At 40.7% G+C, this 56,532-nt stretch overlaps 2 protein-coding genes across 2 annotated transcripts in view; one reads left to right on the top strand and one right to left on the bottom strand.

Annotated features, from left to right (window-relative positions):
* Nucleotides 1–5,592: 5,592 nt before the first annotated feature.
* On the top strand, nt 5,593–29,982 carry Hsph1 (heat shock 105kDa/110kDa protein 1). Its single transcript, XM_013027312.1, has 18 exons — nt 5,593–5,910; nt 8,330–8,387; nt 9,946–10,086; nt 10,892–11,014; nt 12,469–12,568; nt 14,393–14,526; nt 14,901–15,145; nt 15,797–16,025; nt 17,747–17,853; nt 18,057–18,190; nt 19,968–20,176; nt 21,978–22,109; nt 25,073–25,210; nt 26,112–26,237; nt 26,873–26,980; nt 27,076–27,195; nt 27,631–27,792; nt 29,100–29,982. Exons 1-18 carry the CDS (start codon nt 5,804–5,806, stop codon nt 29,304–29,306), a joined length of 2,580 nt encoding a protein of 859 aa, XP_012882766.1. The 5' UTR covers nt 5,593–5,803; the 3' UTR covers nt 29,307–29,982.
* A 15,572-nt stretch (nt 29,983–45,554) lies between these two features.
* The window catches only part of LOC105993893, a 119,077-nt gene continuing 108,099 nt past the window's right edge, over nt 45,555–56,532 (bottom strand). Inside the window, exons 26-30 of the mRNA XM_013027266.1 lie at nt 54,639–54,678; nt 54,045–54,133; nt 51,658–51,851; nt 49,431–49,528; nt 45,555–45,774 (exon numbers count right to left, since the gene is read on the bottom strand). Coding sequence (XP_012882720.1) covers nt 45,555–45,774; nt 49,431–49,528; nt 51,658–51,851; nt 54,045–54,133; nt 54,639–54,678 — 641 coding nt within the window. The remainder of the gene's footprint in view (nt 45,775–49,430; nt 49,529–51,657; nt 51,852–54,044; nt 54,134–54,638; nt 54,679–56,532) is intronic.

Below are 56,532 nucleotides of genomic sequence, written 5' to 3'. Positions count from 1 at the left end.
TCTCCTTGAGTTGAAGAGCTGAGGGACAGTGTCCAGGCCCAGAATTCAAGCACCACGACTGACCAAAAAAAAAAAAAAAAGAAAGACTTTTTTTTTTCAATAGGGCAACCCTGAAGATTTTGGGCCAAAATGACTCCTCTATTATGTACAAAGACTTTGAATTTACCCTGTTAAAAGTTCAGAATAAAAAGGACACCAGATACCAGCTTTTTCTCCCTTTCCCTTTTTCTCACATTCACTAAGGAAACAAAGAATAGATGAAAAGAAGAATCTATTTTTGGGATATGATTTTAGTTCTTGGGGAGGAAAGCCAGAATATCATGTATAGCAGTAATGATTTTGGTTATTTGAACACTCTCTGAAATAGAATAAAGGGAAGAATTGCTTAATTTTCTTTAACTGTAAGGCAATCTACTTGGTATTTATAAGTAAGGGACATAGGGGAGTAACTATTGAAATATTTGCACATTTTTGGAAGAAATAACATTTTTTTAATGGTCGAAACTCAGGTACTCTACCACTTGAGCCAGACCTGAAGTCCTTTTGGTTTTAGTTTTATTTTTTTTTCCAAAATGGGTCTTACATTTATGCTCAGGCAGACATGGACCACAATCTTCTTATTTATACTTTCTGTAGAGCTAGGATGATGGGTATAAACTACTGCATCTAGATATTTATTGGTTGAGATGCCTTGGCTGACCTTGAGCTACAGTTCCCTCCCCCCCCATCTCTGACTGCCTCTTGAGTAGCTAGAATTATAGGCATGAGCCACCATGCTCAGCTAGGAAATAACTACTATAGAATCATAAAAGTTGCTTCTCAACCAGTTAATATTCATCTTCTCAGATTGTACAGTGAACTTTCTCCAACAGTGGGCATGTCCTATAGCCATAGGAGAGTTATTTGTTGCTCCTCTTAGATGGGATCTACATAAGCCGGAAGTTTCAAGCAGGTTTGGTTGGAACTAGGGTACCTCCTCATCTCTTACCCTCTGATTTAGAAAGCAAATAGGGATCTATTTTTTTCCTCTAAAAACACATGACAAAAACACCCTATTTTATAAAACCTAGACTTAAAGCTTCTGTAAGACCAAGAGCCCTCACCCAGCTACAATTTTGTGCCTTAGGAGCATTTGTCAATGTCTGGAGCCGTACTTGTTTATTGTCATGTCTAGATGCCAGTAGTTGTGAGCTGTCCACAACTACTAGCACCTAGTAGGTAGTGGGCAGGGATGAAACTAAACATCTTACAATCCACATGACATCCATCCCAAGATGTCAATTGTCCCACGGTTGATAAAGAATAAGGTTTTATAAGTTTGTAACTCAAATCTCAGAATTCTGAGCCGTAATCCTATCAATTATCCTGGTTGGGCTGCCTAGGTCACACGTCCATTCCTGAACCAATGACTGTGGCCTAGGGAAATGGGATGAGCTGATTGGCCCAAGCCAAACAATGAACACTGTTGGCACTGGGGCCAAAAAAACAAACAAACAAAAACCTGGGTGTATCTCTGGTAAGGATAAGATGCTGACCAAGTAGGCAGCCAAAAGTCCAAATCCAAACACTTAGATATAGGAAAGAAGTTAGTGTGCTTTAGCATAGTGTTCCATGGGGAAAGCAGCTCCGGTGAGATTGATGACAGCATGAAGCATTCTCTATACACTGCTATTTTAATATTTATTTATTTGTTTCTTTTGGTGCCAGTTCTGGGGTTTGGACTCATCAGGACCTTGTGTTCCTGCTTAGTATTTTGTTTTTGTTCAAGGCTTGTACTCTACCACTTGAGCCACACCTCCATTTCCAGCTTTTTGCTGGTGAAGTGGAGATAAGAGCCTCTCAGATTGGTCTGTCCTGGCTGACTTCAAATTACAATCCTCAGATTTCAGCTCCCCCTGCCAAGGCAGGTATGAGCCATATGTATCTGACTACACTGGTTTTCTTTACCAGGTTTGTTATAAAAGATAGAATACTGTTACAGATTAGAAGAACAAACACGTTATATATTTCCCCTATATTCGGGCTGCTAGAAGATAAGATAAAGTCCACCTAATATTATATCTACCTTTTATATGACTTTCTGTTCCCAGTACAATATCCCAGAGTTCCTATTCTTAGATGTTCATTCTAACATAACTTAATGGCAAAATAGAGTTTTAGCAGAAGCAATTAACCTTTAAAGAACAAGTTTAAAAATATGAAAAGCCAAAATCCTTTAATAAACAATTACTGAAAGACATTCAAATGGACAAGATTTTCAATATTTGCACATTCATGATGCATTGACATTATAAGAAAGCCAAACCATATGCATCTTTATTTGGAACATGTAACCCTCCAGCAGCTGCTGCTGTGCTCAACACTGAGGATAGCAAGATACTGTGCACCCTAGAAGTTGAAGGTCATATGCATTTGCATGGTTATTTACATATCCAATTCTTTGTCCATCTTTTCCTTTCAAGGAAGCCAATTAGAGCTTTTTAATATTTACTGCCTGTGATAGCTTTCAGTAGCATGGGGGGGTGCTTTTCTTTTTTTAATTTTGCATTTTTGTTTTATTTTGGCAGAGGGGGATCTATCTCCGCTTCTAATGTTGAGGGCCTTCTTACTCTCTAAAATCAATATGGAATAGAACTCAGTAACTGCAATGGTAACCACTAGCAGAAAGGATAAACTTACTTTAATTCTATGCTTATTTCTGGGGCTGGACGTATGAAAACAAGGCTTTGTGTAGATAGATTTTATCTAATCTAAGTTTCAATTAGAAATTTCCTTTGGGTATGTATGTGTGTGTTTGTGTGTGTGTGCAGGTACTGGGGCCTGGACTCTGGGCTGAGCACTGTCCCTGAGCTTTTTTGCTCTTGTACTCTACTAGTTGAGCCACAGCTCCAGTTCCATAGTTTTGGTGGTTAATTGGAAGTAAGTCTCAAAGACTTTCCTGCTGGGGCTGACTTTGAACATGGATCTCAGCCTCTTGAGCAGCTAGGATTACAGGCATGTTTGTAAGACAAAAAAGTCTAATAAAATACATAAAATGTAACAAAGTTGACCCGAATGGCAAGTATTTTAATTAAGTAATAAATATGGCGTCCTTGTATACTTTCACCACTCACCTACATGTAAGTTAAGATGAACCAGTTATATAAAACAGACTACCACATGATTGTACAACTCAGCACCTACAACAGGATGAGTTAAGATTTAGTTTCTGATGCTGAGTTTTCCCGAGCAGTATTACTATTTTTAAAAGAATTCATTGAATTCTCACTGCCATACTAAATATTTTATTTATATCCAATCTCCAAAAATTGTAGCAAAAAAGTTATTATTTACTATGATTTTACACACGGTAAACAACCATACATAATGATATGCATGTTTTATGTACATTTTTTGTCATCACATAAACCTTGAAGTAGAACTCAGGAAAGAATAATAATTATCTTAAGGTCTTACAGCTCACAAATTAATAAGCCTGTGAAGTTCAACTCCAGGAGATGGTGCTCTTATAAGCTTGACTTTTTATATCATGCATCTTAGCAATTAGTGCCAAGATTTGAACCTGACCCAAATCTGTAAGGCTCTGCTCTTCTTTCAGTTTCCTCATATAAAATGTGGAAAGCAGACCAAGCAACCACAAAGGACTTTCTATTCAAAACTGCTATAGTCCTATGGATTTAAAAAAACAAACAAACAAAAGACCGTTTTTATTTCCTGGTAGTACTGAGGATTGAACTCAGGGCCTGATGCTTGTTAAGGCTGACACAATTTCTCACTTGAGCCATGCTTCCAGCCTCTTTCAAGGAAGAGTTTCCTGTCATGCCCAGGTGGGCTTAGCTACTATCCTCCTACTTGTGCTCCAGATGTCCCTGGGTATAATAGGAACACACCACTGTGCCCAAGGCTTCCCTGTAGTTGGGGTAACACGCAAGCACTATCATGCTCAGGCCTTAGTTAAGATGGAATCTCTCAAAGTTCTTACTATCCAGAACTGCAATATCTCCATCTCTGCCTTCCAAGTAGCTTGAACTACCATACCCAGCCAATTCCATAGATTTTTATAAAAGTTTTCACTTGGAAAAATTAAAAGGTTGTGGTTTCAAGTTTAGGAATTGTATAACAACACCAACAAAATCATTATAGCCAACCCTATTTTCCAATTTAAGAATACAACAAATGGGAGATGGCTACTGTTATGCCCATTTTAAACATGAGTTAAACAGAGCAGGTTAAGTAACTTGTCGGCAAGTCAAACCATCATGAAAACGCACCTACAATTTATGTAGAAAGCTGGGCTTTGGATTTGTCTTACATTTAACTTCTTGATGAAGGGGGACTGCCATACTCTTCACTGGGTGTCATTTTCCTAACTCTGTGTGACAACTCATTCCATTCCATTTATTCATTCACACTACAGGAACTATTCTCATTTTTATGGGTGAAGGTAAACTGCCATCTCAGGCAAACTTAAAAAAGATTTTTTTAAAAGGATATAAAAGACTGGGTAATACCAGCAGCCCAGCTCTGTTTTTCTTCCTCTGCTTGTCTCTCCACTGAACACTTTCCACGCAAAGACACTATAGCTGTATTCGACCAGAGAAGTATAAAACACTAGTAATTCATGGCTGGAAGTGGCAGGATTGGTGGAGACGCAGGATTGGAACAGCAGGGTCTGCTTTGTGCAGCCACACCAAACAAAAGCAGAAAGTGACACCACAAGCAGCGTTCCAAATTACACCGCAATTAGAAACCATTTTCCTTCAGAAAAGTCAGAATGCTTCAGTGGCTGGTGTAATCTAGATCACAGGAGCGCCTACAAAACTGACAAACAAACCAATAAGCAGACAAAGCCCTGGACCGAGCGGGGCCTTTTCCTGGGCGCTCCCAGGACAAAGCCAGGGCCCAGCAGGCATTGCGGCCTGGCAGTCGGGTGGGGACTACATATTCCGGCATGCAAGGCTCTCACGTCTCTCGCTTGGTTTGAACTATATACCCCGGCATGCAAGGCGGCCACATCTCCCGGGAGGACTACATTTCCCGGCATGCTCTCCACATTGCTGGGAGGGGACCTTCCTCCATCGGAGGGGGATGAAGGGGGAGTCTCCCAAATGTGGGTTCTGTCTCCGTCAGATCAACCTCCTTTAAGAGTTTAGGGGTCAGACGCCACCTCTCAGTGGCGAATCTTAAAAGTAGCGAATTTCCGAGTTCCTTGTATCCTGCGTCGTTAAAAGAGGAAGGTTCCCGGGCGGGCGGGCGCAGGGCGGGGAGGGTCAGCCAAGCTATTTGAGCCAATGTCGTGGGAGCGGCTGTCCCGCTACCATGGCAACAAGGGCCTGGCGTAGCGAGTTGGGGCGGGGAGAACCATCCACCCATTGGGCAGCATCTTTCGAGAAGGCTCCAGAAGCAGGAAGCGGAAGTGGCACGTGGAGGGGCCAGTGGAGGCGCCGGTGAGTAAATGCCGCAGATTCTGGAAAGTTCTGATCAGTGCACTACGTAAGGCAGGAGGATTAGGACCTCCCCTTTCTGGGTCTTTAGCGGAGCGCCGGTACCTGCGCCGGCGTGAGAGCGAGCGGATCCGAGCGAGGCGGTCAGCCCGAGCCGCAGAGCCACCCCGGGGCCGCCCTCTGCTGCCAGCCGCTGCCGTACCCCGCGGAGCCGGCGGCGCCGACAGCCCGCGCGCCCGCCCGAGTGCCAGCAGAGCGGCGGGACCCCGCGAGCCGGAGCCGGGCCGGCACCGGAGGCGGCCGCAGAGCCGGGAGCACGCGCAGCCAGACCCCAGCCGGAGGCGGACGGCGAGCCGGCCATGTCGGTGGTGGGCTTGGACGTGGGCTCGCAGAGCTGCTACATCGCGGTGGCGCGGGCCGGGGGCATTGAGACCATCGCCAACGAGTTCAGCGACCGCTGCACCCCGTAAGTGCCGTTCGTGTGTGTGTGTGCGTGTGCGTGTGCTGGGGGAGATAACGAGACTTGGAGATCGTGGGGACCCCCAGACCCGCGGGCTGGCCTCGGAGCACCGCGGCGCGTGGAGGCGGCGCGCCCCACCGCGGGGCAGCCACGGGTGGGAAGGGTTTGTCGAGGGTGGGGGGGGTACGGGGCAGGGTGGGCACTCGGGCAGGTCTGCTCCGGCGATCGGCTGCGGCAGAGCCCGCGACTTGGCAGCAGCAGCCGCTTCCTTCCGCGGCCGCCCCGGTGTCCCCACCCGGCCCTTCGGAAGGAGCTGTGGAGAGCCGCCCCCAGGGCCCCCTCCTTCCGTGCCGATCTTTGCGCACCGGGAAGCCTGGGCTGCTGAGCCCCCTCACCCGCCCCTTCCAATCACCCCCCCCCCCGCTTTATTTTCCTTCTTCCGCATTGTGAATCTCCAAATGACTGGAAGCTTCTAGAGCCCGGGTGCTGCTGCTTGTGCAGGGAGCTGGCGGACTGTTGTTAGCGACCGCAGGAAAGACTTCTAAGAAAGAGGAGTCATCTTTCTTAACCCTCTCTAACGTTGTTGATCATCGTATCCAAAATAATTGAGATGTAGACATCCTCCCCCCCCCAGACTTTTTAATTAACTCATGGTAGGAGCCATTTATGAAGACCTAAGTTTATATTTCTTAATTTTGCAGCTTTAGAGAGACAATAAAAATGGCACTGTTGTGCCACTACTCCTAGAAGGATGTTTTCACTGATGAAATGAAATGTATTTATTCTGCAGCAGGAAGGGGGAAACACTTTATGAAACACCTTCTAGAGTGAGGGTTGTTTTCTGAAGAGAATATGCACAAACATACCTGCATGTGCACTGATGAAAACATTTGCTTATTTTTCAAGGAAATTAGGAGTTTTTCAACTGCACAAGATGATAAATGTAAAGTGACCCCAACGGTGAATGAGCCTTACATAATTACCTACGTGGGGATGAGCATTAGTGAAAGTGAATAGAAAAATCAGGAAAAAGCAAACATTGACAGCTAGTAATTACTATTCCCTGAGCAACCCACACATATACCTCTTTGCAAATACACCATGATCTGTTCTTTGGTAATGTTAAAAACTAATTAGAGGTTAGTAAGAAAGATGACCATCTTCTAAGCTTTTCCTCCATAGGTGCAGTTAACATCTCTGTTGTCTTTGCTCCAATGAAAGGAAAAGCTGCTCCGGAGAGTAGGCATGGTGACCAGGGTGTGCAACTAAAGCCTGCAGTTTTGGCTCTCTTTGGCTCTGAAAGATGTGAGCTGGGGGTAGTATTTGCAAGTTTGAGAGTTACTTTGGTTCCTAATTCTTATGTGTTCCAATTAATTTGACTGTCCCACTTGGAAAATAAGTAGACCCATTGTACAATGATTAGTTGATTTGAGCTTAAGATACTATTATTCCCTGTATCTTACAGATCTAGCTTCTGTTTGGCTTTTAGGATGCTGTTTAGCACCTCCTTCTGAAATCTTCTAGTTCCAGAAGAATGTTTCTGTTAAAACAGATTTAAATGTCCTCCGTATATTCCCATTTACTCATCTCTTGGACCTGTGTAGGAGTAAAACAAAATTAGACTCGATTTGGATTAGTAATGCACAATTGGATTACTGCTCTAATCTAAATCTTAAATCACTACCTCCCCCTCAAAAACTTGCTTGATCTCTCTACTGTTACTATGCATTTCCATTTCCATTGCTCAGAAAGCTGTCTCACAGTTACAAGCCACTTGTCATCTGTCAGTGCAGATTAATGTAACTGATTATTCACTCTTCTCCCTCAGCATTTATATTCCGTTCTGCCATGACTTGTCCTGCATCATTTTTCTTGCTTTTCTCTTCTGTGCTGGAGAGAGGCATACTTCAGAGGCATAACTTAGATAGATCCATTTGCTTGAGCTTACCAAAACCTTGAATTCTAAAGAGCAGATGGCATATGAGGACAAGAGTAGATGTGACAGTGACATTTAGCTTAGTACAGAGTTGGTAGCTGAGAGAGGTAAGTTATACCATATTTTTTGTTAGTCATATTTATAGTGCCAAGTTTAATAATAAATATCCTTTATAAGTATTGAAAGTATTTTCAGAGCTAGTGTTCAATATCTCATAATTGGAGATCTGGCAGATTATACCAGTACCTGAGATATAGGGAAATGCCCCTTGAACCAGGAACAGTCTTTTTTTTTGGGGTGATAGAACTTGCTACCTAGGCTGTATCTGGAGAGGGGTTAAGTATCTCTGGATGGATACCTGATGAAAGCTGTAGGCTTTCAAACTTGTCTTTTTAAGACATGTTTATAAGAATTTTCCTTTTGCACTTAAAAATGTGTGTATTACTGGTTTTTAACATTTTTGAAACATTTGGCTTATATTCCTTTTAGATCAGTAATCTCATTTGGATCAAAAAACCGAACAATTGGAGTGGCAGCCAAAAACCAGGTATGTTCTCCAGAATTCAGCGAAGGTTTAAAAAGGAAAAATCTCCAGAAACATACTAGCGTGTGAAGTATCTAAGCTTAGCTAATTTTGAGTCTTGAAAATGTGAATCAGATACTTATAAACTCTCATGGTATTTTCATTCCTTTTCTCTTTGTCTCCTCAAAAATTGACTTCATTTTTATTCTACCAACTTTTAATTTTTAGCATCTAATTTTTAAATTTTTTTCCTTTTTTTGGGTTGTAGGCCTGAACTCTGGGCCTGGGTGCTGTCCCTCAGCTCTTCAGCTCAAGGCTAAGCGTTCTACCACTTGAGCCACAGCGCCACTTCTGGCTTTTTCTGCTTATGTGGTGCTGAGGAATCAACCCCAGGGCCTCATGCATGCAAGCAAGCACTCTACCACTGAGCCACCTTCCCAGCCCATAATTTTTAAAAATTATATACAAGACTTGGAATTTTTCCATGTTCAGTTTCTCATGTTACTCATTTAAAAGTCCTTTTTTTAGAAGGAACTTCTATAAAGGTCTGTGTTCAAAAGCTTTCAGGTTATTTAGTAATTGAAGTGAGCCTAGGATAACTTTTTTTGTCTAGATCAGTGCTGTAAGATTAGAACTAAGAAACCAAACTATTTTTTAAAATGTCATCTGTTTTTAGTGTGTCTACTGTTCATATATAGATCTTATTTATGGCTCACATTATAATACTGTTGAATAGCATTTTTCTCAGTCCTTTGGGGATTGAGAAAAGAACCAACATGAAATGCTTTAAGAAAGAAAATGAAAGTTCATATAGAAAATACTGTTTAAAAGAAATAAAATTCTAAACCCTGAAATATCTCCTAATATTCTAACGAGTAAGGTTAGAAGTGATACATGACAAGGGAACGGGTAGGAGGACCAAAGAAGAAAAAGAGTTTCACACACTCAAAATGACTAGCTTAGAAAGGAGAGGGGCTTTGAGTGTATCAACAGTCCTAAAAGTGCTTGTGTTGGATATTGATAGCCTAGACCTAAATTTCTGTTGTAATTTTGTGGTTATGTTAGAAGAATGACTTGAAGCACAGAGTTGGTTTGTAGATAGCTAGACAAACTTCATCTCAGATTTTAGAAGTAATGAGAAATAGTTGATTTGTTTGAATTACTGGTACTGACAAGTTGTATTGTTAATCAAATAAGAAATAAATATTAAGCTGTTTAGTTTTAGTGACTTTAGCAGTCATAGCTCTTTTATATATGTGTGCCAGTCCTGGAGCTTCAACTCAGGGCCTGGGTGCTGTCCCTGAGCTTTCTCACTTAAGCCACAGCTCCATTTCTGGCTTTTTGGTGGTTAATTGGAGATAACAATTTCAGGGACATTGCTCTTTGAGCCGGCTTTGAACATGATCCTCAGATCTCACCTTCCTGCATAAGTACAAATAAGATCTGTTTATTGATGGGAAATTGAGGGCCTCCAGGGAAGGTTTCCCTAGGGTTGGTTTTGAGTTGTGCGTATGACCCTCTATAAAATTGCTAGAAGGTGGTAAAATTTGAGAAAATTTAAAAATCTTAACTTCTCTTGCAGCAAGTCACTCATGCAAACAATACGGTGTCTAACTTTAAGAGATTTCATGGCCGAACATTCAGTGACCCTTTCATTCAAAAGGAAAAGGAAAACTTAAGTTATGATTTGGTTCCAATGAAAAACGGAGGAGTTGGAATAAAGGTAATTCACTTGAGCCAACTGTGGGTTCTAATGGAATACTATTTACTTCATCGCTGAAAAAGACAGCATCTTAATAAACTCAAATTTTCTCCTTTTATTTTTTTGGCAGGTTGGGGGGGGACAGTACAGGGTTTTGAACTGAGGGCCTTGGACTTGCCAGACAAGTGTTCTGCAACTTGAGCCACACTCCAGCCCTTTTGCTATTTAATTACTTTTCAGATAGAGTCTCATTAACTTTTTTTTGGTGAGGGGAGAGTCTTACACTGGCCTTAAACCATAGTCCCCCATATGTCTCATATGTAGTTGGGATTACAGGTGTATACCACCACACCTGGCTAACTGAAATCTCTTAATTGGACTAGTTCCTCTTCTCTCCCAGCTCCTTTTAAGGTATAGTAAATACAGATTATATGTCTCTGAAAGTTATCCAACTAATATATCCTGCTGTAACTTCAATTGTTTTCCAACTTTCTGGCAATTTTAAAGTTTAGGTGTTTGATGGTGTTTTTAACATCTAAATGGTATTCTTTACTAAAACAAATATATGTTCCAAGACAGCCCACTTAATGATAATGAGAAAGCTTCCATTAACTGCTAGAGGCATTCTGGTCTTGTGATGAACACACAATAATACTTATTCCAGTGGTTATCTTGTAATGGAGATTTACTGCTTTCTATTGTGTTTTGATTGACAACAGAGAAGTCTGTCCTAGCAAGATTTTGTGGAGGAAATTATGTACTTATAGTTGAAGTTCCTTTAGTTTAAACTGTGTATTTAAAAAAAAACTTTTTTCCTCTACTGTAGGTGATGTACTTGGATGAAGAACATCTTTTTAGTGTGGAGCAGATAACTGCCATGTTGTTGACTAAGTTAAAGGAAACTGCTGAGAACAATCTCAAGAAGCCAGTAACAGATTGTGTCATTTCTGTAAGTAGAACTGAGCAATGTAGTGTGCTTTAATCTGCCTTCTTTATATCACTCTGGTAATAGAAAGTATTGCATATGTGTAAGCTCTTTTCTTATCATAGACCAAAATTATATTAAACTGTACTAATAATGTTCCAGAGTTTCAGAGCAATTTGAGTGATATTTTTAGCCAGAAGTGGTTGCAGGTTCTTGACTGGAGGTAAAAACCTCCTGTGGGTCTTTTTTTTTTAAATGTAGATTGACAGGTTGCACCTGTCTGTAATCATACAGCTGGTTTACTTAACCTGTAAGCTTTTCACTGGTGGAGGAATTATACTCTCAGGTGAGAATTAGTGCTTTAGGAGTTTTTTTGGTACATTTTTTATTATAAAAATGCTGTACAGAGGGGTTATAGTTACATGAGCATGGTAATGAGTATATTTCCTATTGAGCATTGTTGCCTCCTTTGTTTTTCTCCTACCATCCCTTCACTCTCATCTCTACAACTACCTCCTTCCTAAGTTATAAAGTTAATTTTCATTCAGTAGATGAATGGATCAAGAAAATGTATATAAAAACATATACAATGGAATTCTATGCCTCCATCAGAAAGAATGCCATTACCCCATTTGTTAGGAAATGGAAAGACTTGGAAAAAATTATGTTAAGTGAAGTATCCCTTCAATATAACCTTTAAGGAAAAGTTAAAGAGATATTGTGGTTTGAAAGAGGAGCAGGGACCCAGTTTTGTCCTTGCCTTGTCTCCCTGAAGACTCTACAAATACTTTTTAAATTTTTAAGGTCACTGTACAAAGTTTTCTCTTAGGTACTTTCAAGTTAAGTTATTCTGCAAATGTATTGTTGATATTTCTTTTTTTTTGATGAATGTCCTCCTCATTTAACATGTTAGAAGTCCGAATTATCTTACCTAGAAGCCTAAGTTGGTGCCTTCAGAATCATTATCCTTGAGCTTCTTCCTCTAAGGAAAATCAATGGGCTTTTCTAGAAAGTATTTTAAAAATCTTAGTTGACCTGCTGAATTACAAGGTATTCTGTTGTCAGTACCTACACTCAGTAATAAAGAAATGGAGAGGCATATGTAGAAGGAACTCTGTATTACCCATTACATTTTGACCTAGCATTAAAACTTAATAATTTCAGTAGAAACTATTTTGTAAATTTTCTTTAAGAATAAGTAATTTTCATTTTTTTAAGTGAATAGCCCTGGTGACTTTTCATTTCAAGGTAAGTAAAACTGGGTTATAGTAACAATTAATTTACTACTGTAATTTTGACACAGTGGCTCCAAAAGTAACATTCTGAAAGTTAAGGAACTGGCTGAAACTAAGTCTAAAGTTGTTTCTTTAGGGAGAACTGGGGTAGGCTCCTACTTCGTTGAAGAATTGTAAATGTATTAGAAGTGATTCATAAGTATGTTGATGTTGTAGACAAGTAATTCTCTTTATTATTTCTAGGTCCCCTCCTTCTTCACAGATGCTGAGAGGCGATCTGTATTAGATGCTGCTCAGATTGTTGGCCTAAATTGTCTCAGACTTATGAATGACATGACAGCTGGTAAGAAGTGACTGTTATAAAACTATAGAGCTTACATACCGGTTGTCCTTAAACACTTCATATGGAGGTAGAAATATAGCCTTTTAAAAAGTGTGCTAATTTCTGCCAGGGGCTGGCTGGTGTCTCATTCTTGTAATCCTAGCTGCTTGGGAAGCTAAGATCTGAGGAACACAATTATAAGCTAGCCTGGGTGGGAAGGACTGTGAGATTCTTAACTTCAGTTAACTAGAACAGGCCAGAAGTGGATGTGTGGCTTAATGATAGCTTGCTAGCCTTGAGCAAAAAAGTTAAGGGACAATACTCAAACCCTGAATTCAGACCCCAGTGCCAACACAAAAAATGAACTCTAATAGAAGTTTGTTAGCTTTGAAAACAAAAATTTCACCTCTGTACGTCCTTCTCTTTAAGAAATGGTATATTGTCAAATGCATGAGTATTTTCATTAGCAATCTGTTATTCATATATTTTCTTACTGGGTTTAACTTCATATTTCCTTAGAGTGCTCTTATAATTAAGAAACAGATTTTTCCAAATTCTGTAGTTCTAGAGTATCACAATTACCTTGACTACAAAATTCATTTTGTTTAACATTTTTCTGAATTATAGTTAGAAGTTGACTATTCATCGAATACTGATTTTAGCCTTTACTACTTAACAAGTTAAGTACTATATGTTAAGTACTGTGATATAGAGATGAGTAAAGCACTCATTATTCTTGCCTTCTAGAATTCCAGGTAAATAGAAAATTAGGAGAACCTGAGTTCTTAATTCTGAAATGTTTTTTCATTATGTTTCCATTAGGTTTTTTGGTTTTTGTGGGGGCTTGAACTAAGCCTGGCACTATCCCTTAGCTTTTTTGCTGATGTTTATATATGTTCAGAAATGCTCACAAAAATACGAGACTCTTTAAGGCTTAGGGTTTTTTATTTTTTTATTTTATTTTTATTTTTTGGTCACTTGTGGGGCTTGAATTTATTATGGCTTGGGTACTTTGCTGAGCTTTTTCACTCAAGGCTAGCATTCTATAATCACTTGGAGCCACAGTGCCACTTCCAGATTTTCTTTGATTTTATTTATTTATTTATTTATTTTTTGGTCCAGTCGTGGGGCCTGGACTCTGGGCCTGGACACTGTCCCTCAGCTCTTCAGCTCAAGGCTAGCGCTCTTCTACTTGAGCCACAGAGCCACTTGCGTTTTTTTTTCTTTTTTGCTTATGTGGTGCTGAGGAATTGAACCCAGGGCCTCATGCATGCAAGACAAGCACTCTACTACTGAGCCACCTTCCCAGCCCTTTGATTTTATTTTTTGTGATACTGGGCAATTGAACTTGTGTAGCTGGTATTTTATTTACCATTTGAGCCATACTTCCATCTCTGCCTCTTTGTTGGTTATTCTGGTATCAGATAGTCTTGGATTTTTTTCTGCCTATGCTGTTATCAAACCACCACCCACCAGATCTCAGCCACCCAAGTAGCTAGAATTACAGTTGAGAGCCACCAGTGCCTGACAAGGGCTTAGAGCTTTACAAAAAACAAGAGAGGAGGGAAGGGTTCTGCAATTGTTATGTTACAATTTTCATTTTGGGGCGTCATAGCTCGTTGTGTAAATATGTATAATATTTAAGTAAATACTGTATAATGAGCCCTGTAGCATTTGTGACTAGGTAAGTTTTGTCTGTTACATCTCTTGGTATGTTGACAAATGATAGAGTATTGTTCTAAAGTAAAAAAGAAAAGGATAAGTATCACCTTTTTTGCATGTGTAATTGTATGTGACAAATTTCCAAGAAAATGTGATCAATCAAAACAACCTTCTATTTTGTAGTTGCATTGAATTATGGGATTTATAAGCAGGATCTTCCAAGTCCAAATGAGAAGCCTCGGGTAGTGGTCTTCGTGGATATGGGACACTCAGCTTTTCAAGTGTCTGCATGTGCTTTTAACAAGGGAAAACTGAAGGTAAAGTCATATTGGCACTAGGAAGTGTTAGTTGTGACTTAAACCTAGTGAAAGTTAGACTCCTATTATTAATGAAGGGCTGTAGGTAAAGATGCTGACAAGCATTGTTGCTAACACTGATGTATGTGAATTTGGTGTGACTATCTTAGAATGTTCCTTAGGGTTTTTTTTTTAGGAAAGTAAAAACATTTTAATGTTATCTTCTGTGTTATCATTAAAAGTCAAAATTACCGACTTGGGTTTCATGTTACTGCATTTTAAATAGAACTTGTGCGCCTATTAGGCTTCCATTGTTTGAGTAGCAATAACTAAGAATATAATTACAAATATGATTGGAAAAAGTTTCTGAGTCTCTGTTGTTTTGACTAATTTAGGTTCTGGGAACAGCTTTTGATCCATTTTTAGGAGGAAAGAACTTCGACGAAAAGCTAGTGGAACATTTTTGTGCAGAGTTTAAAACCAAGTACAAGTTGGATGCAAAATCTAAAATCCGAGCACTCCTTCGTCTGTATCAGGAGTGTGAAAAGTTGAAAAAGCTAATGAGTTCTAATAGCACGGACCTGCCACTGAACATAGAATGTTTTATGAATGATAAGGATGTTTCTGGAAAGATGAACAGGTGTGTCTTCATTCTGCAATTTAAGTAAATGAAACTTGTCTCTGAAAACAGAGTCAGATGTCAGTTTCAGCCCAATGTTGTAACTCTTGGATTACATTACATTACATTGTGTGCTGCCTGCCTATGGCTTGAGAGACCACTGCTTATCACTGTTAGAACTTTGGGGCACATCTGTGACCAAGACATAGATAGATAGATAGATAGATAGATAGATAGATAGATAGATAGATAGATAGATAGATTCTGTTGTTTTACTTTTTAGTATTTATTTCTGGGCCAGTAATTGAGTAATAGTTTCATAGGGATATTTTTAAGTGTAATATACAAATAAGCCTGGAAGTAATTAAAGATCAGATCCTGTATTACAATACAACATGTGGGAGGTAAAATGATATCTGAATATGGAAATGATTTTATCTAGTAATACTTACAGAATTGATTTGTCTCATCCAACCCCTTTCTGCACTTTTAAAATATATTTACCAGAAACAAAAGTTGAAGCTATAAAAGTAACTTGCTTTTGTTGGATCATGTCTGAGCTGGGAAAAATAGTTCACTGAGTTAAGCCTTAAATTATTTTGAGAAAAATATAATCAGGATACTAGTCAGAAGCTGCTTCTAATTTATGAAGTGTTTGTCTCATTTGCTTAGGTCACAATTTGAAGAACTCTGTGCTGAACTCCTGCAAAAAATAGAAGCACCCCTTTATTCATTGATGGAACAAACTCAGCTCCAAGTTGAAGATGTGAGTGCTGTTGAAATAGTTGGAGGTGCAACCCGAATTCCAGCTGTGAAAGAAAAAATTGCCAAGTTCTTTGGAAAAGATGTTAGCACCACACTCAATGCTGATGAAGCAGTAGCGAGAGGATGTGCACTTCAGGTACCCTCAGTTCTGCTTGCTCTCTTCTGGTAGATATCCCCTAAACAGCTTCTACTTTGTCATCCTGGTGGTGGCTGTCACTTGGTAATTGGATTACAAAGGAGGTTACTCAGACAGTCCGGGAAGGGAGAAGGAAATCTTGAAGACAATAAATAGAAGATTAAGACTATTAAGCTTAAGTTCCTAAAACTGGTATTGCATTAGGCATGATTCTGAGATCATAGAAAACCCAACCATAAAGCACTAATGAGCTCTGGTGGTAGTAGTTACCATGCAGTATGAATGAGTGAAGTAGGGTGGTACTAGAGTGATGGAGCCAGGCACCAGTGGCTCATTCCTGTAATCCTAGCTACTCAGGAGGCTGAGATCCAAGGATCTCAGTTCAAAGCCTGCTCAGGCAAGAAAGTCTGTGAGACTCCTATCTCCAGTTAACAATTAGAAAACCAAAAGTAGCACTGTGGTTAAGTGGTACAACACTCACCTAGAGCTGAAATGCTGAGGGACAATGCCCAGGCCTAGAGTTCAAACACTATACCAACAAAACAAAACAAAAAGAAAAGAAAGTAAAGGATTATGAATGTTAACAAATGGCTTTAAAAAGTAAATCCTCCTTCCAGGCCCAAGTTCATGGCCACGCTGCTCATCAGACAAGGTTATCCCAGAAGCATAAAGTTAGTTTGGTGAAGTAAAAGCACCAACTCTGGAAGCTATAGAAAGTTTAGTGTATATTGGAGAAAATAGTTAATTATGACATTTTCATAAGTATGTAATGTTCTTTGTATTTTATCTTCCTTATTACATTTATATCCCTCCTTTTGTCCCCTTCCTATTTTCTAGTAGTTCTTTTGTGGAGTTTTAAATTATTTTTCCTTCATAAGGGAATATATGTCCTTAAAAATCCTTTAAATTCCACGTAATGTTGAGTTTATCATTTCTTCAAAAATAGAACTAATTTTGGCCTTTTGTTTTGCATACCACTCATCAGATGACTTGACATCTTCCATTCTTGATAAATCTATTCAGTTTCTGATCAGTTTAGTGGTTTTTATATTCCCAATCTAAATATGAACGCTCTCCTTTGTCTGTAGTATGATGCCTGACCCAATTTTGAATTTTCCAGTGGTTTTGACTCAAATTGGAAATAAAACCTTGGGCTTTACCCTTTTAAGTTCAACAATTGAAGAGAGATAAAGACAGAAGTGTTTGTGGATGTCTGTCTGTCTATCTAGTACACATACATACATGTCTGAAACTTTATGTTGACTAAAAATCATTGTCATAAGATTGTTATTTATGTGGCTAGTGATTGGAATAGTATTTAGGCAGCAGATACTTTTGTTGGTGGTGGTCAGGGGGCTTGAACTCAGGGCACTGCCCCTGAACTTATCAGCTCAAGGCTAGTACTTTATGACTTGGAACCTCAGCACCACTACCAGTTTTCTGGTTACTTGAAGATAAGAGTCTCATAGACTTTCCTGCCTGGTCTGGCTTCAAACCATGATCCTTAGATTTCAGCTTCCTGTGTAGCTTGGATTAACAGGCATGAGCTATTAGCACTTGGCTCACCAGATTCTTTATATTTGAGATGACATATGTTACAAGCAGTTTTTAAAATTTTAGTTTTAAGTCTGCCCCCTCATTAGAATTTATTTATGCTATACAACAAGTAGAAATTAGTTAAGTGCTTATGCTAATCTTTATAATATATGTATTTTTTTAAGTGTGCAATTCTTTCTCCGGCATTCAAAGTTAGAGAATTTTCTGTCACGGATGCAGTTCCTTTTCCAATATCTCTGGTCTGGAACCATGATTCAGAAGACACAGAAGGGTATGTAGCAGAAAATTACTTGTCTTTCCTATTAAAATCAGTTTTTATGGTAAAACGCTTCCTGAGTTTTTCAGCTACCAAACCTATCATATATTTTAAATGTTGAGATGGAATTGATAATTTTTTTAGAATGTCCCTTTTCTGTTTGTTTGGTATTGAAAGATTAAGTACTTGATCTATATTGAATGTCTTTTCTTCTCTAGTTGTCATGAAGTATTCAGTCGAAACCATGCTGCTCCTTTCTCCAAAGTTCTCACCTTCTTTAGAAGGGGGCCATTTGAGCTTGAAGCTTTCTATTCTGATCCTCAAGGAGTTCCATATCCAGAAGCAAAAATAGGTAAGAAATTATTAGTTAAGTATATTTTGGGTTTTGAATTAAGGACTTATCATTCATTGTAGAAACTCAGAATTGTTTTCTTGGCAATGCTGAATAGAATCTAATTCACTATGTGTTTGTAACAATGGTGGCATAGAAATCTCTTTATTCATTTTATTAATTATTACTTTGGTCTCTATAGATGAAGGGATCTGCAAACTTTGCTGTTAATTCTAAGTAATGTGTTTAAGATCACTTCCTTTCCTGTTTTTTTTGTTGTTGCTGTGTGCTGCCCACTCTGGGCTTTCACTTGGGGCCTTGCACATTCTCTGTGAACTTTTAGCTTGAAGCTAGTCTCCAACACTTGAGTTGCAGCACCACATCTGTGTTTTTGTGATCTATTGGAGATGAATCTCAAGGACTCTCCTGCCTGGTCTTGTTTCAAAACTCTCAATCCTCAGATGTCAGCCTCCTGATTAGCTGCAATTACAGGAGTGAGCCACCATTGCCTGGCCAGACTACTTTTAATGTTCACCTTTCTTTAGATGAGATGTTATTTAAAACCTGACTCAAACCACCGTGAAAATGCTTCACAGATCAACTTTTGTATTGTACCTTTTCCTTAAGGAACCACTTGGACATTTTGATAACATTTTCCATCCACTTCAGCTAATAGTAATTCTCTCCCTGTCTCTCTGCCTGTCTCTCTGTCTCTCTCCCAACCCCCTCCCCAGACTAGATTTGCCAGTATTGCCTTTTTTTTTTCTCAGTTTCTTTCTCTTCTTGTTTCTTTCTTTTCTTTTCCTTCTTTAACATTTATGAAGTTAATGTAAGAAAGTAGTCAGAAATTTCTGAATGGAAAATTGTAAGGTTTTGGTAGGTTGAGTGCTTGTGTATAAAATAACCATTAGTATTACTTCCTAAAGTAGTAGTTTTGAGAAATGATCAAGATCTAGTCCAAGATCAAGATCTTTAGTTTTGAGAGGTGATCAAGATCTAGTCCCAAGATCAAGATCTTTAACTGACCTGGTAAATAAAATCTGTAACTTGCTGTGTGTTTATGTAGACAGCATCTTAAATACAAGGCTGTTAAATATCATAATACTTTGCACATAATAAATTTATGTTACTTTTGTTTAGTGGTGGAGGTCACTACCTCAACTCTTGTTTCTATGGTAAGTCATCATTATAAAGAGTGAGGAAGCATAGATGGCCTAAATAACATCACACAGTCAGGATTCAAGTATTACTATTTGCAGTATTATTTAGTGACACTGTGGAACTGTTCTGTTGCCAATAATAGTGTCAGCATTGATAAAATTTTAACTTTTCTATTTAAAACATGATTGAAAACACTTTGGTTATTCAGTCAGAAGAATAATATTCCCTGAAAGACGATATAGTATTAAACTTCAACATTTGATGGATATCAAATACTTAAGACTTGCTAACAGATTTCCACATCAAGTGTGTGCTCATCCATCTGGAGAAATGATAGGAAGAGGCAGAGATTGCTTTCTATTGGGTATTACGTACAGTTCTGTCTAATGCATAGTAGTCACAAAAGTACTTTGGTTTTTGAAGGCTTTTACAACATATTGACTAAAGCTAGTGAACTGTAAATTTAGTGCATATTTGTAAATATACTCTGTAAGAATTATATTTATGGTGTCCACTAATAGAAATGGGAAGATTTTGCAGTACTAGCAAGCTTTATTAACATTTATATGTTTCTTATTTGTTGTCTTTACAGACATTTGGAATCAAATCTAAAATTGCCAGTTTTGTTTTGTTCCAGGCCGCTTCATAGTGCAGAATGTTTCTGCACAAAAAGATGGAGAAAAGTCTAAAGTCAAAGTCAAAGTGCGAGTCAACACCCATGGCATTTTCACCATCTCCACAGCATCCATGGTGGAGAAAGTCCCAGCGGAGGACAGTGAAGTGTCTTCTGTTGATGCAGATATGGAGGGTTCAAATCAGAGGCCACCAGAAAACCCAGACACTGATGTAAGTTAGGGGATAAATTTTTGTATTGATACATAGAATTGACTTTAATTCTCAGCCAGAGGAAATGGGGTATGGAGTGGTTAAAGTATTTTTCTTTATAGGTTATTTTTGTCAGTTTTATGAGGTGGTAAAAATACTTGCCAGTTAATAACAGTATACAGGAGTTTAATGTATTGTGATTAACTGAATTTAACTGATACGGCTTAATTAGAGTAGGTAAAAAGTTTTTGCTCTTTTGGGGGAAAGATTAGAACTACTTGGTGATTTATTAAGCCTGATTAATTTTGTAAATTGTATGTCCTGATTACAACTACAGGTTATTTCTGGTATAATCACATGTAGTTTAAGTGAAGAGATAGGCAGTTCAGTGTTTCAGTGACGGTGAGTGTAGTGTTACTGTTAAAAACATTGAAGCCCATTACCATTCTGACCCTTGGTTTTATTTTCATCTAGAAACTTCACAGCAATGATTTAAATGGCTAGTATTACATACTTCTTAGTGTCTCTTAGATATCAGTAATGCCTTCTCAGTCTACTTTTTTGAAGCTTATAAAGAAAAATATAAAAAGACAGGAATAGACAAAGAGTTTTTGGTTAACTTGAGATTTTTAGCCTTCTCCCAAGGATAGGAAAAGATTATGGCAAGTGCTGATTTATTGGGGCTGTGGGCTACTAAGGAAAGATCAAGGAAACCATTAGATAAGGTTTACTTTCTTTCCCTTTTGTTTTTGGCAGTATTGGGCTTTGAACCCAGGGCTTTCACGCTTGTTAGGCAGGCATTCTACCTCTTGAGCCACACCTCCAGCCTTCTTGCTCTGGTTATTTTTGAGATAGGTTCTTGCTTTTTGGCTTTGGCTGGACTAGATTATGATCTTCCTATTTATATTTCCCACAATAGCTGGGGTAACAGATATGCACTACCATACCCACCTTTTTTTTGTTGAGATGGGTCTTGTAAACTTTTTTGCCCTAAGTTGGCATGGAGCTACTCTCCTCCTTAGCGCCTCCCATAACTGGTATAACAGGACTGTGCCACAGTGCCTAGCTATTGGATGAGTTAGGGTCTTACGAGCTGGACAACAAATTGGGTGTTCCAGATCTCTGCCTCTCCAGTAGTCTTCCAAATTGAGTGTGCTGTCTTTGATGCCTTATAACTTTAAATTTATAAAAGTAGCTAGGATGATAGGTATGAGCTACTGACACCAGGCTGCTTTCCTTTTCTTAACTTGATTTTCCATCAGCATCGTTAACATGTACCATTCTTTATCCTGAGATCTTTTAAGTTATAAATAGCTGAATCACAAAATGAAAATGGGCAGAGAGCTGCTCAGATATCTATAACTAGAGTGATAAACTCCAGAGCATCTGGAAGTTGGTCATTTTTGGTAACTGTTCAGTAAATCATTATGGAGATGGTTGATAGGCATGATGACTGCTAGGGAAAACTAGGGTTTAGACACTTGGTTCCTTTCTGGGATAGTAATCTATTCCTGTGCTTTCAATGTCTGCCCAAGGGTTGGGAAAGTTTCCTAAGGGGAGATCCTGATTGTCACATCAATCACATACCTACTTGTGTCACTTAACCACATTAACTGCTCTCCTTCACAGGATTTCTTACAGGTTTAAGAGAATCTAGGGGTTTTCAAGTGTTTTGCATTCATTTTGTTTTTAATCAAGTATCTTTCTTGCCCACCTACTAAAATTTCAGAAACTTAGTACTGTCTTTGGTGCCCTATAACTTTTTAAATTCATAAGAGTACACCTGCTTTCTACATCCTTTGTGCCTGGGCTTTCATTTCAGAAAAATATCCAGCAAGACAACAGTGAAGCTGGAACTCAGCCCCAGGTACAAACTGATGGTCAACAAACCTCACAGTCTCCCCCTTCATCTGAACTTCCCTCAGAAGAAAACAAAATCCCAGATGCTGACAAAGTGAGTGCCTCTTCCAGTTCATTCCATTGGACAATGTTACAACGTATTATCATTAGTGGTATTAAATCTATAGACTCAAGAGCAAGCTCCAAGTGATTTTTATCCTGTGTAGATTTTTTTGTTGTTCATTTTCTATGTGTTAACTCAACTAAAACCAGTTAGAAATACTGAAGCTCAACCAAAGGAAATTGAATACCTTGCTCTTGACCTGAAAGTGCCTCTTGATTAAATGCCATATGAGTAACAAGAGCCTAATGCAAAAGCATTTGTTGTCTTCTAAAGGGCAGAGATACCTGCTAATGCCAGAGGCAGAAATAGACATGCCCTGGTACCACTTGAATTAATTAGATGATAAATACATGGGCTATAGGAGTTCGTTCAGTAAGCGTTTTCTCCTTTAAAGTCACCCGTCATATTTAGGTCAATTAATTATGATAACCAGATGGTGTTTCAAAATAATTGTTTCTTTGCCTTGTCCCATAGCAGATATTAGAAGCTAAATAAAATTGTAGTATTGTATCTTTTGACAAATACAATTCTAATCAGATCTTTAAAGCTCATGGCCAGATGGATATTGAGAGCTTCCCATTGCCCATTGTTCCTGCAGATCAGTCTGTATTTCATAAATGTTCTGTCTCTTAAAGTTGCATGCATATTACTAACCTGCCTTTGAGCTTTGGTTTTCACTCACATCTGAAGATAGGGTTCGTTACCATAAAGCATATTACAGAGTTGTTAATGAGAGTCAAGGTGAATTTTACATTATGTAAGACTTGCAGGTTTTCATTTGCCTGTGTCTTGTTAAATTGTATGGGGACTCAATGTGAGCTGTGGGTCCTGATTGATTTCTTAGGTATCTCTTTGCTTTCTCCTTCTAATGGGAATTATGTGATTATGGTGTAGTTATTTGGAAAAATAGGTACTTCATTTCCGTATTACCCCCTTATAAGTTTAGGGTTATCAGTCTTGGCTGACAGTCCCCATAACTGTCTTAAAACTTGACACTGGGTAGAAACTCATGTTCATAGTTACAGATAGAACCACTAGGCTCAGCTCTTTAACTCTACATGTTCTCTTTTGGAGGGTTTCTCATCCATGTCAAAATACCATTTTGTGGCATATTGGTTTAATTTTGTGCTGCTTTGTCAGAATGCATATCATCATCCTTTTTTTTTAAATTAGTTTTTAATTATCTTTAGATAGTTGTACAGAAGTGTTTCAGTTCATCATGTCAGTTTATGAGTACAATGTATTTTGATCAGTATTACCCCTTCCATTGTTCTACCTGTCCATCATTCTTTTTGTTCAAGTATCTGTTGCACTTGTGTCTTGCTAAGTGTCATCTGATACATTTTTCTTTCCTGTGGATCATGCCTTCAGAGCATGCATACTCCATTGCATGATTCTTACATAGTATCTTAGAAAAGAGGAAGGAGACCGTAAGAGACTACAGGCTAGCTGATCTCCAGTGATACAGCATGTAGCACTTAAGATAGAGTTGTGATTCCTTATTAAAGCAGAAATGCAAGTTTGGGAAGCACAGTCCAGTGTGTAATTTAAGTCAAATTGTTGAACTTCTGTAGTCTGCTTCTTCAATAGTGTCTAGAATTGTTATATCCTTTATAACTCAAATTGCCCATAGCAGTGATGGTTGTGCTTCACAGGCTAATCTCATACCATTTTGACATCATAGTCAGAATACATGTTATTATGCACCTTGTCATTACCATCTAATCTGTCTTATAGCTCAGTCTCCTCAATTGTGTTGTCATTTGTGCTAGGAAATGTGCCAGGAACTTGAAGAACGGGAAATACAGAAAAGGCTTAGAAAATTCAAGGCTGTAGGAGATCCTTCTTGAGCCCTGTATTTACATATTTTGAAAAGCCTACAGTACATTTTGAATATCCTTCATTCATCAAACTTGGGTCCAGAAATGTTTTGACTTGGTATTTTTAATTGGAGTATTTGCATAAACATCATAAAGCAAATTGGGAATGGGAAGCAAGTCTAAACAATAAATCATTTGTTTCCTTATGGGTATACTTTATATGCATAGCCTGGAGGTAATCTTAAACTATTTATAATGTGTTTGTATTTTAACTGTGACCTATCCCATGAACTCAGCTGTGGAATTTTCCACTTGTGGTGTAGGCATTGCATATTTCAGATTATAGAGTATTTTAAGTTTTCAGATTACTACCTTAAGAAAGATAGTATCTATTGTCTTTTTTGGAGACAGGGTTTTATGTAGTGTATGCTGGCCATATAGTCCAGTCTGACCTTGAACTCAGTCCTTCTAAGTGCTAGGTATAAGCATCTGCTACCAGGTCCAGCCATCTTTTATTTCTTTCCAATTTGCAAAAGTTACTTATGAGAAATGTCAAGACCTAAAGGCAGGTGGTAGAAATGCTGTATTTGTTCACACAAATATTCAGTCTCCCAAGTTTAATAGGAATTTTTTAACATTTACTGTGGGGCTAATTGAAACCAAAGTATGTGTTATACAGAAATATATAAACATATATATATATATTTATAATGTTAAGAATTGCGTAAATCCTAACAGCTTCAGTGTTGGTTGAAGTTTTGTTAAGTTTATTTTCAGATTCTAGGATAAAGGTATGGAATTTGGAATTTTGACTTGGTATTCACAAAGATGCTTAGTAGAATTAGAAAGTAAAGGCTTATGAAGAAAAGCATAAGCAGAAAAGATATTAGGTCTAGTAGAAAAGAAAAGAAGAGAAAAATATGCTGGTGAATTGATAAGGGAAGATAGGACATATTGAGATTTAATTGCAGCCCTGATTTAAAATGGAGAGTGGGGAATTAGGAGATCTTAGGTGGTTTTACTTCAGTTTAGGGATTTACTTTTGTCTTACATTATGAGTAAGTAATGATAGATACTTTTTTTCTCATGGATTGAGAATTTTCCCCTTTTTTTCTTTAAATCTTCTTTCCCAAGGCAAATGAAAAGAAAGTTGACCAGCCTCCAGAAGCTAAAAAACCCAAAATAAAGGTGGTGAATGTTGAGTTACCCATTGAAGCCAACTTGGTCTGGCAGTTAGGGAAAGACCTGCTTAACATGTACATTGAGACAGAGGTAAGTATTTTAAGTATTTTTGTTTTGGAGTATAATTAATTCTGACATATTTCTAATACATAAAGTGACTATAATTCTTCATATCCTAATAAGTTTTACCAGTTTTTGCATGTCTCAGAAATCTGTGCTGTAGATTGTTCTGCTTGGTATAAAATAACCCCAGTTCTTCTAAAGAAATTGTGATGGTATGTCTAAGCAGAGCACAATGGAATCTAGGCAACTCAAACTATTCCTATGAAGAGCTGAGTACCTGTGACCCATGTCTATAGATAGTCCTAGCTTCTCACAAGGCTGAGGTTTGAGAATTAAGGATCAAAACCAACCTAGGCAGACAAATTTTTGAGATTCTTACCTCTAGTTAACCAGCAAAAGCCAGAAGCAGAGGAATGGCTCAAGTGGTTAGAGCACTAACACTGAACAAGAATGTGAAGGAAGCCCTGAGTTAAAAGCCCCAGTACCACCACACAAAAAAAATCCTATTAAGTTATACTGCTTTTTAGTTTGTAGAAAAATAGATGAAGTAATTGAGATTCTTTTTTTTTTTTTTTTCCTGCTACTGGGGGTTGAACTCAGGCCAGGGCCTCATGCTTGCTCACTTTGCTGGCAGAAGAGTGTAAGACGTCATCTCCCATCATGAATATCCTAGTCTTAGCCTCCCAAGTATCTAGGATTATAGGCATGGTCGCCAGCACTCAGCTAGTCTTTTCTTATGTGAAATACTTAAAATGAGAAGATAACACAACTTTCACCTGTGTATTTATTGAAGGAACAACTGTATAAATAAAGTCTTATGAAATAGAAATAAAAACACTAATTTTTTATGTGATCATTTTTTTTTAACATTCATGTCTAGTGGAAATTGAGTTTGCTTTTGGAAGTAATGTTTACTGTTTCCTAACAGGGGAAGATGATAATGCAGGATAAATTGGAAAAAGAGAGAAATGATGCTAAAAACGCAGTGGAGGAATATGTGTATGAGTTCAGGGACAAGCTGTGTGGACCATATGAAAAATTTATATGTGAGCAGGTATGACTTAAAGGTTTCTTCTTATTTGGAATCTCATAAATGTTTAATAAAATTTGACATGTATGCCTTTTCTAGATTATTTAACTTGGGGTTTTTGAACACATAATAGTTGGGAAGTAGATATTGTATAAACAAAGCCAAGAAAGAGGTTAGAGTTCATTTAAACTCAGGTTAGGAGTTGTGCTAGTCCTGAGATTCTTGGCTGTCTATCCCTGCCCCTGATGCGTGGTGTTCATTGAGGGATTGTCAATTTGAGTATGTGCCCTTTTGGTGTAATTGAGATGTACATAAGAGAGGAACATAAGCTCTAAATCCATAACGAAAACATTTCAATATTGTGATTATTCAGAATTGGATTTCTAAGATAAAATATTCTAAGTCAGGAGCAGTATAACTACAAACATTGAAATGTTTCCCTGTTAACAAGACAGGGAAGCCACAGACAACTAGCCAGTCCCTTGTGTAAAAGATTATATAGAACAAATTAGGAGAATGTTAGAATTATCAGTGAGGAAAATCCAGCTTGATCATTGCCTTCCCAGGACAAGATTAGCTATTTTGTTGCAGCTTCTTTGTTTTGTTATAATAACTACTGATGAAAGATTGCCACTAATCTTGTCTTGTTTGGTATGTAGGAACACCAGAACTTCTTGAAGCTCCTCACAGAGACTGAAGACTGGCTCTATGAAGAAGGAGAGGACCAGGCTAAACAGGCATATGTTGACAAATTGGAAGAGTTAATGGTAGGCTTTTCTCTTCCTAAAGACTGGTACGGTGTTTTTAAATTGTAGACTTTTAAAACATAACTGTAACAACTATTTACTACATTTGATTTTAGAAAATTGGCACTCCTGTTAAAGTCCGATTTCAAGAAGCTGAGGAACGGCCCAAAATGTTGGAAGAACTGGGACAGAGGCTGCAGCACTATGCCAAGATAGCAGCTGACTTCAGAAGCAAGGTAGTTGTGTGCACAGTGAGGAATCAGCTTAGATTTTAATAGCCAGCATTTTGGTTCAGAAGTTTTTTATTGTGAATAAATTTTTTTTTTTTTTGGTTGTGGGGCTTGAACTCTGGGCCTGGCTCCTGTCCCTCAGTTCTTCAGGTCAAGGTGAGCACTCTACCACTTGAACCACAGCACCACTTCTAGTTTTCAGGTGGTTAATTAGAAATAAGAGTTTCATGGACTTTCCTTCCCAGGCTAGCTTTGAACTGTAGTCCTCAGTTCTCAGCCTCCTTAGTACAGGATTGCAGGTGTAAGCCACTGGTGCCCAGCTTTGTGAATAGAAATTCTTAAGGAAGTTTTAGTATTTGATATCAGAGGTACACTTAAACTTTATGGAAAGTTGGGTGAACTAGTAAACTTAAGTATTCTTTTTTTTTTTTTTCTGTTTAGGATGAGAAATACAACCATATTGATGAATCTGAAATGAAAAAGGTTGAAAAGTCTGTCAATGAAGTGATGGAGTGGATGAATAATGTCATGAATGCTCAGGCTAAAAAGAGTCTTGATCAGGATCCAGTTGTACGTATTCATGAAATAAAAGCAAAAATCAAGGTGAGTGATACTTTTGACTACTGTATTCTCTCTCATGAGCTCAACTGAAAATTATTTGAGCCTGCTTTGTAGGTAGCTATTTTCCCCATAAATCTTACCTCATCCTTATTAAGACTTAACCTGCTTATTCATTTATTAAGACTGACTGTCTTCATTCATTATTACTATATATTATGAAATACAGAAGGCCTCCCTTGTAAGTTTAGATACCTATTTATTCAGTTCAGCAGTATGTTTGTTCAGGTCATTAGTTGTTCTAGGGGATACATACTTTATATAAAAACCAAAGCCCCTGCCCCGGGAACTCACATTCTCATTGAGGGGAGTCCAGCCACACAAACAAGTATGTGGGACCTGTATCTGATGGGGAAAAAATTCACATAGGGTAAAGGTTTAGAGTGCCTAGGTGGTTATTTTTACTGGGAAAGGCTTTGCTGCACATATGAGAAGAAAATAAGGCTGGGCTTTTTGTCTGGGATAATATTCAGCATAGTGAATAGAGACCAAGGGAAAGCAGAGCTTTTTAGCTACTTTTGTTGTTATTGGTTGTGGGGCTTGAACACTGGGCCTGGCGCTGTCCCTCAGCTCTTCAGCTCAAGGCAAGCGTTCTACCACTTGAGCTACAGGACCATGTCTGGTTTTCTGGTGGTTTATTGGAGATAGGAGTCTAACGGTCTTTACTGCCCGGGCTGGCTTTGAACCACGATCCTCAGATCTCAGCCTCCTGAGTAGCTAGGATTACAGGTGTGAGCCACCAGCACCTGGCCTTAGCCACTTTTTAAGATTTAGGCTCAAATCTATTTTTCTTCATCTCTGAATCACTTTCTTTGTTCTATAATATTAGAATCATAATTCTTTAATGTTATGAGGACAATCAAGATACTAAATACTATCCACGTCTGAATCCTAAAAGAATCATTTCCTTTTTTTTTTTTTTTTTTCTGGGCTTGGGTACTGTCCTGTGCTCTTCAGCTCAAGGTGAGCACTCTACCACCTGAGCCACAGTGCCACTTCGGTTTTCTAGTGGTTTATTGGAGATAGGAGTCTCATGGACTTTCCTGCCCTGACCAGTCTGGCTTTAAACCGTGATTCTCAGATCTCAGCCTCCTGAGTAGCTAGGATTACAGGCGTTAGCCACCAGCACCTGGCTCTTACTTTTCTTCTAATCAGGCTTCAGGCTATGGTTTGGAGCAATGAGGAAATGGAATTTTTTCATTGATGCATGAAGGGAGTTAGTAGAAAAACAGTCAGATGTGAGGAAGTAGTTGGAAATGAACTGATGGGTCTGAGTTAATCTGTTTTCTTAGGAATTGAACAATACTTGTGAACCTGTTGTCACACAACCCAAACCAAAAATCGAATCACCTAAATTGGAAAGAACTCCAAATGGCCCAAATGTGGACAAAAAGGATGACGATTTAGAAGGCAAAAATAATTTTGGTGCTGAACCTCCACACCAGAATGGCGAATGTTACCCCAATGAGAAGAGCTCTGTTAATATGGACTTGGACTAGAAGACATTAAGTTGGCTTACTCCTTCAATCAATGAAATATTTTTGCCATAGTATGTGATTCTACATAACAGACTGAGACTATTTATATTTTCTTTTTTAAGGATGTCTAGAAATTTTGTGTACTATATGGAAACTGAACAAAGCTTAAGTCTGTAGTCTTTGTGATAAAAAGGGAAGATTGCCTTGGTAACTTTCAGATTCCTGTGGAATTGTGAATCCATACTGAGCTTCTGTGCAGTATCACCATTTGCATCACTGAGGATGAATTAATTCACTTTTGTTTTTGGAAACAAACTATACTGCTTGTTCAAGAAGGTTATGGTTAAAATCCTTTAAACATTTGTTCTTGCCAAGGTAGTTTTCTTGCATTTTGCTCTCCATTTCAGCATGTATGTGGGTGAGGATGTTTATCAACAATGCTAAGTCTGGTTTCAAAAGGGCTTTCAAAAATTAATTCTGTCCAATAGAATGATTTTGCTTTCATATTAAAATTTCAGTGAGTGAAACAGCTAGTGAAATTGTTAGCATGCAGACAAAACTAAAATTATCTCATTATACCATATGCACATTTGTCATGTAAAGATGTGACATGGAATAAACGGTGATCCTGTTGTAACTGATTGTGTGAACTTCATGAGCTTTAAAATAAAGTTCATCCTATGGTGTCATTTCTAAACTGTTGGTTTTCACATTGATTTAAAGATGGGAATGGAGAAGAGGAATCAATTATTGTAGCAGAAATGAAGTTACTTATGAAAATCGCTTTTCTAAATGAAAGCCACTTTTTCCTGAAAAATGGTTGAATAGCCTTACTGCATTTCAAACTTTTCAATACAAAGTAGATGTAACTTAAAATACCAAGAAAAAATTAGTGTCTCCCTGCATTGCTTATCTTTGTAGTCTTTAATGTAATGGTGGGTATATTTGTGTGGGTCTTACTATATTGGCTGTTTTAAGTCCTATGACAGGGAAATTATCAGGAAATACAGTCCACTATTATAACTTCATAGTTGGGGTAAATTCTGTGATAAGGGAATGCTTCAAAATACCTTAGCTGATCACACCACTGATGGATAGATTTTTCCAGTTTTTCTTTTCTTTGTTTTTGTTGGTTGTGGGGTTTGAACTCGGCTTGGGCACTGTCCCTGTGCTCTTCAGCTCAAGGCGAGCACTTAACCACTTGAGCCACAGCGCCACTTCCAGTTTTCTAGTGGTTTATTGGAAATAAAAGAGTCTCACGGACTTTCCTGCCCGGGCTGGCTTTGAACCGCGATCCTCAGATCTCAGCCTCCTGAGTAGCTAGCATCACAGGCCTGAGCCACCGGCGCCCAGCTCTTTTTTTTTTTTTTTTAAGTAGTTATACAAAGGAGTTGCATTTAACAGTGTAGTTGATGAATACAAAATACCAATTTCACCCCTTTCAACATTCTCACCTATGATGATTTTCCAAGGGCAATGTTGAAAATACCATTGTGGGGGTAGGATGGGAAGAAGACGTGTTCTTGGATTAGATGACCATGCTGCCAGCAAGGGTCCAACTGCTGCTTCAGTGTGGCTAGAGTTTTTGTGGTAGAGGAAATTTGCCTGTAGCCACCCTATAGACTAGCCACTCTGCGCCATAGCCTCACAGACAACCTTGCATAGGAACTTGGGATACTTCAGTATCAGCTGAGAACACAATCCCCAGCTGAAATACCCATAGTTTAAAGCCTATACCCACACATCAAGTAACTGGCTCTTTCTATGTCTGTTAAGTCCTTACCTGAAATTTGCCTGTTTTTCGTAAGTTACATACTTCATATAGTCTCATGACATTGGATCTTAAGGATCAAACATTAAAGATTCTCTACTATTTGTCAGTCACTTAGTTTTTCCTACTTCATGTCATATATGTAGAAGCTTTACATTTTTTTTTCTGTAATGTGATGGGCTTTTTTGGGTCTTGTGCCCATTTAAGGCTTGCTAAAGGATGCCAGCTAAGAAGTTTGCCCAGTGAAGGTGGGAATAAATATTCCTAGTATACCTGGGGCCCTCATTGTGTCAGCTTCCCATTGCTGGGACAAAGTGACTGGGAAATCGGTTTAAAGAAGGAAGGATAGTTTTGGCTCATGGTCTCAGAAGTTTCAGGCCTTGGTCACTTTGCTCTGTTGCCTTTGGGTCTAACAACAGTATATCATGACCAAGTATGACAGAGAAATCTGCCATATGGTAACTGGGAAGCAGAAGAGGGATGGGGTCCTCATACCCCTCCCGAGGCCCATCCCCAGTGATCTTTTCTTCCATTACACTTCTCCCAGTAGTGTCACAGACTAGCAACTAAAAACCTCCAGCGCATGGCCTTTTAGACATGTAAGACCCAAGGGATACAGGTGTTAAAAATAAGGATGGGACCACATTCTTTTCCCTTCTGCTCCAAAATAGACTTGACAATGGAGGAAGCATTATTAGCATCAGGCTACGTCTTTTGATGGTTAAGAAATTTGCTGTAGAATCATGGTACAGAATCAGTGGTTTATTTAATTGTAAAAGTGATGTACAGAAGGGTTACAGTTACATATGGAAATGGGTACAATTCTTGTCCAACATTGTCACCCCCTCCTCCCAAGTCCAACAGTGTCCAATATTGTTCCCCCCCCAAGTTGTTTCAAACAATGGTTTAAAGGAGAGCTGGGTGTGGTGACACACTTGTAACTCTAGAGTTACTCTAGAGTGGGAGTTTAGGAAGAACCCAGTTCACCTCCAGTCTACAAAAACACAAGTCTAGCCCCTCTAAAACAAAGTGTAGTGGCACATGCCTGTAATTCCAGCTTTTCTGGAGGTGAGAGGAGTATCTAGTCCAAGTTTGTCCTGGTTAAAAAAAAAAAAAATCTAAAGACAAAAATCAAAAAGGTTAGAGTTATTACTGAATGGTGAGTTGGCCCTCCGTTCCAGCATCAGTGGCTAGAGATAATCTGGAAACTGTAAACCTGCATTTTCGGGGGGGGGGCTGGGGGCGGGGAGTAGTACACTCCTAAATTGATTATAATACACTGGAATACCATTAGCTCAAACACTTGTGGCAGTACTTAGAAATCATGTAGAATCGTATAATTTGTGGAGGAGATGGGGAAAAACAAGTCGTTTAAGGATACAGGTGGACCCGATGCAACAATGAGAAGTACAAGTTGTCATGTCAAAAACGAACTTTACAACTTTGGTGGGGGGGAGGCTGGGAAGGGATGTGAAGGGTAAACAAAGGAGGAGGCTGCAATGCTTGATAAGAAATGTACTCATTATCTTGCCCATGTAATTGTAACCCCTCTGTACAGTATGTTCACAAAAAATAAAAATTAAAATTAAATTAAAAAAACAAAAGAAATCATGTAGAATCTCAGACATGTGCCAGTTTAGATAAATACCTTGCTTGGCAAAGGACTGAATGTTATATAATTTTCAGTCAGATTTTCACATTGTGGCAATAATTCTAAAAATGCCCCCGTGTGTCGGTAACTAACAAGGAAAATAAATGAACTTTGTGGTTTTGTCCTGATCCTAGGGCTTAAAATCTGGGCCTCACACTCTTGCTTGACATTTTAAGCTCAAGGCTGGTACTCTACACTTGAGCCACACCTCCACTTCTGGCTTTATGCTGGTTAACTGGAGATAAGGGTCTCTTGGATTTGGCTCAGCCTCCTGATTACCTAGGATTGACAGGTGTGTGCCACAAGGGCCTGTACAGATTGAACTTTGAATCTAATCTCATGTTGATTATGTCTGGCCAATGATTTACTTTTTTGGGAGGTAAAACAATATTTACTTGATTTTATTGCTCCAATTCTTCCATCAAAAGTAGGAAAGTCACTGGGCACTGGTGACTAAATCCATATATGGAGAAAGAGGCTTACTTTTTCACAAAGTGCTATACAGTTTAGGTATAATTAAGCCCTGCTAGCAGATGGGATGATCAGAAAACATTGCTCTATTTGCTCTGGATGGAGAGCTGCAGGATTTCTCCTAGTTTCACTTAGCTAGCCTGAGGCACAATTCACAAGGCAGCCAATCAACACCGAGTCCCTTTTGAGTCTGTATTACATGTGGTTTGTACAGTCTGTGTGACATTCTTGAGGAACTCTCTGATAATTAGCTTTCCCAGCCATTTAATTTTTTTCTTCTCAGAATTGTGGTTTTGGACCTCTTTGACAGCTCTTACTCTGCTAAAGGGCAGGTAGCAGTGTGGCCCAGTAGAAAGAGCACCTTTGTGGAGAAGAAAGGGGTTTCATTTCCAAATTTTCCTGCCCCTCAAGTACTCTGGCTTTTAGGTAGATAGTACTTCTCTGAATCTCCACATTCTCACCCAACTGACAATCTCTTGTGGCTCCCTCAGGGATACCAATTTTTTAGCTGCAGCACTGTTGACCTTTGCAGCAGGCTTGGGAGAGGGGCTGCATCCTGGGCATTGTAGGATCTTTAACAATAGACCTGACCTCTGCCCATCAGATGCTAGTGGCATGCCCAACCCCAATTTGAATATCCAAAAATGTCCCTTGAGAGCCACTGACTCTAACAAGTTGTTTTTCTTTTCTGAGCATTGCTTGATGTAGTCTGTGTGCTGAATATGTGCGTTGGTATTCTCATTTGCTTAACATTATTTTCCCCTATAATTAGCATTTTCACTTGGACTACAATTGTAGTTATCCTACTTCCTCTCCTTTGGCTTCTGTCTAGCGGAATTTAGGGATGGATGCAAAATGCAGCTGTGCCTCTCCATAGCTTTGTGTTTGTTGTGTTTTATCTGCGGCCAGTTTAACAGCGATAGTGTCTCACTGTCACGCAGTCTGGTGCTGTTGGGGGAGGGGGAAAGCTTTCCTAAAACCCATTGCTGTGGTTTGGGTAAATGTCTCCTTAAGGTCCATGTGTCTTAAAGGCTTGGGAACCAGGGTGGTGTTATCAGGCAGTGATGAAGCCTTAGGAGGTAGGCCCTAGAAGAAGATCTGAAGGTCATTAGGGGTAGACCTTCAAAGGAGATGGTGGGACTCCACCTCTTCCTCTTTTTTGCTCTTTGCTCCATGGTGCATGAGGTAGCAGTTTTCCTGCCATCCACTTCCTGCCATTACCATCAGCCCAGCAGCAGCCCAGAGCCATGAGTCCATCCCACCTTATTTTAGAACTTCCACAACTACCAGCCAAAAATACCCTTTTCTGTTTGTAAGTTAATTATCTTAGATATTTTGTGATAGCAATGTGAAGCTGACTGATACATCCTCCAACATCCTCTTACACAGATGGATGCTATCCTAAGATTACCTACTGTAGTAGGAAAAAAATCATCACTTTTCTGTGGCTGTAACTGAATACCTGAGTCCAAGTACATTATAAAGAAAAGGTTTAATAAGTTCACAGTTTGGGAGGATGAAAGTCAAAATAGCATGGTGCCAATTCTGGCAATGGCCCCATGGCTGCACTGTAACATGGCAGAAGTGTTTACAAGAGTTATCACTCACCGGTGAGACAGGAATCCAGGGTGGAAAAACTGAGGAGTGGCCAGTTAGAACAACCCTTTCTTGAGAACTAACCATGATACCTCAAAAACCACATTAAATCAGGCAGCAGTGGCTCATGCCTGTAATCCTCGGGACTCAGGAGATTGGGATCTGAGGAGGATCAAGGGTTTTGAAGCCAGCTTGGGAAAGGAAGTCTGTGAGACTTTTATCTCCAGTTAACCACCAAAAAGCTAGAAGTGGAGTGATAGCCTATATCCAATAATCTAAAGAATAGCATCTGGCTCTTAGTTGAAGCATTATGACTCACTCCCCACCCCCACACAAGAATTACACTAATTTCTCCAATAGAAAGCACCTATGATGACCTCTTAATATCACCAAACTGGGAACCCAGCCTCCAGGACATACCCCATCCAAACTACAGCACCTACTCATGCACTACTTTAGTTTGCTTTTGCCTTTATAATTAATTACAGAAAACATAGAGATTGGGCTGGAGAGACAACCTGGTATATACTTAGCACTGACCTGGCTAAACAGGGAGAGGTACTAGACAGGATGGAAGGACCAGTCAGTCAAATCCTTGCCTGGCTTTCTTGTCTGGCTCCACTTTTCCCAGTCCACATAGCCTTGACATTAACTTCCCTAGCTGGGTACTTCCTACCTTTATAAGGTGGTTGCTGAAGGTAAAAGGAATTTGGATACACTTAGTGTTCATGATTTTGGCGTGCAGTGGGCACCCAATGAAGGTTTGATTACAACTGGAGAGCTGCTCTCTCCAAAATCAGTGTCTGCTCTGTACCCCTGCTGTGCTACCCCCACCATCCCACACACCTCCATCTTTAATTTCTTCCTCTTGGTGGAACCCCAGAGTCTGTTTGTTATTGTTGGGTGCCCATGGCTACCTCTTTGCCACTTCCCACTTCTGGGCTTGGGAACATTCTGTCAGCCAGAGGGTGCCAATGCTTGTCTCTGGAGAATATATAACGTCATAGCCCAAAAGCAACAGGCAATTTTTCTACTCCCAAAGATGTACTAACTCACAACAGAACTTATGAAATGTTTGGTTTACCTTTAAAAAACAAGGGGCACATGTGCTCAGAACTGTGATCTATCAACTCAGGAAGCTGAGATCTGAGGAGAGAAATTCAAAGCCAGCCTCAGCAGAAAAAATTATGAGACTTTTATCTCCAGTTAACCACCAAAAAGTTGGAAGTGGAGTGGTGGCTCAAATGGTAGAGTGCTAGCTTTGAGAGAAAAGCCTAAGGGGAGCACTGAGGCCCTGAGTGTAAGTTCCAGTACTGCACACCACAAAAGAGGGGATGGGATATATTTTGGGAAAAGCAGAGGGTGTTGTATGTGGAAGACACATAGCATTAGAATCATGGGCGCACGCAAAAGGAATGCTGTAGCGAGACCGTTAAGAGACTATGAGAAGGAATCTACTTTGTCTTGAGATAATAATCCTTGGTCTTTAAAAGGATAAATAGGGAGCCTGGAGTTGGTGGCTCACGCCTATAATCCTACCTACTCAGGAGGTTGAGATCTGAGGATCACAGTTCAAAGCCAGCCCGGGTAGGAAAGTCCATGAGACTCTTACTCCAATAAACCACCAGAAAACTGGAGGTGGTGCTGTAGCTCAAGTGGTAGAGCGCTCGCCTTGAGCTGAAGAGCTGAGGGACAGTGCCCAGGCCCAGAGTTCAAGCCCTATGATGGACAAAAAAAAAAAGGATAAATAGCAAGGGTGCCCAGGGGTTAGTAACAGGGATGAGGCCATCCAAGAATGAAGACAGTTGCTGGACAGATGTTCTGGCGGTAGCATCCTCTGTATAAGTTTATAGCAGCCTCTGTGCCAGGTTGGAGTGCTTGTGTCTTTTGTGATCGATATTGTCATAAGGCTTACATCTATGAAACTCTACATGACCTTTAGGCTTTCTTTTCTTCTTTTCCTTCCTTCCTTCCTTCCTTCCTTCCTTCCTTCCTTCCTTCCTTCCTTCCTTCCTTCCTTCCTTCCTTCTTTCTTCTTCTTTCTTAGCTCACTACAAGTAACTTATTTTGATCTTGATAGCTTTCACAGTGATATAAAACCATTCTGAAAATGTATAACAATATCTCCCCTCAAACAAACAACAACAAATACTGGTTCAACCATTTTTTTGGTAATGCCCTCACCTTTTTTTAAAAAAAAAATCTATTGGGGCAGGGTGGAGAATGGTAGAGTAAGCATGTGGCCAGTCCCTACAAGGTTCCATCCAGAGTCTTCATGGAGTAACTTGTCAGAACAGAAGCTTCCCCTCTTGAAACACAGGTCACCATTATTCCAAGCAAACTCCCCTTGACACAATTGTGTCATCAGGTCCTTGGCCCCACACAATACTCTTTACAACTATGGCACTTTGTTTTGTTTTGTTTTTGTTCCAAGATACAAAGATTATAAGTTTCATTTGATTATCCTCATCAGCCTAACACCTTTTAAATGATGCAACTTTTGTTTGGGTTTGTCTACTTTACAGCTAGTGAGCACAAGCATTTTGCCTTAAGCTTAGCTTTATTAAAGAAATTAGAGCTAGACATGATGGTACATGACTGCAATGCCAGCTACTCAAAAGGTAGAGGTAGGAGGATTGTGGTCTGAGGGTAGCCCTGGGCAAAAGAACAAGAATCTATCTTAAAAATTAAAACAAAAAGGGCTGGAGACTTGGTTCAAGTGGTAAAACTCTTGCCTAGCAAATATAAGGCCCTGAGTTGAAGCTCTAGTTCTGGCAGAAAGAAAGAGAAAAAGAGAAAGAGAGAAAAAAAGAGAAAGAAAGAAAGAGAGAGAGAAAAGAGAGAAGAAAAGAAGGAGGGAGGGAAGGAAGGAAGGAAGGAAGGAAGGAAGGAAGGAAAAGAAGGAGGGAGGGAGGGAGGACTAGAAGCAAAAAATTAGTAGGTTGATCCATTGCAACAATGAGATGTACAGTCATTATGTTGAAAACGAACTTTACAACTTTGGTGTGTGTGGGGGGAAGGATGGGGGGCGAGGATGGGCAGGGATGGGAAGGGGAAACAAAGGAGGAGGCTACAATGCTTGATAAGAAATGTACTCATTATCTTGCCCATGTAATTGTAACCCCTCTGTACAGTATTTTCACAATAAAAAATAAAATAAATAAAATATTTTTAGATAGTATTTGCATGCATTTATATGCAATATCAGTATAACATGTGGCCTGTCAGTCAGAAAGTTAATATAAATCATTCAGGAAGTATTTGTAAATAGTTTCCTCTACTTAATAAAGACCAGCGTCTCTCCCTCCTACAATTATTCTCCTATTCCTTGTTCAATGGTATATACATAAGTGTGATGTCTTACACACAAGTAAGACCACATATTTTGCATAGTGGTGGCTACTGTATTATGGTCCTCAAAACCTACCTGTGGAGGGTGTATCCCTGGTCCTCTGGGGGGAGGGGTTATCTTCCCTGTTTGATTAGGCCACTCAATTCTAAGAAATACAATTGAGGGGCAGGCTATACCATGAACCCAGGGTGGAGTGCAGGAGAGAGGAAAGTTGGCTCCATCCTTACTACATCTTTCTGTCTTCACTTTTCAGACAGGAAGGTGGAGCTGAAACCATCTGCCAACCTCAGGCAGGGGGTGTTAAGCCCTGAGGCTATGTGATTATTGGCTGATCTCCTCTCACATGGCTCAGTCTTACTCATATTTTCTGTAGCTCAAACCTACGTCAAATCTCAGTCAGTATTTATTCAATGACGAATGACACTCAATCCAGAACCTGCAGAAGGCCAGTGTTGAAGATGTCAGAGGAAACAGGATTGGTGGGTTGCTGGGAGGGAAGCTGGGTATGGGGAGCTGTTGCAGGTGAATGAGCCAGAGAGTGACAGAGAAGAAAGTTGCAAAGTGGTCAGAATGTTTGCCAGAAATGACTATACGACATCCCCGGTGATTTCTGTCAGAGAGATAGCTGACTGAGTGTAAAGAACTTTTGGAGAACACATGGTATTTCTGTTTTCTCCTCTCCACCCTCCTCTTTCTTTCTCTTTCATACTTGAGTTTGGACTTAGCATGCTTGATAAGCATGTTTGCTGTTTCTGAAAGGGTCTGTGATTATTCTATCTCTACCTTCTGAGTTGCTGAGATTACAGACATACACTACCACACTTGGCCCTAGCCTATCTATTATAAGACCAAAACAACAACAACCCCACAAAAACAGAATAATCTCTCCAATCTCATCTCAAGATCTTGATCCTAATCACATCTGAAAACCAGTTCCACATAAGGTCACATTCATAAGATTCGGGGACTAGAACTTTCATTTTGAATGGCTATTATTTAGCCAACTACATGTTCCATGGTGGGTCAGTTTGGATATTGTCTAATCATTCTTGCAAAGTTCTCCTGTCTGCCTTGTACCAGAGAAGATCTTCCAGGTAAAATGTTCAGCTTGTGGTTCTCTTAGGAAATAAAGCCAGTAGCAGAACATTTGAGCCTGTAGCAACACGTCTGGTGACGCTAACGAGGCACACAAATGATACCTTTGTCAAGAGGCTCTCTGTGATGAGAGGCAGAAGTAGGAGGCTGAGAGGCACGATTCAGGGTGAGAGGGGGAGAGGCATGCTTTCTCAATCCAGCCCAATGAGCTCTGATCAGCATGGAAGCCACAAAATACACTCTGGGTTCTCAAAGCTGAGGGAGGGTGAAAGGGAAGGCTCAGGCTTAAGCAGAACTCGGAAAGGAAGGGTGAGATGAGGGACAGGAGAGAGAGGCCTCAGGAATGGTCCAGGAGTGGTCAGGGTTAGAAGAGGACACAATCTCCAGAGTCTAAAAATAGAATCCTGTTCCTCATGCTGGTTGCTGAGGAACCCAACCCAGCTTCTAGGAATGCTAGACTGCTTCCCCTAATATGGAACAGAGAAAAGACCATGGTTCCCCCCCCCCCTGCCGCCGCCTCCCGCACCTCACTGAAGCATCCTACAAAGATGAGCTGCCCTGGGGGAGGGGGCTAAGCAGCATTACTTTGCATTGTCTAGACAGGAGAGGAGCAGGCAGCTCCATTCCTCAGATATCATCTATCAGAACCCAGGATCCTAATGAGATTTCATTTATTCACATGTGGGATGGTGCAGGCCAGACCGTCAGCCTCCTGGTGGTAAGCTTAGGGTAGAAGGAAGGAAAGATCCTGCTAGGGTGCTGAGATCTTCAGCAGGCTCTGGCTCTGTTCCTGGGAGCATCCTCACCGAAGGACACTTAAGTGTCTCTGCTCATGATGAAATGGCAGCTTGGTTCAACCTGGTCTGACTCTGGAGTCTTCTAAGGAAAGAGATTATCTGCAGGGCAGATTCAGATGCTTCTGGGATTCCTGTAAATTCCAGGAATAAGCATTCCGAATCCCAGCCAGTCCTGTCCTTCCTACCACAGCTCACATCCCTCTGGCTCTACTGTCATCTTGCTTCTCTGAGCCTCAATTTCCTTGTGTGCTCACCAAAAGTCTTCAGATGGGCCCAGCTAGTTTCTGGGCTGTCCCAGAGACCTGGGGCAAGAAGATGCTTTGCTTTGAGTTCTAGTTTCCTCATCTGAATATTTTAAGTACTGATATTTATTTGGGAAGGTGAATTGGAAGAAAAGGCACATAAGCTCATGAACAACTGAAAAGCAAAAGAAGGTGGCAATTAGTTAGAAAAGACATTGTGAGAGAGGCTGAGTGTGAATGGGCTGCAATTCACATAACGTCTCCCAAAGTATATTCCTTGGATCATATCCCAGGAGATGTGCCTTGGAGAAGGGGTTCCCTGGTCAAGTGAGTGTGGGGAAACAGTTCTGTTCTTGATGATTTCCCAGGCACTAGAAGACATAAAGTGATCCAGTTCTGAAGTAAACCATCGTAGTGAGGTATCTTTTTAAAAATTTTTTTGTCAGTCGTGGGACTTGAACTCTGGGCCTGGGCTCCGTCCTTCAGTTCTTCAGCTCAAGGTGAGCGCTCTACCACTTGAGCCACAGTGCCACTTCCAGTTTTCTGAGTGGTTTATTGGAGTAAGGGTCTCATGGACTTTTCCTGCCCAGGCTGGCATTCAATCACGATCCTCAGATCTCAGCCTCCTGAGTAGCTAGGATTACAGGTGTGAGCCACTGGCACCCAGCTGTAGTGAGGTATCTTGAATGCAGCATTTCCCAAATTTATTTCACCAGGGAGCCCCATTCCTACCTCAGAAAGCTCCCACTTCGATGGCAGGAATTGAGGGTAGCGATTGGACTTTGTTTCTGCCACTTTGTTTCTGCTGGTGCTCTATCACTTGAGCCATAGCTCCACTTTGGAGATTTTGCTGGTTCGTTAGATGTGAGAATCTCATGGACTTTTGCACATGGACTGGCTTTGAAATCTTGAAACTCAGATCTCAGCCTCCTGCGGATTACAACCATGAAGGACAGGGTGCCTTGCTTCTGCTCCTGTTTTGATGGCAAGTAAGAAGCAGGATACTGACAGGCAGAGGCTAGGGAAGGAGGGAGGGGAGAGAACCTGGAAGAGGATAAAGTCATACATTTCACTACTGGGCCCCATTTTCTTCTGTTGATCTGTTGGAAGTTATATATAAATTTTCTAGAATGCCGCTTGCTGTGGTTTATAGAGATGGGCTTTATTTTGAGCACCACTGGCTTCCTCTAATGGCTTTAGTCCCTCATGGGACTAGTTAATGGAGGTAGCAGTACTCTGAGAACAGTAGTGTCCATCCTCATCTCTCCAACAAAAATAGCCCTGGTAGGCAGCCTATGACCTGTAGATGAGACTTAAAATGCAGTTGTCCAAAATCAAGGATTAAAAATAAGTTTAGCTGGGCACTACTGGCTCATGCCCGTAATTGTAGCTCCTCAGAAGGCAGAGATCTGAGGATCTTTGTAAGCCTAGACCAGAAAGTCTATGAGATTCTTATGTCCAATTCACCACCAAAAAAGCCAGAAGTGGAGCTGGAGCTGTGTCTAAAGTGGCAGAAGGTCAGCCTTGAGCAAAAAGGCTAAGGGATAGTGCCAGGGCCCCAAATTCAAGCCTCAGGCCCAACACACACACACACACACACACAACACACACACACACACACACACACAAATAAATAAATAAATAAATAAATAAATGCTTCATTGAATAGAAGGAATGGAATTGTTTAGAGGTTATAAAAAGCAAGTAGGGACATTTCGGTTGAATTATTTAGGAAGTTTGAAGACTCAACAAAATCCTCCTTTGGACCAGATCATCTCTATGCCTATGAAACTTGCAAGCAGCAGGCAAAGCATCTAGGATTCAAACTCATGTCAGGAAGGAAGGCAGAAATGGAGAGGGGAAGGAGGGACAGAAGGTTGCAAGTCCATGGCAAAGAAAGTCAGTTGCCTACCTCGAGGCATATAAAGGGTTGTCTGTGTACCCACAATCCTCTTCTTCTCTGTGGTACATCAGAATCTCTTCATTCCCATGGTTCTTTGAGAGTAGTCATGTTTCAAGGAGCCAGTTTTCAGTTGGCTGAGCCAAGTTAAGTACTGACTCATGATCCACTATTAAGCCTTTTCAGCTGGGATTTGGAACTTAGAACCTAGGGGAACCAAGTCAGTCTCTCTGAGTAGTAAAAGCTGTCACGATTATCTGGCCATGTTTTCTGCATTGTGGAAAGAACTCTGGAGAGAGAGGACAAAGAGGAAAGAAGGAGTGAAAAACAGAGAAAGAGAGGGGAGAGAGAAAGAGAAAGGGAGGGGGAAGAAACATGGGACAAGAGCCCCATGGTTCTATGAGCCAATAAATTTCTCCCTTTGTGGAGAGCTGCGGGAGCCGCGACCAAAGACGGCTGCAAAAGCAAAAATGGCAGGGCCGCGTGGTGCGGCTGCGACCTAAGATGGCGCGGGCTCCCGCCTTCCGTCTTCCTCGTGATGAGTGCTCTCTGTAAAAAACAACTCCTTATATGGCTATGACTTGGCTCCTAGTTTGCTTCCGTGTTTGCAGCCCTATCAGTATATGCCACATGGCGCTTCAGGATTGGCCATCCAGGAGGCTTATAACTGGAGCGCGGGGGCGGATGGGGAGGAGAAGCAGGAAGAAGAAGGAAGAAGTGGGCAGGAGAGAAGTAGGAGAAAAGAAGCTGTAAATAAGGTCCTGAATAAACCGTCTGAAAGAAGGACCTGTTGTCGGGTCATCCTTGCGGGTCGAGGCGGTCGCGACATCCCTTTGTCTGTTTGCCTAGCTTGGATTTTCTCTCAGATCACCATGAGTTCTCACTGATATGAACATTCTCCAGAGGTACCCACCTGGAGGGGGCAAGGGCTAGATTCCCAGATTGTTTCCATCTGGTCAGACAAGACCTGGGAAATGAGTGAGCTATTTAACCAAGACTCATGGAAGCAGGTTGGTTGCTGGAAATCCAGACATACATTCAGAGTCATTCACGCTGGAGGTAGCAGTGAGGGTGTGGGCACTTCATACATGCCCACTAATAAGCCAGAATTCTTTGCAAGGGTGCTCTCTCCAGAAAGAACAGGAGTGTGGGAAACCAGAAAAATCTAAGCATTAAAAGATAAGTAGAAGCAGGCTCATTGCTAAGATTTTTCTTTAGGTCCAGAGTAAAGCCTACTTTAAATAGAGACTGAGGATTTAAAAGTTAAATATGAAGCTTATAAATTGTTCATATTGAACAGATGCAGAATGTTCTATCCTTTTATCCTGGATGTGCCAGAAAGCTCCAGAAGGCTCCAGAAGGCTGGTTTGGATGTCAGGTTCTTGGAGTCCTTAAAGCTCTCTGGCATATGAAGCAATTCAGGGAGAGCCTTCTCTGGCTTGTAGCACCCATCTTGTTTTCTTTCAGGAACCCCCAGCTTCCTCTGGTACCAAGGGGGCTTCATTGTTCTTGCCTGGCCTCTGCCAGAGTGCCCAATGTCTGTCAACCTTTAGCAAACACCCACCCCTTAGCCATGTCCCTGATTCTGGGACCGTGGGGACCTTCCTTGGATAGATTGGTTTTGGAGGAGAGTTCAAGGGCTCTGGAAATTGCCTTGGGGCCATATGTACAAGTGATTTTCAGATATCAGGCCTGGACTGTAATCTAGACAGGTCTGCTTGAGTAGGTCTACTGGATCCTGAAGACCTCTTTGTCCAGGGCCAGGGAAGAGTCCTCTGGCCCAGGTGTAAGGTTGGTACAAGCCATGTGCTAACCAGAGAATAGGTCATAGGCATTGGGAAGTGAAGTGAAAGCACCAAACTTGAGCAAAAAGCCAAGCAAGAGTGCAAGCTCCGAGTTCACCTCTCAGTACTGGCAAAAAATGAAAAGGAAAAGTTCTAAAGAAGAAGGGCCAAGAGACTTCCTAGCTATGCAATCTTGACTCGCCAACCTCAAACTCTGTATTTGCAACAAAACAAAAAGCCTTTGAGTTAAAGGTAGATATTTGGGCCACAGTAAGTTTTGAATTTTGAATTTTTTGTCTGTGTAACTTTGGGGGAAACAATTAATTTCTTTGAGAATTAATTTTCCCAATCTATGAGACAGGTTGTCTTTCCTCCAGATATAGTGATGTTGTGAGGTGATTTTCCCAGGATACTCAGAGCACAGGCAGTGCCCAGTACTTGACAGCTGGATAGCTGTACTATAATTCTTTTCCTACTAGTGTTGCAGTCTCTGAGGTCATTTGCTTATAGCCTGATGATGACAGCTTTAGGAGAGGAAAGGAAAGGAAAGGAGAGGTCTAGTGCCCCTCAAATTTTATTCTCAGTCATGTCGATAATTAAGACCACGAGGGCTGAGTTGTAGTTTGGTAGTGAACTTGCCAACCATGCACAGGCTCTAGATTTGATCTCCAGGACTGGGAAAACCAAAACAAACCAGGACAAACCCTAACTCTGGATCCTTCTGTGTCATTTGATAACTATCAACAAATTAACTCTGTGTGTGTGTGTGTGTGTGTGTGTGTGTGTGTGTGTGTGTATGTGAATTCTGGAGCTTAAGCTCTGGGACTCACACTGCCAGATGGCTTTTACTGCTTAAGGCTGATGTTCTACCACGTGAATCACACCTCCACTTCCAGCTTTTTTCCTGGTTAATTGGAAATAAGTCTCAGAAACTTTCCTACTGTGCGGGCTTTGAACCACTATTCCTAGATCTCAGTCTTTGGTTCTTCTCTGGCGAATTGAAGATAAGAGTCTCACAGACTTTCCTGCTTGAGCTGGCTTTAAACCATTATTCTCAGATCTCAGCCTCCTGAGTAGCTAGGGTTGCAGGTGTGAGCTACTTGGTCTGACTATCCCTTAACATTTTGGAGCCTTAGTTTTCTCATGGGTCAGATGGGCTGATAACAGAACCTATGCATAGAATGTGATTAGGGATAAATGAGAGAATACATTTACTCTCTTAAATAAGATCTACCTAATAGAAAGAAAGCTTGCCAAACTGCAGCTGTTTTTACCAACAGTCTAACTGTCCTCAGCCCACCTAGAGCCAAATGCCACCAGTAGTGTTTGATGTATGGGGAAGCGCAGGGCCACTGGCTGTAGCCACCAGTCTAGGCTTCCATACAAAGAAATAACAGCTTCCAGGAAAGAAAAAAGAAAACACCTCAAATCTGATTTGTTCTCTTAAATTCAAGCTGTAATTGCTTTGGGAAGAGAGTCATGTTGGCTGCAGTCATTTCTTGTTTTGTTCTTCTTTGCTCCTCCTGGGCAAAGCTTAATCTCAGTCAGGCCTTTTGATTGCATGTGGAAGAATAATTTGCCAAGAAAAGAAAATAGCAGCCGAGACCCTTTTAGCACTCAGACAGAGGATCAGTGCTCCTTCTGGGCAGCTCCACTTCTTCCTGCGGGCGGAAATTCACATCGAACAAATCCGAGCCAATAATAGACAAATCTGGCTTCTCCCCAAGGACAGACACGCAGGCAATCTCATGGCACCGGAGTCTCTGGTAAATGCTGGGCCACCTGGGCTCTGGCACTCTATTGCAAGGCCTGTTCAGTGCTGGCTGTAGCCTGGTGGGAAAAAGCCAACTAAGTGTGTAGATTATCCATCACCTACAAGTCCTGTACCGCTTTCTTGGCTTAGCTGAAATCCTACACCCAGCATCTGAATGTTTTTTATGGTAAAAGCTATATTGATTCCATCCCTTTGATCCTTTGTCATGGACTCTTTCCTCCTCTTGATAATTTCTGACACCTTGCAAAGTTATCTACTTTCACCCTGCAAATTCTGTGGTAGTTTTGTTTTGATTGCTGGGGTTCCCCAGTGCCCCCCAACTCTTTCAACCATATCAAATGACTCAAAGTTCCCAGAACATCCTCCTCCTCTCTCTTGCTTTGATCTTTCATGATCTACCCTTTATTTTTAATTGTGGTAAAACACACATTATATAGATTGACTACTTCAGGTGTGTGTGTGTGTGTGTGTGTGTGTGCCAATATTGGAACGTAAACTCAGGGTTTTATGCTTTTCCTTGGCTCTTTTTTTACTCAAGGCTGGTGTTCTACCAGTGGAGCCATAGCTCTACTTTCAACTTTTTGCTGGTTAATTGGTAGCAGAAACAGCAATGGGGACTCTACACCGGCCTTGTTACCTTCCAGGCATCCTCCTCCTCCTTTTTTCCCCCCTCATCCTGGGCCCTGAAGCCTAGCAGCCCAGAAAATGCTTGTTTTGATTTCTAGGGAAAATCTCTGTTGTTCAAAGGATCACTGTGTTAGGTGTTCTACTAGAGTCCATGGGTTGACTGATGCCCCATCTGTACCATGCAAATGCCCACAGCCCTCAGGATGCCCATGCCTGTAGGTGGCTACAGTATCCTGTGCATATCTACCCTGGCAGTGACTGGGCTCGAGTCACGTGCTCAGCCAGAATGAATTGCGTTTGTTTTCCAACCTGCTTCTGATATTTTTACATGTTATTGTGATTATACACTTATCCAAACAAAATGAGAATGGCTGACATGAATGTGAACATAGTGAAGAAAAATCTCTGGAAAGGCTAAGAGACAGAGTCTTTGAAAAGACTAGCTGGAAGGTAATATGCACTGAAGATAAATAAAATAACTGTTGAAGTGCAGGAAAAATTATAAAAATAATCTGAAGAGATAAAGGCTCTCTTATTTCTTTGGGAATCTAGCTAAGGTCTTGCTCTATGCTTTAAAAGCAGAGATAGAAAAATCATATATAATCATATATAATATACAATACATTTTAGAAAACCATAGTCAACATCTGAAGTCTGGCAAATGAGAAAATGTACATCTTCATGTTGCAAATTGAAACAATATAGAATGTGCATAGTCTTTTAAATAGTTCTTGTCATTTATTTATTATTTGTTATATTTATTTGTTTATGTGCTGGTTCTAGGGCTTGAACTCAGGGCCTTGCACTTATGCTTAGCTTTTTCACTCTAGGGTGGCATTATATCACTAGATCACAGTTCAACTTCTGGCTTTTTTACTGGTTAGTTGGAGATAAAAGTCTGACTTTTCTGCCTGGACTGATGTTGAACCATGATCCTTAGATCTTAGCCTCCTGAGTAGTGAGGATTATAGATGTGAACCACCAGTGCCTGGCAAAAGATGCACATTTAAAAATTAGCCCAAGAACCTCAGGTACTGACCAAGTTTGACGTTAGCCTATGTGCTGCCCCTGGTAGGATTCCTCCAGGCAAACCCACTGCTACCTTTCTTCCAGGCTTGTCTCTTTCTCTTGTTTCCTCATTTAGGCTTGCTACAGTCACAGAGAATGAAACCAGTTCTGAGCTCAGAGCTGCTTTTCTTTATACCATTCTATGCTATCTGTACCAAGAGTGGATCCAAGACAGTTATGCAGCATCTCATTTTTTTTTAACTTCCAGCTGCTTTGTTATTTTGGTTATTTGGAAGCCTTTTTTCTCCCTTATACCTTACAGTGGTGTAAAACCACTGGGAAGACAAGCAATTCAAACCTAAACTGGGCCTGTGAAGATGTTTCAAGATGTTGCTCATTCTGCTGTTGCTGGAGCTGCTAACAGCGGCAACCTACTATCTGTGGCCTTGGAAGGAATGCTCTCCCTTTCCCAGTTTCCATCTGAAGCATGCCAGTACATTCACCATCCAACTTCCACACCCACCTGGAAGATTTCCAAATACACAGGAAGTTTAAATGACTGTCTTGAGGTCACATTGTTTTTTCCTTCCTTCCTTCCTTCCTTCCCTCCTTCCTTCCTTCCTTCCTTCCTGCATTCTCATTTTTCTTTCCTTCTCCCTTTCATCTCTTTTTTTTCTTTCTACTTATTAATTATGATGCTACTGGGATTTGAACTTGAGGCCTTATGCTTGCGTAGATAGGTGCTCTTACCACTAAATCATGCCTCCATCAACTCACATTGTTTTGGATGGCAAATCTGTGACTAGAACCCAAGTTCATGTCATTTTTATAACAAACCAACCATCCTCCCCAACCAAAGTTTAGAGGCATGGCCCTGTGACTATGTGCTGGCCAACCAGATGTAAAGAGAAATGAGCAAAAGCTACTGGAACATTCCACTAAGTGCTGACCTGGCTGGAAGATGCACTCTTTTATCCTGGACCTTATACTTTAGGCCCTGTTGGCACATCCTAGAGTATAGGTAGAGGTTAGTAGGCCCCTGTAACTGCCTGTACTGGTAGGTGACCATGGAGATGGAAGGAAGAGTTAAGGTAGTAGATGGGCACAATTGGAAAAGCAGCCTGGGCCCTTGACATCATGGAGTCACTGCACTAAGGCGCCAGGAGAGGGGACATGCCATCACTCATGTGATCTGTGTCCAGGATCCAAATCTTGTGATAAGAGGAGCAACAAGTGACACTGAAGGGACTATTTCTTTGGGATCTTTGTTGACTGCAATCCAGAAAAGCCAGGATAGAGTCTGAGGGACTGGGGGAAGAGGCGTTCATTTGCTCTGCTTCTCTGTATAAACTGCCATCCATCTTCCAGTGCACAGGGACCTGTAGCACACACAGGCCTTTGAAGGCAACCCAAGTTTTTACAGCTTTGAGAGCCGCAGGGCCTGTCTCTGACTTTAGGCCCTTAGGATGGTAGAGGGGCTGCACAAGGGCTCTGTGGGAAAGGTAGTGAGGCTGTCCTGCCCAAAGTGTGCTGAAGATAATAACATCCATCACAGAGCTCAAGGTACAGAACTGGGAGTGGTCTTCGGCTATGTGTGATGGCCAGACAAAATTGGGGCCAACTTAGAGTGTCCTGAATCATGTAACTGGTGAGACTGGAGTTGTGACCTCAGTTTTACTCCAAAGGTGTGCAAGCTTAGGGACAAATGCAGATGACTAGACACTCTGGGATGCCTCTGCCAATAAGGCTGTGCAATTTCAGGAGAGTCCCTCCCTTTGACTTGGCTCTTTTTCTTTTCTATTTCCTTCCCTTTCCTTTTCTTTTTGTGCCAATACTGGGGCTTGAACTCAGGACTTTGAGCTCTCACTTAGTTTTTTTTCTGCTGAAAGCTGCCACTCTGCTACTTGAGCAACACCCCACTTCTGGCTTTTTGCTCATTGATTAGAGATAAGAGTCTCACAAACTTTTCTACACAGGCTGGCTTTGAACCACAATCCTTAGACTTCAGCCTCCTGAGTAGTCAGAATTACAGACGTGAGCCACCAGTGCCCAGTTCTGGCTGTCTTTGCAAACTGACCTGCTATGGAAAAATGAAGACTGTTTGTTCATACATTCTTGCACCTCATCCTCAACCTTGGGATCTTCTGGAGGAGGAAGGTTATAGATCTTTTCAACCTGGAAGAAGGAGGTACAGATATGAGAGTAGAAACCCATGATCACACTAGTAACGGCACAAGAATTGCACTATTGAAAACACGTGATTTTTGTTTGAGACCAAGATCCAACTGAGTTAGATGACAAGAGCATTTTCCTTTGTGTTTTTACTCAATCTTTTCAACTACCAACTTATAGGAGGTATTTTCCAGATGAGTTTTTTTTTTTACATCCAGGCAACTTATTTTAACTGTGGTGTTGTTTGATCTGCTGGCATCTTAGAAGAATCACTCCTGGCATCCAAAAATCCAATCAGCATCCAATTTTTGTGAATAGATGTTCAGAGAATCATATGATTTGGGAGGGCTGGAAAGAAAATTTGAGATCACTCTAAATCCCATTTCTCTTTGTTTTATAGCTTTGCAGAAGTGATTGCTGGTGGAGATCCCATGGATAATTAAGGTAAACTTCAGAGTAGAACTCTGGGAGCTGTAACTCACACACAGCAAGAAACATTTTACAATTTGGTTCCCATCCAATGGCCCAGATACACTACATTAAAGATGCAGGTTCTTGGTTTTGAAGTTATTTTTTTTTCTTGGAAAGAATCTGAAGTGTTTTCCAAGGTACCTGTAGCCAAATGGGTAGAATCATAAGCACAGGGTCACCTTGTGGTTTCCTTACAGAAGGTCAAGTGGTGAAGATTTTGCTCACTTTTGGAAAGAAAGCAGGAAGTAAATGAGAGGGTCTTCATTTTGTTGACCTGAATATCTTTCTTCTCCAACCCTCTTTCTTCTCCATTCTTTCCTCTTAACCCATGCCCAGCCTCCCCCCTCCCCCTTGCCTTTGATTTCTTTTGAAGTCCTATGTCTTAAAACATAAGGCCCAACAAGGGCTATGTCTCCAGCCTCACACCCCCCTCCATCTCTCCTTCCTTTCTTTCTTCCCGTCTCTCCTTGAGTTTTTGTTTTCCAAAGGGCGAAGCTATCAAAATTGTTGAATTGTTTGTTTTCTCTATATTAAATGGATGCTGAAAGTACTATGTTTCTAAGTCAGCTGGTGGTGCCAGGTGACACTGAGTGTCCTGACGGATGCCAATGAGGAGCCTCTGGATAACTTGGGAAGGAGGGATTGGAGAGGTGGGAGGAGCTTTGAATAGGATAGAAGCTTCTCCTGCGCTGTGTTCTCTGGTTCCTTTGTTTCCTATTTTCAGCATGTTTGGACTCTAAGCTCGAGAGAGTAAGTGGGTTTTACAGTGTGACCAGTATTCTATGAAACCACCAAGGCAAAAACCGAAGATACACAATTTTGCTGGCTGAGCAGGTGTCCTGCTTTGAGCTGTAACATAGCTGCTGAGCCGTAGCTCACAGAATGACCTTCTCTTCAATTTATTAAAGGGCAAGCATTTCTTGAAAATCTATATATTTCACAGAGCTCTAAATCAAGACTGCATTGACCACGACCTTCTCCAAACCTCTTCCTCTGACTTTGACTTTCATAGACTTGGGCATTAAGCCAATCACATCTTCCTCTCGATATTAGGAGGCTCTGTTTTTAAATTCATCTCAGAACATGCACTGGGGACTGAATGTACAGGATCCATGGCTTCCTCAGAGGTCACACCTGGGTTGATCATGCTGTGTACTTCAGTCCCAAGGCTGGGGACAGCTGCCTTTCTCTTGGTGAAAAGGAGGTAGATACCAGATGTTAGTGGCTCATGCCTGTAATCCTAGCTACTCAGGAAGCTGAGATCTGAGAATTTCAGTTTGAAGCTAGCCTGGACAGGCAAAAATCCCCAAGACTCTTCACTCTGAATAACAAAATTCAAGAGTGGAGGCATGGCTCAAAATGGTAGAGTACCAGTTGGAAGTGCCAGCTGAGCAAGAGTGCAAAGCCCTGAGTTCAAGTCTGAGTACCAGCACACAAAAACAGAGGAAAACCTTTGTAGATGGGTTCCCATATCCCACAGATTGGTCCTAGGACCCATCTGGTCCTGGTCAGGATCATGAGCTCAGAATGGTGGGAACACACTTTTTTCCTGTTATTGACTTGGCTCTCTGGGCCCTGCCTTGATTCTCTCTGCCTGTAGCCATGCTCCATGGCTGATCTGCCTGAAGGAATACTGGTGACCCAGATGTGTCAGCACTAACCTCATCAGGGACCTTCTCCTCTATCATGTTGTTCTGCTCCTCCTGTGCTTCTTTGTGCCCAGCAAGAGCATCTCCTTCCAGCACAGGGTGAGCTGTCATGCTCTGGGAATCTTTCAGAATCTCATCAGGGCTTCTTGGATGACTCCAGGAGGTAGGAGTAAAAATATCCCAGGGGATATTCTGCCCAAAGGTACCTGGAAGAATAGAGATAAATGAATGCATATGATAGGCGATAATTTGACTTCTAATAGAAACAAATCATACTGCTAGCCTCGTTGGGTCTGGAGAGAAGATACTTGAATTAAACTGTCATGATTCTGTAATTCCGTAAGGAATAACTGCAGGACAATTATCCTTGAAGATAGAAATCTAAAATTCCTCCTACAAAATTTACCAGGTGGGTAAATAGGCTCAGTACTATCCTGGGAACTCAATAATGTATGTTATTATTGAGTGTATACTCAAGAAATATACTGCAAACTTACAGAATAAATTTAAAATAGTTTCAGACCAGCTTCAAGAAACATAAGTTACTCTGTTGAAATAAGCTCACAGTCTCCCCAAGCAATGGCCAGGTGATTTTGATTTATTTTTTTATGATTCAAACAAAATAAAATTATTATATTTAAGTAGTTGTACAAAAGAGTACCAATTCAATAGGTCAGTTAGCAAGTACAATGCGTCTTGATTCAAGTCACTCCTTCCATTGTTCTCTCCCATTCAACAATCACACTCATCCTCTCAAGTCACCGGGCTCCATTTTCCCATAGGCACATGGAATATTTTGTCTGTCTTTGCCCATTTGTCTGCCCACCCTCTGTTTGAGCCTCCTCCCTCTGACAAAATATGTTTCAGCTTCCTGGTATGCATTTTATTAAACTGTAAGTTAGTTGTTTAATGGAATTACACTATTGGATTCTTTCCTGACCTATACCACACTTTAGTTAATTTGTTCGGGTATGCATGACTATGACCCTGTATATGTCATCATATATCTTTATAATTTAGATCTAACTCCCACATATGAGAGAAAACAGTGCTCTTTTTCTCTCTGAGACTGACTTCCTTCACTTAACAAAAATTTGTCCATGTCTGTACATTTCCTTGCTAATGACATAATATTATTCTTCCTGATAGGTAAGTAATCTTCCATTGGTATATTTGTTCCACATATTCTTGATCCACTCATCCATTACAGGAATCTGGGCTGTTTCCATATCCTGGCTATTGTGAATAGTGTAGCAAGAATGTGGATGTGCAAATGTGTTTCCAGTGTCTTGATTTGTAATCTTTTGGATAAATGCTCCAGGGTAGTGTTGCTGGATCATAGGTAGTTCTGTGCTTAGTTTTTTTGAGGAACCTCCACACCATCTTCCATAGTAATTGCACTGTTTGAATTCCCACCAGTTCTGTCATAGGGGTCCTTTTGTCTCACATCTCTGTGGACATTTGTTGCTGTTCATTTTCTTGATGATGGCTAATCTTACTGTGGTGAGAGAGAATCTATGTTGCTTTGATTTGCATTTCCTTCATGACCAAGGATATTAAAACATTTCCTCATGTCTTTATTGGCCATTTTTCATCCAGACCATATAATTACCACAACCCATACATGCCAGGCTCTTACCCACAACTCAGTTGCTCCCAGTTCTGTCTTTTTTTTTCCCCAGGGCTGAGGACCGAACTCAGGGTCTTGCGTGTGCCGAGCGGGCACCCTTCCGCTGGGCTAAGCCCCCAGCCCCTTGCTCCCAGTTCTGAAAGGTCCCAAGTCATACCCAATACCTGACCCTCATAATAAGGTAATTCCTTCCTGAAATGGATGCCTTAAGCTCACCAAATTCTTTAAGTTCAAATGTTTTGGTGTTGCTAATTTGGGGAAAAGAAGCTCACTTATTTCATGACTACGGACTGAATTATGTATTTCCAAAATTCCTATACTGATACTCTAACTCCCGGTGTAATCATTGGAAACAAAAAAAATCATTTGGAAACAAAGCCATTAGAGAAGTAAGTAAGGTTAAATAAGATCATAAGGGCAAAGCTCTAAATCTATAGAATTGGTGTCTTATAAGAGTATCAGAGAATACTCTTTCTCATCATGTGCTGACACAAGAAGGTAGCCCTCTGAAAGGACAGAAGAGATCCCTCACCAGAACCCAGCCAGACTGAGATCCCCACCTTGGGACTTCAAGGCTTCAGAGCAAAGAGAAAAATAAATTCTTCTTATTAAGTTGCCCAAGTTGTGGTGTTTTGTTATGGTAATATGAGTGGCTGGACACATTTCACTTCAGATAATTCATGACTCAGTGGAGTGACATCTTTAGTCCCAAATGAGGGTGGACAAGAGGGCCAGATGTTCATCTGAAGTTCAGGTGGACATTCCCTACCTATGCGTGTCCCATCCCTGCTCCACAGGCACACGGTGTGGTCGAGTGAGGATGATAGTAAAATGTTTTCTTCCTCAATCAGCTCCAAACTACAGAGATAAAGGGAAGAAGAGACTGCTTATGGCTGCTGTCATGTGAAAGAGATGTTGGTTGGATCAATAGATCAGCACTGCTTTCACCAGAGTTGGATTAGAGAAACCAGGTTCATCTCCAGAATTCTGGGTATTGTTCATTTTCCATTCTCCCAATTCCAGCCCTAGGACATCAAATAAGATGTCTGGGAAACTCCTTTGTGGATGACCAATAAGAGTAGAAGAGGAAGAATTTGAAAATAAAACTCAAATGTGATAAATTTGTAAACTTGCATTACAATACCAGGGTCAATTTCAGGGAAACAATTATCCAGTTACAAGAAAAATCAAGACTTCTAATTTTTTTTAAGTTCTGTGTGAACAATACATGGTTTGTTTTCATAAATAGCAGAACTGAAATTCAGCTTTCCTCTTTTGATCAGTTCAAAGGGATTTTGAGAAGACTGGATCAAACCACTTTCCCTCTTCCAAATTCTTGAACTCTAATAAGGATGGTACTCACGATGTCACTGTGTTGACATGGGCCCTCCAGAAGTTCACATCTAAATGATGAGAGAGAGGGAGGTAACATTTGAGTAGAATGGGGGAATTGGCACATGGTAGTGCTAAGTGTTATGCAGGATGGGGTCAAATCTGAATGCATGTCCAATAGGCAGAGAGGTATGATGTGGCAGGTCTTGTTCATGCTGCATTGATTTCATTAGTGATTGCTGAGTACCTAATATGTGAAAGACCCCATGCCAGGTATGATAGCATCTGATATGGGATCCATATAAGATATATGTGGCACACTGTGATTTTACTTAGCACATAGGGTTTGATAAACATGCAGGGATATACAAATAAAAAAATGAACAGTTTGACAAAACGAATACCCGGATGCTGAAATATTTTTTGGTGGAGAAGAGCCGAGGAGAGGGAAAACAGAAAGATGGAGAGGAAAGTCAGAAATATAGTTATTATATTAAAATATACACGTGTGAAAATGGAATGATGTGACTTGGGGGATGGATGGGTTGGAAGGGATGGGGGAGGATGATGGAAGGGGTGACACTGATCAAGATGCAGGGTTTTCATAAATTCACATGTTGAGCTGAAACCCCTTTGTACAACTACCTAAAGATAAAGAGAAATCATTTTAATAATAGTGTATAGTCACTTCCTGCTATACTTTAGATCTAGAATGTTCATCTCCCCCCAACCTATAACTTGGTCTTTAGTTTTTCACGATGGAAAATGAAACTTTAATGTAGTATTTAGTGGGAGATTTTTAGGCCATTGAGAGCATGACCTCAGAAGGGATTGTGGGACCCCAGTCTCTTTCTCTTTCTCCTATACCCACTTCCAAGATACAAGGTAAATGGCTTTGCTCTGTCACATGCTTCCATCATGATGTGGTGCCAAGGGCTCCCACCAATAGGACCAATCAGTCACAAACTGTAAGCTCTAAACTTGCAAACAAGCTGGGCATTGGAGGCTCACACCTATAAATCCTAGCTACTCAGGAGGCTGAGATCTGAGGACCACGGTTCAAAGTCAGCCTAGGCAGAAAAGTCTGTAAGAGTCTTATCTCCAATAAACTACTCAGATAAAACCAGAAGTGACGCTGAGGCTCAAATGGTAGAGCACTAGACTTGAGCAAAAGAAGCTCAGGGATAGCAGCACCTAGGCCCTGAGTTCTAGCCCCAGCACTGGGGCTACAGATGATCTACATTTCTCTTCTTCTCATAAATGATGTACTGATGCACAATTGTCTAACTAGATCTCTGTTCACATTTATTATTTCTTTCAGTTCAATCTCTTCCTTGTAGTAGAATTGCCATTTAAAGCATTAGAAACGGGGCTGGGAAGGTGGCTCAGTAGAGCGCTTGCCTTGCATGCATGAGGTCCTGGGTTCGATTCCTCAGCACCACATAAGCAAAAAGAAAAAAGCCAGAAGTGGCACTGTGGCTCAAGTGGTAGAGTGCTAGCCTTGAGCTGAAGAGCTGAGGGACACCAGAGTTTAAGCCCCACAACCGGACCCTCCCCCCCACAAAAGCATTAGAAACATATTGCCAACTTGCCTTTCAGTTAAGTATATAGAAATTCACACTCTCTTTAAGAATACCTGCCTGGGGCTGGGAATGTGGCTTAGTGGTAGAGTGCTTGCCTAGCATTTATGAAGTCCTGGGTTTGATTCCTCAGTACCACATACAAAGAAAAACAGGGAAGTGGTGTTGTGGCTCAAATGGTAGAGCACTAGCCTTGAGCAAAAGAAGCTCCCCTAAGCTTCTTGTCCAGGCCTGAGTTCAAGCCCCAGGACTGGCAAGAAAGAAAAAGAAAACAGAAAACAATACCTGCCTGCCTATTCTCCTGCATTCTTGCCAACACCAAGTGTTTTCATTAAAATATTTTGC

Source organism: Dipodomys ordii, unplaced genomic scaffold, assembly GCF_000151885.1.
Source record: "Dipodomys ordii isolate 6190 unplaced genomic scaffold, Dord_2.0 Scaffold102, whole genome shotgun sequence".
Taxonomy (NCBI): Eukaryota; Metazoa; Chordata; class Mammalia; order Rodentia; family Heteromyidae; genus Dipodomys; species Dipodomys ordii.
Note: the sequence above shows the minus strand (reverse complement) of the source record. Positions and strands in the feature narration are given on the sequence as shown.

Coding starts and splice junctions, on each gene's coding strand:
- Hsph1 (XM_013027312.1), top strand. CDS start 5,804: ATGTCGGTGGTGGGCTTGGACGTGGGCTCGCAGAGCTGCTACATCGCG. Junction 10,087..10,891: donor ACGGAGGAGTTGGAATAAAG/GTAATTCACTTG, acceptor CCTCTACTGTAG/GTGATGTACTTGGATGAAGA. Junction 27,196..27,630: donor CAGCTGACTTCAGAAGCAAG/GTAGTTGTGTGC, acceptor TTTTCTGTTTAG/GATGAGAAATACAACCATAT.